The sequence below is a fragment of the Ambystoma mexicanum genome, chromosome 6p, assembly GCF_040938575.1.
Source record: "Ambystoma mexicanum isolate Mex_15411 chromosome 6p, UKY_AmexF1_1, whole genome shotgun sequence".
NCBI classification, from domain to species: Eukaryota; Metazoa; Chordata; class Amphibia; order Caudata; family Ambystomatidae; genus Ambystoma; species Ambystoma mexicanum.
The window spans coordinates 500,941,640-501,013,728 of NC_090935.1; positions in this window are offsets into that span (position 1 = coordinate 500,941,640).

Sequence of the window (72,089 nt, forward strand, 5' to 3'; positions counted from 1 at the left end):
CCCACCCACCTGATGTCATGTCAAAAGTGACAAAGACCTTTGAGCAGTGGATCTATGAAAGACCCTGGTCAATCAATGTTAGAGCCCACTTTGAGGCTGGGGCATTCTTGTTATGAGCAAGGGGGTGCCAACCTGCATGCACCCTCACCCATCATTTGTTGCAGCTGAGGGAGCGCTCCTGGGCTGACTTGAACTGTCAAAGGGGAAGTCGGATTCCCTTTGACGGCTTGTACCCCAGCATGCATCCTCAATGCACCATGCAAGGCTGGAATACTGGCATATACTGGTGCATCCAGCATGGAAATGTATGGACACACCCAATGTTAAAATGTTTTTATACCTGCATATATTGTGGGCAAAGGCATCATCAAAATGTGTTGCGAAATTTCCTTTATGGAACTGTCCTTAAAATTAATGGTGTGTAGTCACAATGTATACCTTCCTGTTGTGTGTTGTTATTGATGAAATGCAGACACATTAGGTTAATTGATGCTGTGTTTCATTCTCACACTTAAAGGCACTGTTAATTGCTTAATGCATGTAGGAATACACCCATCGCTTTTCACTTGAAACTCAGCAAGTGAATATAGCATTTAATGAGTACAATTAAAGTATTGCCCCTTGTCTTCAAAACTATTTGGGTCACTGTCCAATCTGGAAGAACATTTTGGTTCAACCAATCAAGTCCCATACCCTTTCCGTGTATAATATCATTGCTCAGATATAGCAGTATCTTGGTTAGACTCGACAACCGCACATTGGGAGGGTCATTTTTAAATGGGGTTGGTGGGGTAGCAAGGTTTAAAACAATGCCGTGCTGTAATGGTCTAGGGATTTTACAAAGGTTTTGCAGAGGGAGCGGGAGATGGGTTTCTTCCTCATTCTTCCTAATCCGACTGCAAAAACCTCCATGTTTTTATATTGGTGTAAAACTAAGGGATTTCTATGTAATCTGCCTGCATTTAGAACCTGCTACAAAATGGCAGATTCCATAGGAATCCATTGTTAATGCTGTCTGCAAAGCTTAATCACCTGTTCAAAAAGTGCATTCAGGGGACCCACCAGCAAAGAGAGATAATTCTGGTGATCCCATGCATGCAATTTGAACTGTTTCTAAAACTACCCCAATTGTAATGGATACTTTCAGGCCTTACGTTTACCTTTAAAATACATGTGCACCTGGAGCATATCATGTGCTGGACGGAATTTCAAAAACAACTTATTTCGGGCCCAAATAAGCTGACAGACTCAAAGACTATGGCAAAGTACTACTTTCTCATCAGTTCAATAAAGTAGGGAAATCTGGCAAGCAAAACACATCGCAGCTCGCACACTCTTGAATACATTTCAGTTACACAAAGGCTTTATATCTCAATATGCATCAGCTATGAAATCATCCTATGAGACGTTGCAAATAGTAAAAACCTACCGGGCGTAGGGATAGGTTAAGGGAACATATATAACTATTACTAATTTTAGGTGTTGGTAACATCATTTGCTGCCCCTTATCTGGTAAGCAAGCCTGGAACAACCTCTAGCTAGGTATAATACAGAAAATGCAGGCAATGTGTCATCATTATAGCTCAGGGGCAATGCGCATGCCTGGGAAACAAGACAACGTGGAGCAACACATGTTCAATCCCCCGGTCCGTGCTTAGAACCTCTCGGTGTGAAGTGTGCTATAATTATTATAATTAATTATTATTATAATAGTAGGATAACAGTAGCAGATTGGCTTCTGCAACAATGTATAGTCCATAATCACATAGGCCATCCTAATTGGTTGACACCCTCTTCCAATCTTGGACATTCAGCTCGTTAGCAGCATGTACGCAAAACTAAATCATGAGTTGCATATTCTCTTTCAGATTCTGGAATAATATTGCAGGCAGGACATTTTTTTGGAAGTGTTGGTTTGGCCAAGAGTATGTATTTCATGGCATCAATCCATCACTCTTCAGTTTCGCATTTGTCACTCTAAGTGTGATGGGTATGCCCAGACGTGGGTCCTGGGAGTGCTCTGCCTATAGATCCAAACTATGCATCAGTGATGAAGCTCGATGAGGCCAAAATATCATGGGGTTGCTTGTGGTCTTGTGCAGAATTGATGGGACCTAGAAGTTCAGGCTCAACTGCCCCTGTTGGGGTGAAATGATTCCTTGCCTTCCACGGTTAGCTCTTCGCTCCCTTTTTCTCTGCTTCCCTCGCGGTGTTCATCCCCCTATGGTTGTAAAGCGCTCCATTTCTTTCCGAAGCTAGATATTCCCTCAATAAATACCCTAACAATAAAATAATAATAATAATAATAATAATAATAATAATACCTTTCAAATTTCTGTATTTTCTGGAGATCACACTTTATTCTTTCATTGCCAAGCCTCTACCAATGTATGATTATAAGAAGACTCAAGACTTCTTTCCTGATGATGGACACTGTCCGAAATGCATTGGCCATAGATTCTGCCACTTAAGCATTAGTGAAAGGAGGTCACCAATAACATATACTGTTTAAGAAAATAAAGAATCCAGGACATTTATTTATTTATTTATTTATCAATATATGAAACTACATCAGTATTCACTACAAGGGTGTCACCAACACTGGTGGGGTTCCGCCAGTTTTCATATATGTTCTGTTCCTGAATGGTGCATTTCAGGTCTTGGGATACACCATATGCACATTCTACAGACATGAATACATAGATGTGGATAATTGGTGGTGCCCGCCTAAGCATATGTAGGAGAATATTCTCATAATGTCACACACTGCTTGTCACATGGGTGCAATCAACGGTTTGTATGCATTTGTTTCTATGTATTGCGATGTTGACCTATTTGTTAAAGTAATTATATAATATTATTTTTAGATGCCATGAACTCTGCATGTGGCAATACTCGTTTCGTTTTCCAAGAATTAGTGCTCTAAAATTAAATATACTTTGCATCTTGATTCAGTAAATATTTTCCACCACAAATGTTTGCAACGTGGGAAGTACAGTGCTCTTTTCTAACTGTGTATGAGTTAAATCTGGAAACGTTTAGCATAGAGAGCATACGGTTTGCAGCAGGTACTACAAAGCAGGCATACATACAAAAAGTAAATAATCTTCATCTGAAGTTCAGGATGAAGGAATGCAATTCATACTCTACAATGCCCTGTCATTCAATTCAATATCTGTAATAATGTAGCACTGTTAGGGCTGTTGAGCTTTCAAATTGGTCGGCCAAAAATACAGCTTGAGGATGGCAGCATGCAAGTGAAGCGGATGAGCTGATATTTGGGGGCCAGAGGTGGTTCCGCGAGATAGTTTCAGGCGGGTTGGCAGCCCTGTATCTTTATTTCACACACCAAAACGTTTTTTTTTGTATATTATTTTTAGTTACATATGGCACATCCCTGGGAAGGTTAACTGCCATTTTATTGCTTAAGTATTCTAGTAGCTGCTTTGGGGCATGGACTAAATACATCCCTCAGCATCAAAGGTCTTTTAATTGTCTAAACAAGCCAGTCACTGCCTAGAAGCACACACCAGACGGCAACTCAATGTCACCTGGCACCTTCATTAGGAAAGTTGAGTTTATTGTGTGTCACCATGCAGACAGTAGTCCATGGCAAATCAATGCAGTGATATGTGTGCAGCAATGTTTTGTGTGCTGTACAAGCCACCACTGTGTTGGTTAATGGCGTCTATGTGGCGTTCATGTATGTTACAGTACATATGTCTGTTTTTGTCAGATGTGTCCAATGTCCATACAATAGCATTCTGGAACATGTTGTGTATGTGGCTCTGACAAGCATGCCATACTGTACCCACACTTAAACGCATAAGGCAATCAAAGAAGTTGCCTTAAATTGCATATCCACTAGGCCAAACGCCCTTTGTACACTGCCACACCATGATTTTCACTAGCTGCAGGCCAGCACTAATAAGAGATGCTAATGCTAGCTCTGTTAGACAAAGCATGGGCCTTCTCTTTTTTGACGAAATAACCCCTGAGGCCTGTGCAATGGTGAGGAGGTAGTGGTCGAGGAACTGTGTGCCCTTTACCATGCATTAGAAGATGGTTTTGTTTAAAACGCTCCATCAGCTTATTACTGGTCAGGCTAAAGTTTGTAAGAGGTACAATCCTTTCACTGTAGCATTTCTGTGCATTGTTTATTGGGTCTCTCTTCTCTCTTCTACGGTATCCAGTCCAGTCTATAAGTATAATTCCCCAAAAATATTTCTGTATTGGGGGTTGGGCATGCTTACACTGAGAACCATCACATCTTCATCTAAAATTCTTCCGAAACAAGAAGCAAAAGGCCCCTGGGTTGCATTTGAGTGGCTGATTTTACATCCAGCCATTTTATACTCACATGCAACATTATATGTAGTCCAAATGAGTATGTATGGTTCATGATTACAAACATTTTAATGTTAGGGCGAGTGTTGTGAACAGTGATGTGAGCCATTATGTATTTTGAGATTCACACATACAATCCTTTTACACAGACTTTTTTATCCAATATAGATGTCTCTGATCACTGTTATAGTCCTAAAATGCTCTGTGATTTAATACAAAGCATACAGGAACCCTCATTGGTGCTATTTGTTCCTTTTCCCACTCTCATAGAGGTATTTTGAAACAGTACAATAAGAGTGTACCAGATTGTCCATCTTGGAATGATAACCTTCCATCAGAAAATAATTCATATGGTTAATCTAGTATTGCCCCTTGTCAAATATAAGTGAGGTGGTATGAACAGACCAACTGCAACACATGTGCCAGTGGTCAGTGCGCCCTCAGACCCCAGTAGGTTGGTCACAACGCAGTGTGTCAGTATGGACAGTTTGACACTGCATTCAGGCAAGGCCCTCCCTAAAAGCAGGCACCAGAAAAACCATTTACTTCAGCAGCAATTCTTCTGTAAAGTACTTGCATTACAATGGGCCTCATTACAACCCTGGCGGTAGGGGGTTAACGGTGCCGGTAGAGCTGCCAGCTAAAAGCAGCATGGCTACCTCCATACTTGTAATGAGGCCCAATGTAATGAAACCAGCTTCATTTATATAGCAATTATTTGACACAGGGGTTTTGTTGCATGACACAGATGTGTAGTTTGGGAGTGACGTGTGCCAGTCGAGGTGGGGGGGGTCAGCCACATTCTGGCGTTTCGCCCCGGGCACCAAGTTGCCTAGATACTGTCATGTGGGTTAAGATAACCCCTGTATGCATTTTGATATGGTCTTTTAAAATGTACGAAGCATCTCCTGTCACTTCCTACATGCCACTTCTAAATTATTTATTAGCAACATAATATTACTGTGATCTTACTTAAATGGAGTGGGATTAGAAAGTAAAACATCACACCTATTTCTTAATCTTGGGCCCCACACACCATATTTTAGGGTGGACAGATTTTATGGGCTCGGACAGCAGTGATGCCACTCTAGTTATATGGATTGTACAAGTTCAGACAAATGATTTCAGCAACGTTATACAGAGATCTGATACATGTGATAAAATACCACATTCTGTATGCTCTAAGAATATTACAAGTCACAGAGGAGTTCTGTGACTACCTATAGTAACATGACAGGAGAATGGACTCTTGTTATTTGCAATAGGCTTTAAACTTATGGTAGTGGGTAAATCCCCATTAATACATGGGCCTCATCATGAGTTGGATGGAGCGATAAAATGATGTGGTTATTATTGCTCCATTACCACTGTGCTCAATCTCAAATTGGATGGAAAGTGGGAGTTTTACCTTACCGGAGGTAAACATCTCCCCTATCTGCCTGTTTTCGGTGTTATTAGCACAGCGCTAATTTCACTGACGCTAATAGCGACAAGAAACCCCCATTGGGTTTGATGCACCCAATGGCAATGGGGATTTATCTCCCCTCTGCAATTTGGGATCCGGCAAATTTTTATATTCCAGTGCAATAAGAGCTGGAATACCTCCTAACTCATGATGAGGCCCATGGTCTCATGTTCATATTTAGAATATAGGTATGCTCTATTAAGGTAGGGAAAAAACAGCAAACACATTTAAACCAAACCTAATACAATGCCTCTAAAGCCATGTTGAAATAAGAGATAACAGGCAGATAGTCGCCGGCTTTCCTGTGTCCACTCCAGCAGAGCCCTTAATATATATATATACATATATATATATATATATATATATATATATATATATATATATATATATATATATATATATATATATATATATAAAAGTCCCCTTATCAACTAATGACAGTGAATCAGTTCAGAAGAAAGACATCAGAAACACTTCGCACCTCTTTCGCAAATGCTATGGTGGGAGCTGGACTTCTGCTGTGTTCATATTTATTTATTTATAGCGTTTATGTAACACCCAGACCCAAGGGTATCACAGCGTTTGGAAAAGGGAAACAAGGTTAACAAATTGGGCCAACGAAGTATCAAGGGTATCACTGAATTTGTACAGAAGAAATGAAGAGACATCAAATGGTAACCATAGTAGCTACATATAGAGCGTCGTTGTTCGTATTTGTTGAAGATCCAGGTTTTAACAAGTGTTTTGAATGAAGTCCAGGAGCGTTTGTTTCTGAGGTTTGGAGGTAGGGAGTTCCATAGTGAGGGGGCAGTAACAGCTGTTCGGGCAGCTTCTCTGTGGCCTCACAACTAATAGATAACAAGTCATCACATTTAAGGAGACATTTATTTTTCGTGTTACAGGTTAATAGTGATGTCAGAGACTGTAATTAGAACATTATTTACAGGATTGTATGCATACAGTGTACACTTGCTTGTACTACAATGTCCTAAAATTCAACCTGTTGGAATCATACAATTTCAACGTTTAAGTCACCAAATAGCCACCATACATCCACAAATCTTGTTTTTATCATAATTTACTTGTAGCAACTGTGTACCTCTAAGAGACAAATAAGAACATTTTACTCTGCAGATAATAAGAAAAATATGTTTTATGCATCACAACCCCTACCTCTGTCCCTTTTCACTTCCTTGCATTGGCTTACTAATTATCTACTTGTTTCTTCTTACAAATAAAATTAAAAACCGATTGGAAACAAAAAGCTTCACATTCCTTCGTGACATATACAATTAGGAACTTGTGCTTGTTCTCTAAGGAAATGCCAAGTAAAGGCTGCATATGCCCAGCATATGTTTCCAATGCCCAGTTCGGCAGCCATGTTTCTCCACTGCAGCTGATCTGTATTCCTCTGCCAGGGCGGCAGCTTCACTCTACATCTCCAGGCCCTCTGCTCTAGCTCCAGCAAGTCTCTCTTCAGGTATATTTTGATTTTTGTTGACTTTGCCACCATCTTTCCAAATGGGGAGTAAGTTCATCAACCCCAACCTAGTAATAGTGTTCCATCACTGAATAGCAGAGAAGACAGACAGCATATCACCAATCATACCAGAGGGCGGGAGCAAAGGGACAGAGTGGTACACTTGAGTTCTGTAACTGACTACAAACACACAGTTACAAGAAAAGAATACCATTTTGACAAGAGCAGTTTCATTACAAAAAAGACGAGATAAAGGTGACAAATTATGAAGTATGTATAATATGTGTCAAATACTTTAGCTCAATAAACGTTTTCTAATGTAATATTCTATGCAATTCAATATCAACTCTCCTGCTGTTCTCGTTCTCCTCGATCTTTCCTCTGCCTTTAACACTGTGAATAGGGAAGGCCGAAATCTACCCCTGCTTCCCCTTCCCCCAGACGCATGAGCAGTAAGAACAGCATAAAGAATAATGGGCACACTCACCATTTTGCACCAGTCCCCAGTGTGCCCATGGGTGACAAATTTGCTGAAAGATACCCACTTCACCGACCCTGCAACCTAAAAGCAACACAAACCTTGCCCAGATTGGATGAAGATCTTCTGGGTGCTAGCTGAGACACTTCAATTGACAGTCTTGACTAAAGCGCTAAGAAGACGTGCTCAGTGCCATTAGGGACCTCATGACATGAAAAACATGTGCCATTCCCCCACACAGAACCACTCACACATGTGAATGCAGGAAGAACATGGATTCACAGTTTTGTAGTTAGAGGACAGAAACACGTACATGCTGCCATTTCTTTTATTATTTTGCCACTAGGTTAAATGTATATCGCCATGCAGGAAACCACAAAGGTGCAAGGGTTCCAGTTTCTAAGCTTACATGCAAATAAGTCTATGGAAATGTAAAAGTATTCGGTACAAGTCCTTTCATCGTGGGATGAAAGGACGTTGGGTTTTTCGTCGTTGTTATTTCAACATGAAAACTCATCAAATTTTGTAGGGGTCTAAAACATATATATATGGGGTATGAGTGTTCGGGAATAGTTAAATAATTAAAGGGGATGGAGGTTGGGGGGGAACTCCCTCAAAAATAAAAAAATAAATAAAACTTGATGAGTTTTCTTATTGAAATATCCACAGAGAAAAACCCATTGTTGTTTCATCCCGTGATGAAATGCTATGATATGATATGATATGGCATTTGTAACGCGCCCATACACAAGTGTTTCAAGGTGCGACGAGGCAGGGGGGGAACAAAGGGAGACAGACAACGATCCTACTAAGCCAGGTGTCATTCAGATTGCGCAAGGGTACGGGGACTGGGAAAAGTGCAGGGGAAGGGGAGGGGGAAGTGCAGTACATGGTTAGTAGAATACGAGATAAATAGTAGGGCCAGCTGGTGGCAAGTGCAAAGGTAAGTGCCGGGAGAAGGGGCTGTAGTGCATGTAGGCAGTGCAAGGAAGAGTGGCTGGGCCAGGACATGAGATCGGTGAGTGGCCCAGTTGCAGATTCAGTGCAGGTTCCGTGATTTTAGCAGGGGAGAGAGGGAGAGAAAGCGGAGGCAAAGAGGAAGGTTTTGAGGTGTTTCCGGAACCGGAGATGGTTCTCCTCAAGCTTCAGGGAGGCAGGAAGGCTGTTCCAGAGGGAGGCCCCTGCTGCGGCGAGAGATCTACCCCCAGCTCGTTGCTTGGAGAAGCGGCTGACCCTGAGGTAGTTGGAGGTGGATGAGCGAAGGGCTCGAGAAGGAAGATATTTAGGAAGAGAGTTTTGCAGGTATTTCGGCCCAAGGCCCCAGAAGGCCTTGTGGACAATGCAGAGGGTTTTGAACTTAATCCTTGCAGCCACTGGGAGCCAGTGTAGTGATTTCAGTCCTGGAGAGATACGGTCCCTGGGCTTGAGGCCAAGGACAAGTCTCGCAGTCCTGTTCTGGATGAGCTGCAAAGGGCGGAGAGTAGAGGCAGGAATATTTAGATAGAGGCTGTTACAGTAGTCCAGCCTAGAGAGGACCAGAGCTCTGGAGACAGTGAGCTTCTGGGGGAAGGAGAGAAAAGGAAGGATACCTCTGAGGAGGTGTAGCTGGTAGTGTGACTTAGAGACATCAGAGATGTGAGGAGAGAAGGAGAGTGTGGAGTCGAAGATGACCCCGAGGTTTTTTGCCGTGCAGGTAGGAGCAGGAAGAGGGCCAAGGGAGGCCGGCCAGAGAGCTGCAGGGAAGGAGGGAGTGGGTGTGCCGATAAGTAGAATCTCAGTCTTACTGGCATTAGGGCAGAGGTGGTTGGCGGCACATCATTCCTGGATAGCAGAAAGACAGTCAGAGATGAGGGAAGTGGAAGAGAAGGCCGAGGGTAGCCTGAAAATGAGCTGGGTATCATCCGCGTAGCACTGAAAGTTGGGACAGAGAGCAGCGATGCGGTGAGCAAGAAGTGCCAGATACTGGTTGAACAGTCAGGGGGAGAGGTTAGATCCCTCTGGGACACCATAGGTAGAGAAAAAGATGTCAAAGAGGAAGGAACCCAGTTGGACCCGGGAGGGTCAATTGGAGAAGAAAGAGGACAGCCACACCAGAGCTTGACCATTGATACCCAGGTTATCACGGAGACGGTTGAGCAGGATGGTGTGGTTAACAGTGCCAAAGGCAGAAGAGAGGTTGAGCAAGATGAGAACACAAGGGGTGTTAGAGTCAAGGTTTGAGAGCAGGTCCTCACGGATGTTCAGGAGAGCAGTTTCCATGCTTCTGGCAGCTCTGAAGCCAGACTGATGGTCATGAAGACTACCAACAGATTCAGCATGGAGATTAAGCTGGGAGATGGCCAGTTTCTCCAGGAGCTTGCCCAGGAAGGGAGTGATAGATATTGGGCGATAGTTAGCTGGGCAGGAGGGGTCGGAGGAGGGTTTCTTAAGAAGGGGGTGCACAAGGGAGTGCTTGAGGGGGGATGGGAAGACTCCAGAAGCGAAGGAGTGATTGTCATGGAATGACATGGAACCAAGTATTCAGATTACCTGACGGTGCTATAACTCATTAATTCATGCACTATAAAATGGCACAGTGGATGCCTGGTTCAGGAAAATTACAGCCAAATGCACTTGTCTCAGTGAAATCAAGCAGCGCTGGGATCTGCGCAAACAAAGGGAATGCACCTCACAAATCCAGGCTCTCAGCCAAGGTCTTATGTGATAGATAAAATTCCTTTCTCTGACCGGCAGTAAAGTTTGGCACAGACAGCATTATTAATTCTTACAAAATACAGCTGATTCAGAGCTGGAAAATCCCAGAGCATGAAGATTACACTGTGGACAACATATATTTGTGAACGATTTACAAGAACTAGAATATATAAGACCAAATGGTTAATGTGTGCACAGCAATTTCATCTCATATATACTCTTCCTTTGCTAACGCCATTGTTTCTTCAGCTTTAAATTAGGCATGGTTCATAACTTTATTAAAGAAGCACAACCTAGATCAGGGATGTACAACTCCAGGCCTTGAGGACTGGAAACATGCATTTTCAGGATACCTGTCAATAATATTCATGAGATAAATTGCATACCATTATTCTAAATGTGTGCACGTTTTTCTTTCTCATGAATATTACTGAGGGATATCCTGAAAACCCTTTTTTTGCTGGAAATGCTGGATGAGGTTGGCACCTTGATGCCAGGCAAATATGTTGAGGACCAATATTTGCTAGGAGACCAGATTTAGACCCACAAGTAGGATCAAACTTGCCCTGCTGGAAATTAAGGATGAGCTGCTTAAAATGAGTGATGATCGGCATATAGGGCTTCTCATGCTACTCTACCCTTCATCAGAGTTTTTGTCATGCCCCGGCCCTGGAAGGTATGGCATCGATGGGCTTCTGCCTATCGTAGGTTTTGATAGCCATTCAGAAGCGTCAGGCACGGTCTAGCCTTCTACCAAGATGGCCACCGCCTCACAGCGTTTCTATAACAACTCACAGAAGCTTGCGTCCTGTGCGTTGTATCGCTCCTTGGTTCCTGTTGGCGTTCTGTTTCTCCTAACCGTTCGCCGCCCTTCCAGTAGCGAGTTTTTTTCACCTTCCTTCCTCGTGGCAGCCGTTAGTCACTGCTTCTCTCTTTTCTCCTTGTCCTCCACTCTGAGAACTGCCGTCACGCGCTTTCCGGCGCTTCTCCCAGCTGCTCTCTCCCACTCTCCGGTTTACCGGCTTTCGGCTCGACGACTCCTGCTGAGTCTCTACCCTTCTCACGGCACACTTCCGGGTTTACCGTCAGCTTCATACTGTTCCTGTGCTCCTGCACGCTCTGCAGCCATCCTGGTATTCCAACTCTAACACCCTTTTAATCACTCATTCATTCTTTCTTCACCTTCTATTCCACTTACCTTTTTCATACTCACGATTGAATACCTCTGGGCCATCTAACAAGTTCATGGTTTGCCGTGGCACACCTCCGCCTGCCTCTCGAAAGACCTACCTCTTCAAAGATTGAGTCGTCCTCCAGAGTTGTCAGAGTCTATCAGGGTTTTTTGGTGCCGAAGAAGCTTTTCCCCTGAATCTGTGGTGGGCTTTCTGGGGGTCACTTTTGGTTAGGAAATTGTTTCCTGCCATGGTGGCCTCCTACATGATGAGAGGGTAAAGGTGAAGAAGAAGACCAAGAAGACAACTTCCCGAAGGAGAGAGACCTCACAGACAAGGAACATTTCATCAGAAGAGTCAGGTGAGGAGGGGTCATGGGAGAATTCCATAGACATTTACAGCCACAACAGTATACAACGCCAGCAATCCCCTATGGCTTCCCTGGAACAATTCCAGGAACTGGTGGCCACCATTCAAGGATTAACAGTACAGATGCAGAATATGCAGGCAGAGAACACTACTTTGAGACAGCAGGTGGCCACGCGCAGTGAGAAGAGAAGTGATCTACCTCCCATGCCATTGTCTTTTGACAAGTATGACGGAAATCCCAGGGCTTGGAAGGAATTTATGGATGCCTGCAGGGTATATTTCACATTCAGACCGAAGGCCTTTAAGACCGATAAGGCTAAGGTGGGATTCCTAATTTCCAATATGGTAGGAAATACATTGGCCTGGGCCACTCCTTTGGTTACTAATAATGACCCAGCATTACTGAATTTCGACCAGTTCTCACAGCAATTCCAGTCCAGATTTGACCGACCCAAGTTGGTTTTTGCTTCCTACGAAGCCATGCCTGATGTCAGACAAACGGGTTCGGATGTTCAAACCTATGTCTCCAAATTTCAGAAGTTGGCTACCAATTCTGGTTGGCCAGATTCAGCACAACAGACCATATTTAAAAGGGGACTTCATGAAGATCTTAAGGATGAGCTGGCACGAGTACCCCGACCTGGTTCATTTCAGGAACTAGTAACCCTGAGCTTACAAATTGAATTTCGTCTAAACGAGAGACGTATGGAGAAGAAAAGGCAAAGAGGATACTCTCCCTTGCATGAACCCCCTCCTTCGTCTAAGGAATTAGTCAAGACAGAAAAAACCTCTGAAGCACCAATGCAGATAGAGTCGGCTTGGGCCCCTCACTCCAGAAAAAAGAAGGAAAAGACGAGAGTTAGGCCTCTGTATGTATTGTGGGTCCTCTAAACACCTGCTTCGCAACTGTCCAGATGTTCCTCCCAGGAAGAAGGGAAACGCTTTCCCCCGAGTCTGTCCAGGGGTGACATCGGGGGAGGTCAACGAAAACCCTGTAACCACACCAAAGCAACAGGATTAACTGCCGATTGCCGATTGATGGTATTCCTTGTCCAGCTGCAGTTGACATCCAAGAAGTTTGTGGAAGTCTTGGACATGCTGGATAGTGCAGCTGCAGGAAATTTTGTTGACGACACCTGGGCAAGGGAACAGTGAGTACCTGTTCAGAACAAACTTCAAGCCATTCCGGTGGAGGGAGTAGACAGCTCTCCTCTCATGTCTGGTACCATTATGTTGGAGACCGGACCTATTCCAGTGCTGATGGTAAAGCACCAAGAGTTGGTTAGATTTGATGTCATCAGAGCTGCACACTTCCCCATAATTCTGGGGATACCCTGGCTAAGGAGACACAATCCTCACATTGACTGGCACCTTATGTTTTGATTCTGGGTATTGTCAAGAATATTGCTTCAGACAATCTTCACAAGAAGAACAGGTGGCACAGGACACCACGTTGCCAACTAAGATGGTATTGAGTATTCCACTAGCCTATCAATCCTTTGCGGGAGTGTTTGAGGATAAGGTTCCTCACCTGTTACCACCTCACAGACCCGAAGATTTCTCAATTGAGTTGCAGGAGGGAGCAGTAGTACCCTTTGGAAGAATGTTTTCTGTCTCTCTTCCTGAGAGGAAGGCTCTCAAGGAGTACCTCGAGGAAAACCTTGGAAATGGCCTCATTTGTGAATCCCCATCATCCAGAGGAGCCTCATTATTCTTCATCCCCAAGAGAGGTACCTCAGAACTGAGACCTTGCATCGACTATCGAGGTCTCAATAGGATTACCCTTCGGGATAGGTACCCCATGCCGTTGATTAGGGACATCCTAGAGGCAGTGCAAGGTTCTACCATTTTTACTAAGTTAGAGCTATGGGGGGTGTACCACCTCCTTAGGTTTAAGAAGAAGACCAAGAAGGCAACTTCTCGAAGGAGAGAGACCTCACAGACAAGGAACATTTCATCGGAAGAGTCAGGTTGGGAGGGGTCACGGGAGAGTTCCATAGACATTTCCAGCCACAACAGTTTTATACATTAGCTCACAGCAAAATTGAATCATATGTGGAGACTGCAACAGTAGTATAAATCCCTTTCTTGATATGAAATCTAATGTATGTTTCAATAGCACCAGACCCCATTAACTATTTCTACATTTTGCATTGGAACTAGGTCTCATTGACACATGGCGTATCACTCATCCCTCTGATTTAGAGTTCACCTGTTAGGCGGAAACTTGTGCAGTTCCCTCTGGGACCACTGCAAAAGATTTAGGACTACAGGTGTTTGGCGGTGAACCCACCTGGTAGCAGTCTGTACCACACAGATTCACTTGGTAGCTGTGGCTGAGCAGTCAGACTTCTCTCAAGAAGAGTTGAGCAGTATGTGGAGTATACAATATAGGACAATTCTTCACAGTAAGACAAGCAAACACGCAACAAGGCTTCAGTGTAAAGATATTAAGGCATTTATTTATAACGGAACATCTATAGAAAACACTATGGCACTATCACGGCAAACACTTCAATTACAATTACTCTATGCAGAAGAAAACGATCAATCCCCCTAACAATATTTCGACAAGTCTAGGTTCTACCGGTATCACTTATTTTCAGACAGAGGTGTATACCTCAACCTAGATGGCACTCTAATATTAGTTAGGACGGGAGAGAAAAATAGGCAGGTTACGAAATCAACACAGTTCAATACTTCACGGATAAAATGCAAGGCAAGAAGGCAAGAACCACAATAGATCATAAAGTTCAGAGGCCAGGCCCACTCGGAGAAAGGCAAGGCGATATGTCCTAAAAAGTCTCTAGTGGAAATGCGTTCGAGTCTTTGTGGCAAATTGTTATCGGCAGATTGAACCAGTTCAGAACAACACGCTAGAAAAAGCTTGGAGGCGACCCAACGGAAAGGCGAGGATTAAGACACCTCACTCGAAACGATCAAAAGGGAAGCCAGGCGGACACGGTACCTTGTTGTGGAGAGACAGCTCCGGCGGGGGCAGTTGTTCCTAGTGGTGGATGCACGTCGGGTCTTTGCCAAGAGTAGAGATGATCTCGTCGTCGAAGAAAAGTGAAGTCCTGTGCACCACCAGGGAAGAGACCAGCCGCAGAGTGCTCCGTCACAAGGCACCACCTTTTGGTCGCGGTACATGGGTAGTGGCTATCCGGTTGCCGTGGTGCTCTGCACGGGCAATTCGACCACCGCGTCCTGAGGCGAAGAAAAAGCAAAGGGGACTGGTTGTTCCCACCAGTCAGGGGAAGAGACTCTCCGGCAGGGAGATCTCCTCTGTCGTCGGGAAGTGGTGAGTCGGTTCAGCAGGGCTCTACCGGAGGTGTTGTCGTTGCAGGTCAGCTCAACGTTACCCTCGTCGGATTCTTAGGTCCTGTGGCGACTTCTGAAGATCCAGTCCCAAAAGCCCTGCTTTTATGCAGAAATCCCCCATTCATTCAGCCTAGCTGTCAATCAACACTCGCTAAGTGGTGAGCGGGGAGGCTCACCACTTGGGCCAATCACTCCAGAGTGCGACCGGAGTTGGCAAGGCAACTCGGTCCAGGGTGCCTAAACCCCCTCCAACACCCCTGTGGTAACCCAGACAGAATGGCACCACTTTGGAGGGTCTCTGTACAGAGGCCCGCCAAAAGTGGAACAAAGGGCTCAACCTTTGGTTTAGGAGTCACAGAGACGAACACAGACGCCATTTTAAAAACCGAGTTCTGGCAGAAAATACCATCCGATAAACTTATTTAAGATAAGTAGACCGTTGGTACGTTAGAGATTAACGAGGAAAAGTATCAATCTCCAACAATGGGACGAATCCCATCGGTTATGTCCGGGGTCGAACATAACAAGTAGTTTCCACTGCCACCAGCCAAAACTCGACGAGGGGGGACGGGACAGTGCCCCCTTGAGTAACAGACCCAGGAGTTATCGAATTACCCCTACTAGCACGTCCACAATAAGATGGTTGGTACTAGTTCTGTTAGTAAATTTAGGTCTAGTAAAGCCAATGGTGACTTTACATGCTCGGGGAGACAGTAGTCAGTCCCCGGGTATGGAGTCTATGGTGGAGGTCCGCTAGGACGCCCCAGTGTTACGGCACGTAGGGTGCGGTGTACCACATAGAAAAACATATGAGACCCTGTGGAGTAAAAGACCCCATAGCCCATAGAACACATTGACATTCAAAGGAATTACACACATACATGTCCAAGAGTGGGAGGAAAAGAGTCTCACTCTTGGCAGGATGGAAAAAAACAAACTCCAGAAATCCAGCAAAGCTGCTGGGGGACTCACTAGGTTAGGAAATTCAGCCTAAACAGAGAATTCTCCCTAACACTCGCCCCCCCCCAGACTAAGGGACAGGAGGATTTAATCCACTCCTGGATGAATCTCATACCTCTAGTCGATGACATACATCCTAGAGAGACCATCAGCATTTTGGTGGTGACACCCTGAACTGTGCTCAATGGTGAAATCAAACCCTTGCAGGCAGATTGACCATCTCAATAGTTTTGGGTTTTCCCCTTTCATTTGCATTAACCATCTCAAGGGTTGGTGGTCAGTCTGAATGACAAAAGTAGAACCATACAAGTATGGCCTAAACCTCTTCAGAGCCCACACAATAGCAAAGCACTCTCTTTCGATTGTTGCCCACCTTGTTTCAGGATCCTTTAGCTTGCGGCTGATGAAGCAAACGGGGTGCTCCCTACCTTTCCCATCCAGTTGACTGAGTATGGCACCTATCCCTACATTGGAAGCATCTGTTTGCACAATGAAGTGTTGGCGGTAATCAGGAGCTCTGAGTACTCGGGCTTGGCAACGAGCCTTTTTCAAAATCCTGATTGCACTCCTCGTTCCATTTAACCTTTTTAGGAAATTTGGGCGAGGAGATGACATTCAGTGGAGAAGCTATGGTCCCATAGTTCTCTATGAAATTCCTGTAGTACCCAGTGAGGCCTAGGAAGGCTCTCACTTGGGTTTGAGTAGTAGGTGTTGTCCAATTTTGCACAGCTTCAATCTTACTGAGCAAAAGCCTTATTTCTCCACCTCCTACCACATGTCCAAGATAGACTACCTTACTCTGTCCAATTTGGCATTTACTCGCCTTTATGGTCAGATTGGCTCATCCAAGAGCCTGCAAAACATCTCTTAGGTGGGTTACATGTTCTTCCCAGGAATTGCTGAACACTGCGATGTCATCCAAGTATGCCATGCAGAAGTCCTCCATCCCATTCAGAACATGGTTTATCATCCGTTGAAACGTAGCAGGCGCATTCTTCAATCCGAAAGGCATTACCTTAAACTGGTATAAGCCAACTGGGGTAGAAAATGCAGTTTTCTCCTTGGCATGGTCTGTCAGGGCTATTTGCCAATAGCCTGACGTCAAGTCAAATGTGCTGAGGAACTTGGCGGCACCAAGTTTATCCACCAACTCATCTGTTCTTGGCAAAGGGTGGGCATCAGTCGTGGTGACTGCATTAAGAGCTCTATGATCCACGCAGAATCTAAGCTCTTTAGATCCGGCCTTTGGTACTAACACAACTGGGCTAGACCATGGACTAGTAGAGGGCTCTATTACCCCGAGATCAAGCATCTTGCTGACCTCACCTTTGGTGTGGGTTTGTACGTTTTCTGACATTCTGTATCCTCTGCTTTTGACTGGCAGACAGTCACCAGTGAGTATGTCATTCTGGCTCCAAGGGGTCAAGCCTGGCGAAAGCGAGAACAGAGAGGCAAACTGATTCAACATAGATTTGCACTCTTCTTGTTGCTCGGGTGTCAGATTGGGGGAGAGATTTACTCCTTCAATTTGTTCGTCTAAGGGTAAGCCTTTGAGGAGATCCGGAAGAGCTTCACTCTCTTCTTCTTCCTCGGATGATGCTAGAAGCAATGCTCCTACATCAGGTCGTGAGACATACGCTTTGAGGCGGTTGGTGTGGAAGACGGTCGGAGCCTCCTTGGGATTGCCCAAGTCCACCAGATAGTTAACCTCTCCGAGGTTACCCACAACTCTGAAGGGTCCCAGCCATTTATCTTGCAAGGCCCTCTGCCTTGTTGTGATCATAACGAGAATGAGCTGGTCTTGAACAAACTCAACCATGTTAGCCTTTTGATCGTGCCAGTGCTTGACCAATGCTTGTCCAGCTTTCAAGTTATCGCTTGCTTCTGTCATCATGTGTGACATTCTCCTCCGGAGACCTATCATGTAGTCAGTCACTCTGACTGGCTTGGGGGAAGGAGCACTCTCCAACCCCTCCTTAATCAGGGCCAATGGACCTCTGAAGGGATGACCATAGAGAAGTTCGAAGGGAGAGTAACCTACTCCCTCCTGAGGGACTTCTCTATAAGCAAAGAGAAGGCATGGCAGTAGAAGGTCCCACTTACGCTTAAGGGGTTCTTCTAAAGCACCTATCATGCTCTTCATGTTTCAGTTGAACCGTTCTACCAACCCATTGGTTTGGGGGTGGTAAGCTGTTGAGAACTTGTAAGTAACTCCACAGGTTTTCCACATGGCTTTCATGTAGTGGAACATAAAGTTTGACCCCCTGTCAGAGATTACTTCCTTAGGAAACCCGACCCTAGTAAAAATACCAAGGAGGGCCTTAGCCACAGCCGGAGCTGTAACAGTCCTCATAGGAATTGCCTCAGGATACCTAGTAGCATGGTCTACTACAACAAGTATAAATCTGTTGCCTGAGGAGCTTGGAGGATCAATGGGACCAACAATGTCAATCCCTACTCTCTCAAATGGGACTCCCACAACTGGGAGAGGCACTAAAGGTGCCACATTCTTGGAGCCAACCTTACCAGAGGTCTGGCAGGTGTGGCAGCTCCTGCAGTGTTTTTCTACTTCGGCCCCCATGTTTGGCCAATAGAAGTAGAGAGAGAGCCTTTCCTTAGTCTTCTTGAAACTCAAGTGACCAGACAAAGGAATCTCGTGGGCTAACTGCAAGAACTGTGGTCTGTTCTCTTGGGGTACTACAAGTCGTTTGTAGTCTCCAGGGGCAGACTCGGTCGGTTCACTGTAGAAGAGGCCATCTTCCCAGTGCAACCTGTATTTCCCAGGCTCTTGCCCTTCAGCCTGAGCTTCTGCCTGGTGGCGAAGACCTTCCAGAGTTGGACATTCTCTCTGTCCCTTACTGAAGTCTGCCCTGCTGGGTCCACCTTCTGCCAGTAAAGACTGCAGCTCAGGATGGTCAACAGGATCCAGATCTCCAATGAGTTCCTGGCCTTCCATTAGCTCTTCCTCAGAGTCCAATTCTACCACACAGGGGTGTACCTCCCTCTCAGCCTCAGATGGAGGTGGAGTTACGGGTGTACTTTTGGACAACCGCGGGGAAGTCCGTGTTGGCTGCACTGAAATGCTGGCTGCTGGTTTCGGGATAGAAGTCTTAGGTTTCCCTTTCGCTTCTGATTTCTTGGAGACAGCTGCCGACAATTCTAGTGGAGCAGGAGTGATTTCTGTCTTCATCATCTCCTGGAGAGTACCGCGCATGGTCCTCTCTCTTGCGGGTCTGGTTGGCTCCTGTAACCGTTTACTAGGAGGTCTGGGGGTATGCGATACAACTCCGAGAGTTTTCAAATCGTTACCCAACAGTCTGCGTCCTGGTACCTCACTCTGTATTCTGACAGGTATCTTTACAGTCATGTTGTTACACTGGATGAAAACTGGTAATTGGGGAAGCATCTGCACAGGCCCTCCAGCTAACTTGGTGAGGCGTTTGGGGGCCTTAGCAACATCCTCAGCCTGAAAAAACGATGTATCCACCACAGTTATGCTGGCCCCAGTGTCCCTAATGGCAGGAGACTCCTGGCCATTCACCTGGACACTGTCCTTATAATACTCTTTAGTATTATCGGGGATAGAATTATAGACATCTAAATTCTGTTGTTCCCACAACCCCAGAGATACTAAAGAAACGCTGGCTGAGACTCCAATGGGTTCGTCAGCTAGCAGTAGAAAGTTTCCACTTGCCATTTGGACTTCCTCCTCTGGAGCGAAGGCTAAGGAGACAAGCTGGACCCCTGAAGGTTTACCCTTACATGTGGGATCTCCTTTCACATGGTCAGTCGAGCCACAAACAAAGCATTTACCGAACGCTTTTTGGAATGGTGGCTTGTTCTGACCTCCTTACGGTTTGGCACCAGAAGACACACTATTCTGTTGTGGTTTTCCCGGTGGCTTACCCTTCTGGTTTTGTTTGGGGCCCCTTTAGAATATGAGTTATTCGAATTCTCTTTTGAGTCTTTTTTAGGCTGTTTTCCCACATCCTTTTTCTGAGTTGCCCCAGAATCCTTATGAGTAGCCCAGTTGGCAACCCACAAGTCAGTGGCCTTAGCTAGCGTCCGGGAATCCAATTCCTTCGAATCAGCCAAGTGCTGTCTGAGCTCAGGAGAACAGGCATCATAAATCAACTCCAACATAAAAAGATTCTTCATACCCTCATAAGTGTTCACTTTGTAACCCTTAATCCATCCCTTTAAGTTTTTCAACCCTTCACTCACCCAGGTAGCCCAAAGGGTACCATCATGCTTTTTGAGGGTTCTAAACCTCTTAAGATACTGGGAAGGGGTCTTCCCGAATCTAGCTATCAAAGCTAGTTTCATACTTTCGTAATCCGTCTTATTCGCCTCCCCCAACTCCATTACCACATCAGTCGCAACAGGAGGGAGCCTAGAGAACAACCAGGGAAGTAAAGCATTCCCGGTGATGTCCTGGAGCCCATGATTGTACTCAAACAGTTTTAACTAATCCAACACATCCAATCTCGGTTCATAGATACCCACTAATTACTTTGGCATCCGGGGTCTTTTGGGACTGGAGCTCCTAGAGGAACCAGAGGAGAGAGAAGCATTTTCCATAGACAGCTTTTTCATTTCTAACTCGTGATTAAGTTCTATTTCCCTGAGTCTTAACTCAGCTTGCTTCTGCTCAGCCTGGGCATTCATCCGTCTGAACACGAGCTCTTGGTTTCGTTCAGATTGAGCCAAGAACTGTTTGTATTCTAATTCGAGCTTCATTTTTTCAAGTTCAAAATAAGCAGGGTTACTTGTGGGACCTGGTATGGGCCCCGTAGGTACAGCTGGTAAGGCAGGTAGAGGAGCAGGGGAGACCGTTTCATTAGCCTCTCCGTCCTCGTCAGCCTCTTCATCGCTATCATCAGAATTACGATTTAGATCAACACCATCACTGTTATCTACATTTGCTGGAGAAATTGGTTCCTCTAAACCAGTACCCAGACTTTGGTTCGCCAGCAATCTCTCTATTAGTTCTAACTTCTTGCCTCTTACAGAAAGATTCTCTTGCCTACAGAGAGCTCACAAACTCTCAGTATTTTCACCTGACAAGGATTCTTGACTGTAAGTTTCCATCGTAGACATGTTTGTGAAAGTTGCTTTTTAGTGCTAAGCTTTGTGGTTAGTTATCCTAAAGCTTCGAAAAGCACTCTAAACTGTATACTCGATACAAATCCCACCGCTGTACACCAGTGTTAGGCGGAAACCTGTGCAGTTCCCTCTGGGACCACTGCAAAAGATTTAGGACTACAGGTGTTTGGCGGTGAACCCACTTGGTAGCAGTCTGTACCACACAGATTCACTTGGTAGCTGTGGCTGAGCAGTCAGACTTCTTTCAAGAAGAGTTGAGCAGTATGTCGAGTATACAATATAGGACAATTCTTCACAGTAAGACAAGCAAACACGCAACAAGGCTTCAGTGTAAAGATATTAAGGTATTTATTTATAACGGAATATCTATAGAAAACACTATGGCACTATCACGGCAAACACTTCAATTACAATTACTCTGCGCAGAAGAAAACGATCAATCCCCCTAACAATATTTCGACAAGTCTAGGTTCTACCGGTATCACTTATTTTCAGACAGAGGTGTATACCTCAACCTAGATGGCACTCTAATATTAGTTAGGACGGGAGAGAAAAATAGGCAGGTTACGAAATCAACACAGTTCAATACTTCACGGATAAAATGCAAGGCAAGAAGGCAAGAACCACAATAGATCATAAGGTTCAGAGGCCAGGCCCACTCGGAGAGAGGCAAGGCGATATGTCCCAAAAAGTCTCTAGTGGAAATGCGTTTGAGTCTTTGTGGCAAATTGTTATCGGCAGATTGAACCAGTTCAGAACAACACGCTAGAAAAAGCTTGGAGGCGACCCAACGGAAAGGCGAGGATTAAGACACCTCACTCGAACCGATCGAAAGGGAAGCCAGGCGGACACGGTACCTTGTTGTGGAGAGACTGCTCCGGCGGGGGCAGTTGTTCCTGGTGGTGGATGCACGTCGGGTCTTTGCCAAGAGTAGAGATGATCTCGTCGTCGAAGAAAAGTGAAGTCCGGTGCACCACCAGGGAAGAGACCAGCCACGGAGTGCTCCGTCACAAGGCACCACCTTTTGGTCGCGGTACAGGGGTAGTGGCTATCCGGTTGCCGGGGTGCTCCACACGGGCAATTCGACCACCGCGTCCTGAGGCGAAGAAAAAGCAAAGGGGACTGGTTGTTCCCACCAGTCAGTGGAAGAGACTCTCCGGCAGGGAGATCTCCTCTGTCGTCGGGAAATGGTGAGTCGGTTCAGCAGGGCTCCACCGGAGGTGTCGTCGTTGCAGGTCGGCTCAGCGTTACCCTTGTCGGATTCTTAGGTCCTGTGGCAACTTCTGAAGATCCAGTCCCAAAAGCCCTTCTTTTATGCAGAAAACCCCCATTCATTCAGCCTAGCTGTCAATCAACACTCGCTAAGTGGTGAGCGGGGAGGCTCACCACTTGGGCCAATCACTCCAGAGTGCGACCGGAGTTGGCAAGGCAACTCGGTCCAGGGTGCCTAAACCCCCTCCCATACCCCTGTGGTAACCCAGACAGAATGGCACCATTTTGGAGGGTCTCTGTACAGAGGCCTGCCAAAAGTGGAACAAAGGGCTCAACCTTTGGTTTAGGAGTCACAGAGACGAACACAGACGCCATTTTAAAAACCAAGTTCTGGCAGAAAATACCTTCCGATAAACATATTTAAGATAAGTACGCCGGTGGTACGTTAGAGATTAACGAGGAAAAGTATCAATCTCCAACAATGGGACGAATCCCATCGGGTTATGTCCGGGGTCGAACATAACAAGTAGTTTCCACTGCCACCAGCCAAAACTCGACGAGGGGGGACGTGACAGTGCCCCCTCGAGTAACAGACCCAGGAGTTATCGAATTACCCCTACTAGCACGTCCACAATAAGATGGTTGGTACTAGTTCTGTTAGTAAATTTAGGTCTAGTAAAGCCAATGGTGACTTTACATGCCCGGGGAGACAGTAGTCAGTCCCCGGGTATGGAGTCTATGGTGGAGGTCTGCTAGGACGCCCCAGTGTTACGGCACGTAGGGTGCGGTGTACCACATAGAAAAACATATGAGACCCTATGGAGTAAAAGACCCCATAGCCCATAGAACACATTGACATTCAAAGGAATTACACACATACGTGGGAGGAAAAGAGTCTCAATCTTGGCAGGATGGAAAAAAACAAACTCCAGAAATCCAGCAAAGCTGCTGGGGGACTCACTAGGTTAGGAAAGTCAGCCTAAACAGAGAATTCTCCCTAACATCACCTTCCATTCTAATCCTCACAACTGATTTTCAACAATAGACTATATATTCCTTTCTAAATCCATGTCTAATGCACTTCTTAATTCTCAAATTGAGTGTATAGCATTATTAGAGCAAGCTCCAGGTACAACTCGCAACTACAGAAAATAATCAAAAGTCAAATAGGTGGTGAATGCACACAGCCCTTCTAAAAGATGAATCCTTCTTGCCCTTCATCACTAAACAACACAGTAATGTTGTCTCTGATAATGAGGCTCAGGATACATCGATTGTTAATAATTGGGACTGCAACAAGGCAGTATTTAGAGGGCGCATCATCTCTTTTGTGGCCAATGAAAAGGAAAAATTAAAACAAGAATCTGAAACTATTCTTAAACAATAAAAATCTCTTGAATCCCAATATATTTACACACTAATGGTCTTTCTACCCTCAATGATATTATTAAAATAAGATTTAAATATAATAAAATTACCTCACAATACTCATGCACTAATGTTGTAAAATATAAGGCAAAAATATACCAATTCTCAAATAAAACAAGCAAATCACTTGCCTTGCATCATATTTTAAACTTAAAAAGGAAAAAGCTAAGATTGCTGTTATTAAGGATCAGACAGGGGACAGGAAAATCTCTGATAAAAAATCCTTCAAGTTTTCTCTAAATTTTTATCAAAAACTATATTCTTCGGAATCACAACCCAATAGTCCTCACAGTCATGACTTTCTTCAGCAAGTCCCTCAGTCCACATACTCAAAAGTAAATCTTGATTCACTGAATATCCGGGCCCCATCGACTTCTATGCTCACATTAATAATGTATTAGTTGCCAAACTTAACAAACTCTTTTCTCATTTTGTTAAAGCTGATAGGGGACAGGGAACCTTTTCAGAAGCTATGTTAATTGTTTTCCTCACGCCCGATAAAGATCCTGAATTCCCTCAAAATTATAGACCAAGCTCTCTTATAAACACTGATTGCACGATCTTCGCCAAGATCTTGGCAAATGGACTCATTCCTTTTTTAACCCAATTTACAAAACATTTATTAGGAAGGATATGTGGAAAGTAGACTTTCCTCGTCTAACATATGGTTATTTCTGAACATAGTAGATGTTAATTATTATTATTATTATTATTATTATAAAATGTATAAAGCACAACTAAGGCCTGTGGGCGTCTAGGGTGTCTAGGCCCTAATATCAAGGATCTCTGTGCAGCTGTTGCCCTAAATGCGGAAAAAGCATCTGACAGCGTTGGAAGGACCTATATGTTTGACAACCTTAAATGGCATGGTATAGGTATCCCTGTTCTATCCATGATTAAAGTGTTATATTCAAATCCTAAAACAGCTATTTTTATTAATCGACAATTGTCCTCTTACTTCCCCTTATATAGAGGTACTCATCAAGGCTGCCCACTTTCCCCACTTCTTTTTATCCTGGCAATGGAACCCTTTCTAGAGGCAATTAGACAGTGTAACATTGTACAGGGCATTGCTTCAGGTGGTTTACAAGTTAAAATAACAGCATATGGTGATAATGTGTTATTACTCTTGAGGAACCCTGATACTAGCGTGCAGTACCTGCTAGACATCATTGCACATTTTTCCTTGGCATCTGATTATAAATTAAACAATAACACATCTGAAATTCTACCCCTAAATATACAGTGTACCAGACATCATACCGAAACATTTGGTATGAGTTGGTGTCCGAAGAGTATAAAGTATTTGGGTATCCATACATCCTCATCTATTAAAAACAATATCAAACAGAATGCTACTGTCCTGCTTTCAAGGGTTAATGAGATTAAAAATTCAGGGTCCCCTCTTTATTTATCCTGGTGGGGTCGTTTAGAATCTATTAAAATGATGATCTCCCCAATAATTATATCTTCTCCACATGTTACCGATTTCCCTACCTTCTTCTTTTTTTATAGCCATAGACTCATCTGTGGTCAGATTCCTATGGGGGAAAAACAGCATAAATTATATCTAGGCACACTGAAAAGGCCTTGTGCTTATGGTGGAGTTAGGCTTCCAGATTTAAAAAAATACCATTTGGCCTTTGTCTTGAGACAAGTGCAGAAGTGGTTTGCCCCAGAGGATTATAATTGTATACCTAAGTGGTTGCCCATTGAGAAAGCTATGGTTTCTCCTATAACTCTTGCTGATTGCCTTATCATCAAGGGGAAAATAGATTTATCAAAAATACAAGTATTACCTTGTCTATCTGTATTTTTCCTGCGCATCTGCCCCTTCTTTCCCCACCATGCCTTCTTTGGGTGTTCGTTTTATCTCTCTGTCTATGTTTGTTATTGTCAGTCTAGTTATGTCTTATTCTTAAAACTGTTAGTGTTTTTCTGGATCAATTCCATTAATATACTGGGCCATAGCGAAACTTAATGCTAACCTTTAGATTGTAAGAATGTTACCAACAGAATACGGTTTTTAACAATCTTGTATGTATTTCATGCCTTGTATTTCTTTTTGTTCTAATAAAGATTTTCAAGCAAAAAAAAATGAACTCATTGGTTTATTAATGGTGAATGTTTTAAAAAGTGGTAATACACTTTCAGGAGGGACATAATGTTGAGGTGGAGGGGGCTGGGACAATAAAAATGTTGATTTAATTGTATCTTGTAACTACATTGTTTCCTTTGTTTGTGGGGGCACAGCAGACTACACAGCTGACACAGCAGGAGAGGCAGAGGAGGGGATGCAGTGGCAGTCTGAGGCAAGACCCAGAGTGGGGTGACAGGGGCATGAGGGCAGAGGGTGAATTGAATGTACTTTCTTGACCTGAAAGACATTTTGTTTGTTCAGCCATTCTTTATGTCCAGTGTGCTGGCAGGCAAGGCACTTTAAAGGCCCTTGTTTTCCGTTTAAGAAGGAAGGGGAACCCTGGAGGGTTACAAATGAAAGTATATTATTTAAAAATCCCTAGAAGGCATGCAGTAATTAAACAAACAATATTACATTGTCTTATACATTTCCAGATTTAAAGATGCTAAAGAAATAAACTATGCAAACCGTTTAATTGTTGTAGTAACTTTGTACATTTCTAATATGTACATAACACTTCTGATGTTTTACACTTTTCAATTATGGCTTGTGTGCCTTAATTGATTATCCTCTATTATTAATTGGGATGGTTTTACGTTTTCTTTATTAATATTATTTTATTTTGCATAAACATATTCTTTGTTTTATTTACTACTAATTTGTTAAATGTTTTATTGAAATTTATTTCTATTTCTGATCACTCATTTTGTTTTATGCATTTTGTAAATGTTTCAAATGATAGCATTATTGTATTAAGCATGATTATTATTTGAGATCAATATGCATTCTATTTTGCAGTTTTCATGAACTATTACTATTTGTTTAATAATCTTTATGATTATTGCTGACCATTATTAATTGTACGTTTTATTTGTATTGTTTTGGTCATGAACTATTACAATTGTATTATTTGTCTTGATTATAATTTGGGATACAATTGAATTTATTTATTTTTTTATGTTTATTTATTTTTCAAATGAATGATTGCATTTTGTGGACTGGAGCAGAGGTGGTAAAGGGAATCACAAGAGAGGATGGAAAAGGAACATGGCAAAATATTATGGAATTATTGGTAAATTAAAAATGACAAAGAAGAAAAAAATCCTGTGACTCTGCTAATTTTGTAAAGTGTAGACTTTCGAGAAATGTGCCCAATCGATAATTTGTCCATTTTGGCATTCTTGTACCCTTTGCTCCATCCAGGTCTAGATTCAAAGGCATATGTAATACATTTATAAAGACATTTAAAATATGAATATATGTTGCTCAATATTTGTATTTTTACAAACAAACCCGGACTTCCTCAAGTGCATACTTGTGTCTGCCATGAAAGTAGAACAATCAATCAAGATTACATTTGCAGAGAGGCTACACTGGAAAATGTATCCAAAAAAGCAGGCTATATGAAGAGCGGTTTTCGCCATTAATAGGAACAATTATCGCATTGCGATCTGCCCATTCTGAAAACAAGCTGTGGATTGTGGGAAGCTGACCACACATTATGTCACTAGGCAACTGTTGAGTCTTCTGGAAAACAATCTGCAAGGGGAATTGCATGCATATCACAAAATTAGTAAAAGTGGATCTGTTGGTGGAACTTATTCCAAAGTGAGAGTGCTTCAGTTTGGGGAAGAAGATGATGGGGCAGGAGCTGTTGGAATACATCATAAAGTTGTGTGATTGGCATCAAGACACAGGCCCACTGTACCCTCTGCATGGCAGTGATATGTCACTCCTGTTTCTTCATGGTCATGAGATACCAGGCACCCCTAAAGACTCTGACACCACATTTTAACAGCCTCTTAAATATCTAAAAAAAAAAACATGTCTAAAAAGTATCAGAAGCGATCCCTTGGTGCATTTATACAATGGAAAGTTGTTTGTTCAAGGTTTCAGGTGCCAGGTTGTACATATTGTGTAATGGTTTCAGTGCCTGATCTTCCAGAACACCTTCTGCAACAAGCAGAGCAGCAGCTATGCAGGTCCCAGTGCACTGCTTTCATGTGACAATGGACATGTAGACCAGTGGATAGGCAACATGCTATATGTGCATCACTGTGCCTTGGGCTTCTTTCAAGGAAATGCACACTGACTGCTCATCCATCTGTGAAGGACTTTCATCTGGTTAGGATATTATAAGCCCTATATTGTTTGACTTTTATTCTCCGAAATGCTGGTCTGATAATCCAACCCGCTTCCTGAATCTCCATGCCAAAAACATGGTACACACATGTGCCCTGCTGCATCAGTCTCATGGCCTGAAGCAGGAGAGGTTCTAGGGTTGCATGCGCCCATTTTGATAGCTTATGTGACACAAAGTCACTGCAGAGGTTGCATTTAACTCTCCACCTCTGACCCATAAACATGATGGTTGTGGCCCTGTCAGCCTGGTAGCATGGCAATCTCTAAGAATAAGCAATTCCTGGATTTGGTAGGGTGACTGATATTGCACACAATTGTTAGAGTCACGTTAAATGTGTAACATACTCATGACAACCCTGTGAGCTGAGGCCAGCTATGTAAAGGCAATGTGGATGTACAGCCAGACGGAAGACCGTTGCTTCAGGAAGTGAGACAAAGGGCAGAAAGACTGCTCACTTGATACTCTGGCTCTGTTTTAGTTTCCCCAATGAGCCGTAAACAACCATAAGGGGTGTAATGAGTGACGCAGGCAGGCACTCTCTGATTAACATATCTTCCCCAAGTGATCCATTGATAACAGATCTTCCCCAAAGCTCCATATGTGTTTACAATGAAAGACAGATAGCCACATGGAAGAAAAATAATACTTTATGAGTACGCTTGTGACTTTTGTTTAGTGGACTCTTTGCTAGACTATTGTAGAGATGCACTAAAAGTGCATCAGCCACTGCACTCATGTTTCTTCTTTAAGGATCCCTGTCCACCCTATTAGGTGGACAAGTGTATTGCAACCCATAGCAAATATGTCATGAGGATCTCAAAGTGCAATGAGAAAGGGAGGAAGTGTCAAGGCAAGCAAAGGCTAAAGGGGTCTCTCTGAGGTAAGAAAAATAGACAAAAGTAAAGTAATCCATGGTAGCATTCCAAATGCATAAGGTAAAGAGAAGAATGGGATTGTTTGAAGAGAGGGCTCTGGGCACCAGGTTATATGGGGCTCCAGCCCCACCACTAAATAATGATCAGCAACTCAAGGAGCTGACGTAGCTAGTCTCATATCTCCTCCGGTGGTATTTCCACCCCTGCCCCCCACCCCATTCATTGATAAGCTGCGTATTTGGCATGCATATTTTGCAGGCTGTGGCAGACACAAGTGTGAACGTTATGGGAAAAGCCCATTTATCTGTCAAGGCACTTCATTGGTCCTTTAGCATTTGGAATCCCCTCAACATCTGCCTAGTAAAGAATCAATGCCTTCAGGGCACAAACCTCAGTTTTGCATCTAACACGTTTTTGCTGTGTCTGTTAGGCCGGCATGACATTGAACAACATATTACCATTACAGCAGGATTACATATTCTTGTATTTATAGGTCTGACTATATAATGTAGAGAACTACAAATATACAATAATGCAAAATGACTTCAACTAATGAAAATAGGGCTTACAGTACAGGATTTAGGAGATCTGTGTCTGCACATTTGAGAAATAAGGGTGTGCCTGAAATTGCTATATTAGGTGAGGAATGTGGCTACTGGTTGTCTGCATTACTAGCTTTAGAGCAGGCTTGTCCAACCTTTTTGAATGTGGGGCCGAAGCATTCACTTTTTGTCACCCGGAGGGCCAGCGAGCCAAAAGTGAACACCCTGACCCAAAGCAGTATATTCAAAAGTGATGGTGTTTGACCTTTCACACAATAGCATCAAAGGCATAGCCATGCAGTCCCAAAGATAGCTTTTGGTGTCGGGGGCAGTGATGAAAGGTTAGTTTATTGTGATTTCTTCCAGTGTGTATGGGTTGATATTTCTCGGAAATAGCATGGGTGACCAAGCGTAGCGAGGGAGCTATAACAATCTAGGGAGGGTTTGTGGGGGGGTCTCCCCCCCAAGATTTCTTTTCCAAATATGTGCATTTTACAGCAGGAAAAGTGACCAAAAAGCCATGCGTTTACAATCAGTTCTAAAGGGGAACATGTACATTCCATGTCACTAACAGCAGACAAGAACATTGTAGAACACAACACATTTTAATGATCAATGTGTCCACAGTGCAAGACAGCACTGTCACTGATGTAACACATTGACATGCTGGTTGTGCCCAAAATATGCCTCTGTAGCAACATGTCTATGCTGGCTGTTCTCAATTTAGGCCAGCATTGTCCTCTACAAAGCATGATTGATGTTGCCTGAGCATGTGCAGTGTGCCCAATACATATGCCAGCTTATCTCTGTAATACACATGCATTACTTCTGTGGTAATGAAAGAAGCATAATACAATTCCAGGGGGCACCTGAGGCAGTAAAAGTCCTCCGCCACGGCCCGGTTTATTGGTCGGACCCAACATTGCAGAAATAAATTAATTAATCGTGTCCACGGACCCGACAAACATTGAACAAATAAATAAATCGGGCAGGGGAGCCGACTTATGAATTTCCTGGGTGGTGCCCAAATATAGAAAGTGACATAACCAGCACTTATATGACCGCATTTGCACGTAGTCGCCAACTTGGTGCGAAGGGGATGGGGGGTGCAGAACAGTGGAAACATTGGATAGCATGTATTGCATATACTAAAGGCAAGTAAGAAGGAGGTTTAAGCCTTCCAGTTGCATTCCAGTAGGCCAATACTGCCCCTACTCCACCCCTCTATAATCATCCAGGTTGTAGTAGCCCTCAAAGGGCAGAGCAACACAACTAGGATAGGAGAACGAAATGCCATCCCATCCTGTGAGTGTGTCAAACCTCAGAGCAAAGACTGTGCGTGTGCCTTGGAGCACAATCTCACTAATTTGGCGCAAATCCCGCAAGTGGGTGCATGGGAGTGCCATGTGGGTGTGTGGGCTGCATACCCCAGATCACTTGCTCACTTCTTCACTGTGAAAATCTGTCCAAGGCAGTACTGTCCCAATGGTGAGAAGTGTCATATTTTCACATTAACTATGCTTAAGCACTTTGGGTTATTGAATAGTGCTGCTACATTCGGAGTAATTCCATCCCTTTAAATATATTAGCTCTTGTATAACCACAACAGTGTTGATTTATTCTGATGATGATGAAGATGATGTTAGACTTGCTCAATAGTTCTGGTTCTGTATCATTAAATGTACTTCAGATCTTCGGAGTCTTGGGAGGATAGCTCAGGAGCAACACAGGTTCGATCCCGCTGGGTACATTATACCTCTACATCTGTGCACCCCTCTTACCAAGAGTGGTGCACAGAGGGGTGCACAGATGTACAAATACACCCAACCCAAAACGATTTTTAGAAATTGAGGGACAGACTTGCTTTGCATCTGTGCCTCCATTTCTAAACATCGTTTTGGGTCTGTGCCTCCATTTCTAAAAATCGTTTTGGGTTGGGTGTACTTCTACATCTGTGCACCCCTCTTGCCAAGCGGGGTGCACAGATGTACAAATACACCCAACCCAAAACGATTTTTTAGAAATTGGGGGACAGATTTGCTTTGCATCTGTGCCTCCATTTTTAAAAATCGTTTTGGGTTGGGTTACTTCTACATCTGTGCACCCTTCTTGCCAAGCGGGGTGCACAGATGTACAAATACACCCAACCCAAAACGATTTTTTAGAAATTGGGGGACAGACTTGCTTTGCATCTGTGCCTCCATTTCTAAAAATCGTTTTGGGTTGGGTGTACTTCTACATTTGTGCACCCCTCTTGCCAAACGGGGTGCACAGATGTACAAATACATCCAACCCAAAACGATTTTTAGAAATTGAGGGACAGACTTGCTTTGCATCTGTGCCTCCATTTCTAAAAATCGTTTTGGGTTGGGTGTACCTCTACATCCGTGCACACAGATGTAGAAGTATACCCGAACCAAAACGATTTTTAGAAATTGAGGGATAGATGCAAAACAAGAGCATCTTGCTTTGCATCCGTCCCACAATTTTTAAACATTGTTTTTACCTGGCTTTTACCCGGGCCGCCAGAGAGAGACACAGTATGGATGGAACAAAGGGCCATCCATTCTGCGTCTCTTCTCTCCGGCCTGGGGGGCCGGAGCACCCGCATACTCTGCGCCCCTGAAACTGGGCCGTGGCCTGTAACTGCCTCTGGTGTACCAGAGGCAGTTACAAACCACGGCCCGGTTTATTTATTTATTTGTTGAGTGTTTGTCGGGTCCGTTGACCCGATTAATGAATTTATTTATGCAATGTTGGGTCCGCCCAAAATTGCAGAAATAAATAAATTAATCGGGTCCACGGACCTGACAAACATTGAACAAACAAATAAATAAATAAACTGGGCCATGGCAGAGGCAGTAACAGTCCTCCGCCACGGCCTGGTTTATTATTTATTTGTTCAATGTTTGCCGGGTCCGTGGACCCGATTAATTAATTTATTTATGCAATGTTGGGTCCGCCCAACATTGCAGAAATAAATAAATTAATCGGGTCCACGGACCTGACAAACATTGAACATATAAATAAATAAACTGGGCCGTGGCCTGTTACTGCCTCTGGTGCCACCCCCCCTCTTTTAGGCGGCACCAGAGGCAGTAACAGTCCTCCACCACGGCTCGGTGTATTTCTTTATTTGTTCAATGTTGTCTGTACAGCCTCGCGGGCCACATGAAATGGCTTGGAGGGCCGCATTGTGGCCCGCGGGCCGTATTTTGGACAACCTTGCTTTAGAGTGTTTTAAAAGGCTGAAGGAAAGTCCCTCTTTATGCCTTTTTCTTTTTCCAGTTGTAGCTCATTCCCAGAGCTTATTGTGCAGAGAAAGTGAGAGAGCAGCCAGGGGGGTTATTTTCCACTAAAAGGAATCACTGATTCTACTAAAACCAATCTTTTCTATAAGAAAGAGGAAATCTTGGAAACTGGGGACCTGATTCTAAAGTGAGACACTTTTCCATGAAGACACGCATTCCGATGTATTACAGGAGTGTCAGCAATAAACAAAGCCCCACTCCTGCCAAGCTGTGATTTAAGGCATGACAACAGCCTTGTCAATCACCTCAAATGCAAGGGGCTGGCAAAGACTGCAATCAGAGGGCAGAGCACACTTCCTGCACCAGCCAAAAGAGGCGTACTTTAACGGTACCCTGGGAGGTGCCATTAAACTTCACAACACACTTTCTCCCATTCTGCACAAAACTTTTCTCAGACTGCAGCACCACTTCTCTAGTTCAATGAACATTTAAGAAAACTTTCTTGAATTAGAAAGGTGACAGTCTTTTGAGAAATGCTTGCTAAGCCACTGGAACACATGTTTCCCCACAAAGATAGATCTTAGCAGCTTTTGCTGCTGGAAAGCACATTTCACCTCCAATATTTCCACCCACCTCAGAAGGATGGTGTTGGAAACTGTAGGGGAGAATTTCGGCTTCCCACACTATATTTGATATGGGCTCTGAATCAGGCCCTAGGTGGTGGCAATCTGCATTTTCAAGCATATGTCTGGTGTAATGGACTTTACTGTCCTCTAAAAAAATGAGAGTGAGCGTTGGTACCCTTTTAAAGTGATAATGCCACCACTGTCATGATTTTATGGCAAGATGACTTAGGCTACCCCACCTGTCTGGCACTTGCCAGTAGTATTTCACAACACAAAGTAACAGATCATCTGATTTGGTCTGTACATGAGTTAGAGATCACCAAAATTGCATTTACATACATGATATTTTTTATTTTCAAGTGTACCATAAAAAAACTACTCAGGCCATTATACATGTGTGGCCATGTTTAACCACATAAATTATGGGTGTTTGTACACATTTTATCATATTAGATATTCATATAATAACAATTTGCAATTGAGTCTTTGCACATTGAAAGTTAGTACTGGTGGTGACTTAGAATGTGGTTCTCATAACCAAACATCTGTCTAGTTGACACTTTTGGTGTTTCTAGCAAGAGCTGGTCGATTGGATGTTCTAGTGCCATCTTCAGGACTGATAAGGTAGACTGGGGTGTGTCACTTATGTGGCCCCGTAGGTGTTGAATCTAAAAACGGGAGAGTAAAATAAGAAAATTGGTGTCTCTCTATAGGCTTGTAGCTGCCTAGGGTGTGTGTTGGAAAATATCCTACCTGAGCCAATTGCTTGAGTGCCACAGGTTCAGAGAAGAGATGCAGTGTCCTTCTCTTGCGGTGCCCTCTGTGCGCCATGAATGACTTGCTCCTATATGTATAGGCTGGATTCTTGGGGTTCTAACTTGTGCACCTGAAAAATGAAAAACAGGGATTAAAAAATCCTTTTGGTGTACACTGGCATACTGATTATGCTACCCAGTGTATCTTGTTCTAGGCAATTAGCCATTTTGCTCGCTGTGCCCTACGGTTAAAATTCTGGGGAGCCCAACTAGGGCTGTACCGGTCCGTGATCTCAATGTCACGTTTTCGGGCAATGCTATTTTTTGTGCTTCGTGTCGGTTCAAAACTAGCACGGGCAGTAACTGATTATGAAAGTTTTAAAAAAAGATCTTGCCCCTATTCGTAAAGCTCTCTTACCTGCGGCCACATCCTTTGATGGCTGTGCTGTCTCCACGGCAGTGTTTCGTACAGCGCGTGTGCGCATCTCTGTATTATACTAGTGACGCTTGTTGCTAAGCTACTGGGAGCTCGCATTGAGCGCATGTGTGGTGGAGTGGTGCCCAAGTGCCTACCATTACTCCGTGAATCTAGTCGGAAACTGCTGATGAGCGTATCTTAGGAGGCCTAGTGTGTTCTGGGAGCATGGATGCTCTATGTACTCTTATTAAATTCACAGATCATGTTACACACTGGCATGTCTCTGTTCTCTTATTGCGTGAACTGTGGTATCTAGGCAACCAGATGCCATGACCATGTCCATGCGTAATAGGGGCAAGTGCTGTGAGGTTGCTGGGTCTTGTGTCGTGGAGTTAGCGGTGTGATCTAAGGTATCTCGCTCATTTTAGTGAGGCCTGATTTTGCAATGTATGTTGGTGTATTCAAACATTAGTTACTGAGCATACGTACATTTTTGGAGACCACTGATCACCGGGGTTTGTACATTGCAACCTGGTATTGTGTCATACAACGGTCAGAGTCACATTACACTGATGTGTTTAGATACAGATTTATACACATACACTTCATGTGTGTTTCATGACACATAACTAGGAAGGACTATAGTTGTCATCAGGAGCCTGATGTATGGTGCCCTCATTTATGGGTGTAGGATTGCCACATCTCTTTTTGTTATGTCCATGCTTGATGGTAAGTTTCAGGGTACTGTTTGAATCTAGAAACGGGATTCTAGAAGAGACAGGATTCTAGAAGAAGAGGTTCAATTCTATGGAAACATTTAGGCCATTTATGACCGTGCCAAGGCGGTAGATCCATGTTTGTTCCATTTTTCTTAGCTCTAGGTCTCTGTCTCCTCCTCTAGCTTGGGCACTTATGGTTTGAATAATGCACCAACCTAGTTCCGTGTGCTTGTGTTTTTCTTTGACAAAATGTGCCACCATTGGTTTAACTTCGATGGAATTCTTGAGGCATGACCTGTGCTCACAAATTCTTTGCCTAATCTCGCGCTTGCTTTTCCCTATGTATAATAGATTGCACGGGCATTTTATCATGTAGATGCTCCATTTGGTTAAGCAGTTGAAAATGTTTTGTATTTCCATATAGTGCCATTGAGTGAGACTTCTTTCTGTTCTTGTGTGAGGTGGCACACAGAGCATTTGCTGCATCTATAGTGTCCAACTACTGGTGGAAGATGCCATAGAATGGTTGGACCTGTCCTTTGAGGTTTTTCGGTGGGATATGTATGTACTAGGTGGTCTCTCAGGTTTTGCTTCTTTTTAATGCAAATCTTGGTGTCTCTGGAGTGAAGGTGTCTGTTTGTAATAGGCTCCAATTGCTGAGAATGTTTTTTCTGATGCCGTTGCTGACTGGTGTGAATGTGGTGACACACGTCATTTTTTTTTTGTGTTCTTCTCTTTGGTGTTTCATCAAACAATCGGTTCTGTTGGTGTTTCTTGCTGTTTTTCGAGCCTTCCTGATGATTGGTGGAGGATAGCCTTGTGCTTTTAGACGATTCTCTAGGTCTTTTCCATGGTGGTCATATTCTGGTAATGTAGTGCAGTTTCTCCTTATCCTCAGGAATTGGCCATACGATAGGTTTTCCTTCAGTGCTTGTGGGTGGAAACTTGTGAAATTAAGTAAGGTGTTCTTATCGGTTGGTTTCCGTTACAGGGTTGTGGTGATTTTGCCGTCTTCTGTCATTTGGATATTTAAGTCCAGGAAAGCTATATTGGTGGAATCGTAGTGCATAGTGAAATTTATGCACGTGCCTATGCTGTTGACCCATGTGTGAAAATCTTGAAGTTGTGTGATTGTCCTTCTCCAGATTGTGAAAATATTGTCAATGTATCACAACCAACCGACTAGTTGGTTCCTGTATCTGTTGTTGTCATTGTAGATTAACTTGTTTTCTAGATTGTCCATATATAGATTAGAAAAAAAAGAGGGTCCCATACACCCCCTATATATCTAAGACCACTGTCATGAAGCCAACGAAGCAAGCTCTGCTCGAGCAGATGCTTTTGTATTCTGCTGACGAGGCACTGAGCATCCTGTTTTGTAGCACAGTGCTCTGCCGGCACCTCACACCATCAGGGTTCCTCCCTCCTTTGCCTAAGTGATGCAGACTCTCCAGGCACTGCAAGGTGAAAGGGAAAACACAGTACCACAGTGGGCTTACATAAGGAGCATCTCAATTGCAGCTCCATTGCTCTGAGATGCCACAGGACACCTGCCCACCTTCTGCAGCCCACAGCCGTACTTTACCAGACCATCCTGCACTGATGCCAGAGGACGACTGCCCACCTTCAGCAGCCCTCGGCCGTACTTTACCAGGCCACCCTGTACTTATGCCTGGCCTGCCCGCAGTCTCTGGACGCCAAACATTAACACATATCAACACCAAAAAGTAGTGTTTAGATAGGTGGTTAAGTGCCTACATTTCAGACTTAGGTCAAATAGCAGCTTCACTACTCAACCAAAGTGTTTGATCCTGGCCAATCATTTATTCTCACTGTGTCTACAAGTGATTCCGTTTACAGTATATGCTATGAAAAAACTCAATCAGGATTACTACGCTATAATGCAGCATGGGCAATCCTAAACATTATCGCGCTTATGTACAGTATACATGTTTCCGATGGAACTTGAACACCTAAAAAGAAATGTGTTGTTTCCAAATGTGTGGGTTGCCTTTACGATCTTGCTTACAGTTGCTCTTGCTTTTAATTGAGAGGAGTTTCAATACATTTAAAAAACTGATATTGGCTCTTGTTAGAATTGCATTTGGGAGTGAAATATTAGAAAAGATAGCTAACACAACCACAATAAATCCTTTTTCAGCTCAGAAATCCAGAACACTATGGTTTTGCCTTTTAGAGTTTTGCCTTTGTCACTACATTGTTTAGTAGTTGCCCTGAAAGGAGGGCCACAGTGAGTGGAAGGCAGGAGAAAGTGTCCTATGTAGGCTGCGTTCTGGAGGCTCTATCGGGTTAATATCGGGCCAGTGCCCAGGTTCATAGGACTGAGCAAAGCAAGGGCCTCTACCACAGACTGTAAATACTCAGTGTGGTCGGAGGAATGGGGACTTCCGGGTTTTAGCACCCTGGGATAAACACTCTGGGAGCTAAGAGTGAAATAACAGAGGAAAAACACAGGCTGTGGCAAGCTTGCGACCCAGGGTTCGGTTTATGTGAGGAAAACAAATACATGGGCGCCATTGATATGGAAAATGGAAGTAGAGGCTCCCAGTAGAGGGGCCCTTCAGAGGCATGGGGCCAGACATTAAAGACAGGGCCTGTAGAGTGTGGTGTTGGGAATAGATAAGGAGGTACAGTGGAGAAAGAGGGCGAACGAGCGGGGTGCTGAGGGATGAGGTGAGGGGCATCAGTTTAAAATGCAGACTTGAATCTATGAATACAGTTTATGTTCAAGCAAAGCTGATTGGCTAGCGTGGATTCACTTGGTGCTTGCAACACCTGAGGTCTACCGACACTCCCTTAAGTCTTGGTGATTGTACAACTTTGCCTGGTCCTTACTGATACATTTGTGAAGTTGACATCCATGGAGATGGCCCAATTAAAGATGCGAGAGATAGGCCCCTAACATGATGCATTATCGGCTGTGTGGGCAGATTGAGGAAGAGACAATGGCAAAAGCAAGCTTCCTCACAGAACTGTGGAAATGAAGCAATCAAGAAGGAAACAGAAGCATCACTGCCACTGCTTGTGGCAGTTGTTCCTTTGTTATATTTTTTTTGTTGCGGGTGGGGAGTGCTGGGGCTATTGGCGTTGGAGCTTGCGGGGTAGCTTCGATGTTAAACATTATGATGTGATGGTCAGACCATAAGCATGGGGAGTTGTTGAGGATCTGGATGTTACAGTTGGCGCCGGCTAACCAATCAATGGTCCTGCCTTTGATATGGGTTGGTTCTTGGATGTACAAGGTAAGGCCTAGGTCTGTGAGAGCATTTTCCAGATCAGTTGCTACAAGATCTTTGGGGTCGCCACGACCTAGATTAAGGTCGCCTAGGATGATTGTTTGCGAGTTGTTTTTCATTTTGTCTAGGAGGAGAGTGGAAATTTCACTGACAAAGGTGGGAGCTGGGCCTGGTGGCCTGTAGATAAGGTGAAGGGTGGCCGTTTGGTTGGGTGTTAGTGCTATTTTGATTGACAACAATTCAGCTGATTCAAGTTTGGAATCAGCTACCACTCTTAGGTCAAGGGAATTTTTATGGATGAAGGCCACGCTGCCACCTCTTGTTTGTGCAGAGGAGCGGTCGCAGCGCGTGATGCCATAATCAGGCGGTAATGCCAGGGCTAGAGAGGGGCCAGATGCGGCATGTAGCCAGGTTTCGGATATGGCAATGAAGTCAAGGTCAGCAGTGGTGATAAGGTCGGCTATGTCAAGAGCATGTGCTGTGAGAGATCTAGCATTGATGAGGGCGCCCTTGAGTACAGGCAGTTCAACCCCTGTGGGCTTGATTTTGCAGGTAGCGGTGGGTGAGGGTGGAATGTGTGGGGCTTGCTTAGGGGTGTTAGTGCGGGAAGGACGAATGCAGAATCTGGTACCTAGTCTCTTATTCCCGAGAATGAGAGGGCAAGGTTGGTTAGGCGTGGGTTTCCTGGCAAAGTGTTCTAGCCAGAGAGCTGGGTCATTAAGGTATTGGTTAATCTGGTTGCTCAGGTAGTGTGCACCTGCGATAGTTGCTGAGGGGCTTGTTATGGGGGTCATAGTCATGGTGGGTGAAGCTGGGTGGTGTGGGTTTGGGCAGGCCAAATTATCGATCTCAAGGGTGGGGATGGTTGCCTTGGGTAATTGAATGATTAATGCAACGTGTGTGGCTAGGATGTAATGCAGTAGAGGGCGCACACTGACGTGCATGATGGAGGTGCTAGTTGCTTGGATGGTACCTGTGAGCTAGTTGGCACGGACAGGGTTGGATCTCCTGAGTGGGAGAGGAGTGACAGTGTCAATGGCAATAAGTGCAGATGCTATCGTATGACTAGGAGGCTGGGAACGGCATTCCAAGATACAGCAACTAAAGGGGATAACACAGATCAGGTGTGGTCTACGCGCTAATCTATAAGGCATGAACTGGCAGGAGCAAATTGGGCTAAGCACATTTGCTAGGCCAGTGACAAATGTAGGCAAACAATAACAATTTCAATGTGAGGCACAGCAAAAGTTAGGCTGAACAAATAACCTGAGGTTAGTATCAGGTATAGGCCTAGCAGGTGAAGGGCAGCACAGTGTATGCATATATAGTTCAATAACAATTTCAGAGTGAGGCACAGCAGGCTGAACAGATGTGCAAGGCAAGTGGCAAATGTGGGCAAACAGTAACACTTTCAAAGTGAGGCACAACAAAAATTAGGCTGAGCAAATAACCTGAGGTTAGTATCAGATATAGGCATGACAGGTAAGGGGCAGCATAGCGTATGCATGTATAGTTCAAGGAGTGTATTGTATCATACTGGGCATTGCACAATAAGTATAAAGATGGGTAGAGCAGAGTATAGCAGTACAGCAGATTGGAATATGGGCGCGTAGTGTAGGGACACTACCGAGGGTAAAGTGGCTGATTTACGTGTCACGCTGTCTGTGGGCTGGCATAACAGGGGAGAGAGAGGATGTTTTAGGTTGGGGCACTTGTCATGAGCACCCTTGAGCATATATTATATTGATATGATATTGATCAGCATCGCATCGCAGGTGGGCAGAGTCATAGAGTATTCATAAGTCAATACTGAAGGTTGGTGGTGGTGCAGGAGGCAGGTATATCTTGCATTGCGAATGGGCACGTACCGCTGGTAGATGGGCAGAAGGCCAATGGGAGCGTTATGAAGTTGCACCAATTTGAGCATAGGGTCATCGCCTAGCGCCGGTAGCGCTCAGTCAGCTCAGTCAGCTGTTGGCCTTCTTCCTAGGCCTTACTCCGCCCGCCGGCTCCCGCCTGACGGTGATTGGGCATGAGTAATGTGGATGGCCCCAACCAATGGGGGTATTCCTGGATGCCTGGTGCCTTCGGGACAAGGTCAGGCAGATCCGGGCATCACGGCAGCGGCCATCTTGGATTTTCGTTCAGGAATCGTACGCTGAGCGGAACGGCCCGCAATCAGTGAGGAGTTGAGAGGGACAAAGTGGCCCTTGTAGATCCGGAGGCTGGTGGTGGTGGGGGGTAGGCAGTGGGTATAGAGGGCTGTGTGGCTGCACGTGTGGTGCCTGGCCTTACCTCTACCTCCCAGACCTTTCTGCTATGGATCCTGCTGGTGGGCACCTGCAACACGAGGCAGGGCAGGGAGCACCTGCTCCGGCAGATGTGAAGAGAGACTGATCTGCTCGTCAGCTCAGTCAGCTGTTGGCCTTCTTCCTAGGCCTTACTCCGCCCGCCGGCTCCCGTCTGACGGTGATTGGGCACGAGTAATGTGGATGGCCCCAACCAATGGGGGTATTCCTGGATGCCTGGTGCCTTGGGGACAAGGTCAGGCAGATCCGGGCATCACGGTGGCGGCCATCTTGGATTTTCGTTCGGGAATCGTACACTGAGCGGAACGGCCCGCAATCAGTGAGGAGTTGAGAGGGACAAAGTGGCCCTTGTAGATCCGGAGGCTTGTGACGGTCACACCAGATAGCATTGTTTGGGGCCTGAGAGCAGAACATGCTCATCCAAGGACATCTTTCTTAATCACCAGAAGCCCAAGCAGCACCAGAGGCGGAAAGAGCTGGAGACCTGGCATTGTATCAGTGAATAGGCCTATGCACATCAAACCGAATACTAAGATGGCCAAGAGAGCCCCTCTGAATAACAACAGGGACATGCAGGATCTACACTCCATAACATATAGTACACATACTACTATTTTTTGTTTTTTGAAAATTCTAGGATGCTCAGCATTGGCTATAGGAAGCTTTGGCATCATGAATACTATAGAGGGCAGTGTGTGGATAGGTATTATTCGTACTCAGCGCCTTCTCTGGTTTAGTCATTTAAGTATAGAAGTGCTTGATGATGTCAGATCACAGTACCAGCCCTCGAAGCTCTCAAAAGCAATCAAAGAGGTTGGCGGAATTGATCTTCTGCTTGGAGGTAGCGGCTGCAGTGATTGTTTCTGCGATCACCAGAGCACACATGCCAAAGAGTTCATGAGCCGTGCATCTGCTTCTTTCCTAAATAGCCCTTCCTCCTCTGCTGACCTCCCTTCTACTTCCGTCCCATTTTTCTTTCCATGTATTTTCACTCCTCCTTTGCTCCCCATTCATGTCCAATCATGATCCCCTTGCTGGCCGCCCATGAGTTTGTCTCTGACTCTTTATCAGCACTTGCTCTCTCTCTGGCTCTTCTGCTTAACTCATTTGCCTCTCAGTGTCTCTCAGCTTGATTAGTCTCAGTTCTCTTTGCATTTATGTATGTTTTTATGGATTCATGTATGTATGTATGTATGGGACCTATAAAATGAAAAGCGATCTGAGAAGCAATGGAGTGCTGTACGCAGGGGACTCACCCAGCGGGTTACGGGTTGGCTATGGGTGTAGCAGAGGAGCTGGGAAGAGTAGGGGGAGCAAGGTAGAGGCAGGAGCCCCGGAGGGAGAGTAGTAGTGCTGAGTGGAGCAATCCTTGATTGGCATGATGTTCTCTGAAAAGTAGTGTCTTTGGCTTCTTCCTGAGGTGTAGAAAGGAGGGTGCTAGTTTTATGTACATCTGAGACCGGGTGTGTAGCAGGACAGGGCATGCTTCCTAGGTTCTCCCTCTTTCTTTTCTTCCTTCTATTTCTTAATTCTTTTTCTATCTTTTGCTCACTCTTTTTAGCTCTTTCTTTTTCTAGCTCTGGATTTCTTTTATCACTTTGAGAGGGAGGGTGGGTGAATGTTCACGATAGAGAGATTATTCCACAATACTTTGTGATTTATATAAGTGGAGATCTGCTTCCTTTTGGGGGTTCTTATGTGAGACAGTGATTATTGCATAATGATGGAGGCGCTGCATTTTTTGATCCTCCGTATATTTATTTGTCTCACCCATTATAGGGCCTGATTGACAAAAATGTGTTAACATGGGAAAGTCCCATTGAAAACATGTTTGTAAATCAGGCCCATAGCGTGCACCTACCTGCGCGTTTATTTTCCCAATTCAATCGCATGTTTGCTGCACCGCAAGACACACTGAGTTACTGAGTAACAAAGAGCAGGGGTGGGTGTTTATTTTTGGAATCCATTGTGATGCAGTAAACATGTTATTAACACTGCACTGTTCTGATTGATATCTTTACCTTTCTTAGGTTCGTACTTTCCCCATTATATGGGCCCTGCAACACATTCATACCTCAATGGGGCCCGGCTGAACGCACTGCCCAGCTTTACCCCCGTGAAATGTCGAAACGCAAAAACACACGTCTCCGTTATGTTTCTGTACTATGTGCCTTTCTTTGCTTAGGCAGCACATCAGACAACATTCTTTTGAACTTCCACAATTGCTACATCCCTTTCGTGAGGCACGGTGTTGTGTAGCACATTTTGTGGCGAGGTTGGTGTGGTCGTGCACAAGGAGTGTTTGCATTGGAGCGTGGATGGATGTTACACATTCCTGTAGCGACAACTACACGGCATGATGTAAGGGCAGGTTGCGTCATCCCTGCGCCCTGCTTCTTTCCCGCAGGATGGGAGCGGACACGTCAGTTTCACCCACTACTGCTCCCTCCGCATTAACGTCCTGCACGCTAGTGCCAGGCGTGGATCCCTGCACCTTGTCCTTAATGCACGTTTAGACCTTTCATGGAATTCTCCCCTTAAGCATGCGCACCGTGTTTATCCGTCAGCTGAAAAGCAACAGGCGGGCTGGATGTCATTGGTCCCGCCCCCAACCAATGCAAAGCAGCGTGACATGTACGTGAATGGTTTAATCAGACAGAGTACAATGAACTGCCTGCAGACGGCCATGGAGCCCGGTGCGCCGCAACAAATGCCAGAGGGTTCTCGCAGGTCCCTCGTTTAGACTGTTACCAGAGAGATAAGTGCGCTTGTCTACAAATAGAGCAAAAACGTTCGCATACAGCAGTGGTTCTTTAGAACAGTAGTCTGAAATTAGCTATATAAAGTTCTGCTACTAAATGGAAGAAAATTCTACCACCAGGCGGCCATGTCAAAAGTGTGCTGAAATCAAAAGATACACGCCAAAGATGCACGCAAACCACGAGAGTGCACTAGCCAGGAATGAAGCCCTGCCTCCCTGTTGGGCCATCTAAACCAAAGACAAGCCTTTATGTTATGTTATGAATCTTTTGTATAGCCACACATCACAACTGCAGAGATCTATTGGATCCTTTTTCCTACAGTGAGTGAACCAAGAGTGTCAGCAATGCCAGGCACCCAGCACGACTGCACCGTCATGCCCCCTGGAAAATGCAATACTGATTGCCTCATCTTTGTAACACAACAGGCCAAATTATAACGTGGCAATAAAAATGGCTAGGGTTAGGCTGGTGATAGGCATTGTTAGACATTGTCATCACATATCCAGGTACGTGCACCATTTTCCAACGACTCCCATCGAATGCCCAGCAAGAACCAACCTTTGTTAGGTATAGCCATGATATGCTCTGGCACTGACATATGGTACTTGTATCATATAACATATCATAACAGGTGTATTTGTAGAGCACATGATCACCCCCAGTCTTGGAGCTATTGAGAGATAACACATGTTTATTGCTATCCAACTCAATGCTACTATATCACGCATTGCCACCAAAACCACGGAAATCACAACATTTCCATGCCAGATAGTCACATCATTGAAAGGTACTGTTATCAAAACCCTAGGTACACACATTGGTGCCGTCCAATGGCCATGTATTTACACCCTTTAGCATGGCTGTGTCAGGTTGCACAGGGCCCATTTCACATAGCAGTTGTAGGTTTCATTACGCGCAGGTAGGACAGCAGTGTCAGGCTCCATTATGCCCAGGGTAGTCTTGCAGAAAAGGTACAGTGCTACTCTTCCTTTATTTGGGTAATACTCATATGGCCAGCCTCCAAATGGTGGGTAGAAAGAAATCCTCAGGTTTAATTCAGCTACTGAGTGACACTTTTATGAACTGAGTAAGCACCTTCTCATTCTGAGCAGAAACACAAGCATAAACGCAGTTTTCACATGTGTTACTCGCCTCTACCCTTTTGTGTATGAAAAAAGTGGAGAATCTACACATGCTGATTTTTTGTGTGTTGAGTACAAGCATATGGATGATCCATCTAAATAATTGAACTGCGTCAAATACAGACCAGTGATAGGGCCTCATTACGGGTCCGGCGGTAACTGTGCTGGTGCTACCGGCAGGTTGCTGCCGGACCCGTAATTATTTACCGGTGCCTGACTTCCTGGTTACACAGGGGGATTACAACCCCAGCGGTCCGGTTAGTCAGGCACTGGCAAATTGGAAGTCCACATTCCCATAGAGTCCTATGGGACTTTATGGGAATGGGGACCACAGAAGCACTAGCACTGTTAATAATGGTGCCAGTGCCCCCGTGAACACTCTGTGGGCGGGTGCCGTTCTGCCCAGCAGGTCTTACTCAGTGAGATATTATGAGTCTCCATGCAATGGAATGGAAAAGAAAGTATTTAAATGATCAATCACTGTACAATACGTGGCAGTAGTGGGTATGCTACACACAATCATAACTGGGTTAGGGACCAGAGGAAAGTTTACCTCCACAATATTAGTCAAAGGACATAGATATTGAATGAATTGCCACTACCCTCCCTTTGATTTCTTTTCACTGGATACACAGCTGTGTTACATGGGGATGCTGATGGTATTATAAAGCATTGTTGCAATAGCGTGGCAATGGTCTAATATACTGCTTCATCTGCTTCTCTGTGCATGGGTTATTGTTTTACTCGAGGTAATGTCGCCCGTGCTTCAGTGTAGTTTTCACTGCTCCTATGCTTTTAACGATCCCTACATCATGGGGATTGCTAGCCCAGAGCTCTTTTGGTACTTTCTCAAAATCTTCCTGAGAATGCAGGGCCAATTATTTGACCAATAATATCCTCTGTGCAAACTGTCTGTGTTCTACTATTAATTGACATGGGATACATATATCAAATATTAATTAATTGTCATTCTCCTCATCCTGAAACAGTTGTTCGTCAGTCACGTCAGCCAATCGCAATGCTGGATCCATAGCTAAAACTTCATGCCAATCAATGCCATCTTCATTGGTCCCATGAAGCATTACTTTGTCCTCCCTTACAACTGCTGCTTCAAAGTGCACTATAATAACTGTCCCAAGTTCAATGTCTGTTGGTACTTTGGGTCTAAAAAAGAACTCTATTGGTAAACATAAAAGTTAGTCTTGTATTCTGGGAACCCATCCTAATAACATCTGTACTCTGTAGGAGAAGAAATCTGCATGGAGCGGCACTCCTCTCAAAACACTTTGGCCATAAAAACCCTGTATGAATGTCTTGACATGCATATAATGAATACCTGGTGTAGAGCACACTATACCCCTTTTCATAAATGAAATGCTCATGAAATCTCTGCCTAGTATGTTTACTGGTGTATTTTATGAATATAACAAGGGTGCTAGCATTGTGTGTTTCTACTGTGACTATTAAATCTTTTGTGAAAGAGAACTACCATCATAGCCCCAGGAAATCTGTGTGTGCCCATGATCATATCTGACAATGGAACACCCCCCCTTTTTGATGCAAGAGTGAGTTGCCCCTGTGTCTATTAAGAAAGGGAATGTCCTTTTTTCTGTTCTCACACTACCCTCGGTTCCTCTTCGGGGTCTGGAGTTACTGATAGTAAGGGATACATCAGAGCCTTCTGTGAACTGCCCTATAGTGGTATATACTTGTACCTGCAGATGGAAAGGGCTTCCCTCCTGTAGCGGTAATACCACCAAAATGCAGTCCAACACAAACTGATATTAAATTCCTGTCACATTGTTATATTGTTTGCTGCCCTTGTATCTGCAAGGCATGTAGTTGCTGTTGCCGAATTTAGTGTTGTGGGTGTACTGCTACATTTGGAAATGTCTGTTGCTGTGTATAATCAAACATGCTTGTCAGGGCATATTTTGTCTGCTGTGCTTGTGGTACATTATAGGGATGCTGCATCTGATATTGGTGGGATACATGAGTGCAGAATGTGCTACCCTACCTCTGTGGCCATGAGGTTCTAATCCATACATTGTCATTCCTCTATTCCAAATCCTCTCGCTTATTGTCCTGTCATTCCACAAGTCCAAAATTGTCCTCTAAAATTCCAAAAGCCCCCAAAACCAGTACTGTCTCTGTCAAATCCACCTCTGAATGCATATCCAAATCCATATTCCCAACCCCGTTGTGAGTTCCCTCTTCCTCTTGGGTAGTGCATCTGTTCTCCCCTCCCTTCATGATATCCTATTGGTCCTGTTTGCTGGTAACCTTGCTCATATTGTTCTTCTACTACATTTGTAATCACTGCCACTTCTACCGCATCTTTGCCAATTTCTTTTGTTCCAATTTACTTTTTTACCTCTCCCTCTCTTCTACTTTATTCCCTTCCTTCTATTATATGCCAGGGTAGACCCTGGCATATAATAGGGTAAAACACAGTCCCATGCTTCTCTTCTTTATTCATTGATTTATTTATTTTGTCATTTGTATAGTGCATAAAGCCCGGAGGCATCTAGGTGCTTTTACTTAAGAGGGTTGGTTACAGTGGTTGCTTGCACAGGTAGTAGGTTACAGGCATACCAAGAATAGCTCGCTAAAAGGTTACAGAGGTTGCTTACATTGGTTACAGGCAAGTTTACAGACAAACCAAGATTAGCTTGCTTGTGTAATAGGTTAAGCGGGTACTTACATAGGTTGAAGTCAAGTTTACAGACAATTGCAAGATTAGCTTGCTAGAGTACTAGGTTATAGACAGTTTCTAGTAACCTTGGGAGAAGAGCCAGGTTTTGAGCCCTTTGCGGAATGACCAAAGGGATGGGGCTGATCTCAGGGCCAAGGGCATAGAGTTCCATTGTTTGGCCGCAATTACTGGGAAGCTGGAACCTCCAGCTTTTTGTTGTCTAAACCTGGGGATGGCAATGTGACAAGCGTAGGCTGAGCGAGTGGGTCTGTTGGACTGGGCTATAGAGATTTGTCTAGCTAGGTAGATCGGACATTATTAGAGAGACACTTTTGTGTCAAAGAAAGGGCTTTAAATTTGATGTGATCACAAACTGGAAGCCAGTGGATGTTGCTTCTGGCTGATGAGATATGTTCTTTTTTCGGGATGTTGAGGGTGGCTCTGACTGCACTGTTTTGAATTATTTGTAGTTTGTTAATGTTTCGGGCGTTGGAGCCTACAAAAGGGAGTTACAGTAGTCAATCCTTGCTAGGATAAGTGCTTTGGCAAGGGTGAAACAGTTGTCTGTGGTTAGGAACGGTCTGCTAGCTATAATAAGTTTGTCGGTGTAGGCCACTGCTGAGGCTATGGCGTTTACTTGTCTAGTTAGGGAAATGAATCAAGATCGACTCCTAAGGTTTTTACCTCATTTGCTGCATTGATTATGTTGCCATCAATGGTGAAGAATTTGTAGGATTGGGTTAGTTTATTTGGCTTAGAATGGTTACTGATGATGAGTAGTTAGTTTTTTTCATCATTGCGACAAAGCTCATGTTGCGCCACCAAGCTTGAATTGTGTGGTAGATTTTGATCAGTAAGTTGGATTCGGTGTCATATTTTCCAGTGATTGGTGGGAGTATTTGGGTGTCATCTGCATAATTGGCATACGTGACTCCCAGCTTGTCTAGGAGGTCGAATAGTGGCTTAGTGAGCACATTGTGCAGAGTTGGCGAAACACATGAGCCTTGGCGAACTCCGCAGGAGACTGGGGCCAGAGAATCTGCTGCAGAAGTGGAGAAAACTCTCATTGTGTGGTTGGAAAGGAATGATTAAATCCAATTTATAGCATTGGACGAGAAGTGGGCAGCTATGGCGATATGTTAGCATAGTATATTATGGTTCACTAAGTCAAAGGCTGCAGATAGGTCAAGTAGAAGGAGAATTGCTAAATCCCCCTTTTCTTTAATTTGGTTCATTTGAAGTTTGAGGTCTAGGAGTGTGATTTGAGTTCCGTGACCAGGGCGGAACAAAGCCTGATTGACAGAGGCCTAGGAGGTTTTTGGATTATGAAATGTTTGGATCTGGAGGTAAGCCACTGTTGAGTATTTTCAGAAGGAAGGGTACCGTTGTGATAGGACTGTAATTGGTGGGAACATTTGGGTCCAGGGTAGGCTTTTAGAGCAGTGGGAGTACCCAAGCTTCTTTCAGATTTTGTGGGACCTTACTGGAGGAGAAGGAGTTGTTAATAAGGTCATAATTAATGGTGCAAGCCCATTCACGCAGTCTTTAATGAGAGTGGCAGGGCATATATCACCTTGGCATCTGGAGGGTTTTAATCCCTTTGTGATTTTTGTGGTTTCGGCGGTGGAGATAGGGGTGAATTTGAACCCCAGCACCTAACTCGCTTCTAGAGCAGGTTGCATGCACTCTTTTCTAAAACATACTTATGATAGTTTACCTCTTTTTATGATACACCATCCTCAAATACCAGAAGTCTAATCTCAAAAAAGCCACCATACTATATTGAGGCGTACCAGTAAGTATTGGCCCGTTGTACCTATAGACAAAGTAGCAAATGTTGTACCAAAAAGTTTGAAATATTTAAGCCATGTGTCTAAATACAAACTATAATTTTTCCCTCAGGCAATTCCATAGAGAACAGGAAAACAAATTCCCTCTCCTGAATAACCGCCCCCACAGGGGCGGGGAAACGCGTGTTGAGAGCCAGCATTAAGAGTCACCATTTGGCCCACTCTGCAGACAGCATAAAGTGAGGCAATACATAACACTCAAACAAATTAAGGCAATTGTTCAAGTTACAGTGAAGTAACTGTGACTAGAGTGTAAATTGGCAAGTAAATATTGAGATTCAGCATTTAGTCCATCTCGCAGATAGAAGGAGTGACAAGAGTCAACATACAAACCATTTAAGGCAATTGTTCATGCCATGGTGAAGTAACAGTGACAAGATTGAATGGAATATGGCAAAGAAAATGTACAGCTAACAATCTGCAATCCTTGATGTTAAAATTGAAAGTTTATAAATGGGAACAAACAACCAAATGAATTCGAAAAAGTTTGTGAATGTGTTTAAGACAATTTATTGCTAATAAACTATATTTGATTGATGTTAAAAATAAACTGCACAAGTTGGAACAAACCACAACTAGCCAATTAAGTGTAACATTCTTTAAAGGTCTAAGCACAACCAGGGCTAACAGTCTTTTATTTTCATGAATTTGAATCTAAGGCTGGTGGTTAGTGGCATGGGGAGTAGGATAGGTTGCTGGGTGCCTAAGGTGAGTTTAGCTTTTTTAGCTATGATTTTATTTTATAGTAGAGTGATTTTGTCAGAATGGATGTTACACCAGGGCTGATCCTTGATACAGTGGTCAGGGGTTAGGGCTGGTGATTCAAGCTTCCGTAATATGAAGAAAAGCTCTCTAGTGCCCGAGTGAGCATTTTCAATTCTCAGGTTAAAGGATTTACCCTTTGATTGGATGGTGGCTTTCTTGTATTCCATGGTTAGGGTGTTGAAATGTAGTTTGTTTGCGTCGGAGGGCATTTTTTTCCAAGCACACTTGGCAATTCTTTTCACGGAATGTCATCTTTTGAGGCTATCAGTGATCTACGAGTTAGTGTGAGATGTAGGTTTGGCTTTGTGGTTGCCCAGAGGAGGAACTTTTTTGATGGCAGCTTGGACGGTTTGGTTATCTAAGCACCAATTTTCCTTAATCTCCTGAACATATTGTGCAGAATCCTCATCTATTTGTATTTCCCACATCATAATGGCGCTCATGTCTGATGTGTCTGGCTACATCACCCTTAATGCATTACATATTCACCCTACAGTTATTCAATGGTGATCCGATGTGATGGTTACCATTTGCTGTTATTCCTGCATATCCGGCTCTACTCCAAAGATCATCTCCCTGCTCTCACAATATTGAAGCACATACACTTTTCATGTCACCTACAGCTTAAGTAATCCCTGCAGTTCTTTTTTCTAATTTATGAATCCACTTACCTGCATCTGCTCTAAGTGACGGTAGTTTATTTACTAAATGTTCCTTAGCCACCTGGGGCCACAGGATAAACTGAGCAAATCCTGTACCCTTTTTTAACAATGGAAACTGTGAACCCTTCTTTCTGCATGTGGATATGTTCCCTGCTCATTTCCCTGTTAACACAGCCATGCGGCCTGGTATCCGCTGAAGTCAGTCTCTATATAGTGATTCTCTTCTCGCATTTACTGGCGGGGGCTGGAACAGGGGCCCTGGTAACTCCTCCTTGTCTGTTTGCTGTTCACCTTACTAGGGATTGTCAAATTATTCTTCACATTCATTTTCTTTATCGCCATCTACTGAATAATAAGGAATGTTGGGAGGCATTCCCACACTCAGGATACCCTCCCTCCTATCTGTAGACCCACTCTGCCTGGCATTCCCAGGAAATCCTCCCTTTCCCTCTGTACATTTGTTGCCTTTGGTAATCTAACATAGGGGTGAATGACCGCTCTGCTGTCAATGCCAATGTCAATTTTAAATATAATTAGTCCTGCTCTCCTCTTATTTGGAGCTAACTCTGCTCCTTGTCCGTCACTACTCCTCATTCTCGCTCTCTCTTGCTCTTCTTTTTGGATTTTTTTTTAACCTTTATTTATATTTTCAATACAAAATAAATATACAATTGAACAATCAATAACCTGAGATAACAAGTAATTATAGCACAGCATCATAACTAAAACTAGGGTAAGAAAATTACAATCACAGAAAACCCCCCTTCCCTCCCACCCAGGAAGATAGACAGAAATTTAAAATGAGACTAGTATAAATCAATACATTTCTCCCAGAACTTATCATAAGTGACTCATTTATGTTCTTCCTGTAAATCACCTTTTCAACATTCGCAAGTTTGTTCATCTCATCAATCCATTCATCAAACAGCGGGGCAACCTTAGATTTCCATCCCCGTAGGATCAACCATTTGCCAACAATAGCACTTCTGAACAACCACTTTTTCTGAGAAATATTCAAGACATTCAACAACTAATCATCTCCCAACATCATAGTTTTGAAATCCAGGTCAAAATTCTAACCTAACACAATCTCAGATGCCTCACATATTTTTGTCCAAAATCCAGAGACTCTAGCACAGTTCCACAACATATGCTCAAAGGTACCAATCTGATGGACACAACCCCAACATTCATCTGAATCCGAAAGGCAACACTTCATCAAACATTCCGGGCACCAGTAAACTCTATTCAAGATCTTAATTTGCCTAGATCTCTCTCCCAGATTAAGTGAGCAAAGCATTACATTCTTACACATACTATGCCAAACCTCTGGGGTTATATTGTAGTCAATTCTCCTGCTCCATTCCTCTCGGAGGTCATCATTACTCCTGTAATTCGCAACTATCAACTGGTATAATCTACTAGCTAATCCCCCTTCCATGTGTTTTGGCTAGTCAGAAAAAGATTAAAGTCTATGATATTTGACCAGTCAATTTCATCAATTGATTTCTTCAAACGTCTATAATCAGCCTCTGAAAAACCCACAATGTCCCATTTCTCTTTCACTTCGTCTGCAGATAACCATCTTCCATCCCTCTCAAAATTACCAATCCATTTCATTCCACCCAAGAACCATTCAGGCCAAAACAGCATTCTTCCTTTATCTCTAATCATCAGATTTAACCAAACAGAAGCTTGTGGTGATTACAGAGCATCTACCCCCAACAGTTCCAGTAGACTTCTCCAAGCCTCCCGTAAAAATTCTGTGGTAGTTATCCTCCCACATCCCAACTTCGTCTCGAGTAGTCAAGAGTGCGCTCGGATTCAACGGGCCAGAAACACTCTCCTCCACAATCGACCAATCATCCGACTCACCATCCAGAAATGGAACAAAAGACTGGACTGAAAACGCCAAGTGATAGGCTCGAAGATTTGGCACTCCCAAACCACCACGATACATTGCCAACTGGAGCTTCCAAATTTTGAGCCATTGAGGTTTGCAATCCCAAATAAACTCCTGCATTAGCCACTCAAATTCCTTCCAATAGTGCGGACGTATCTTCAGAGGCAACATGCTAAGAATGTAATTTACTTGTGGGGCCGAAGTCATTTTGAGGGTGTTAACCTTACCCCATAGTGACAGATTCAGTAATGACCATCTTTCTAAATCCATCTTGAAATCTTTACAAACCTCCTTCAAATTCTTATCAACCACATCGTCAACCAAAGGTGTCAAACAAATACCTAAGTAGCACATTCTCATTTTACACCACCTGAAGACTATGGACGCAACCAAACACTTATCACACAAATAAGTATGGGGCATGACCTGAGATTTTATCCAATACATTTTGTAACCAGAGGCCTCATGAAATCTGGTTAAAAGTCGCATTAAAATGGGTAGCAAACCACTTAAATCCTGAAAAACCAGCAAAAGATTGTCAGCATATAACCACACCTTCTGCATAACCCCCCAACAATTCACCGCACACAACTCTGATGAATTCCTGAGCACAATAGCCAACGGCTCAATTGTAATGACAAACAAAAAAGGCAAAAGGGGACAGCCTTGCCTGGTGCCCCTTTCTAGTTGAAAGGATTCTGATCTCAAACCATTTGTTTTCACATCTGCAGTAGGATTCGTATATAATAACTCAATCCAAGAAATATAATCCTTACCTATATTCATCTCACATAGAACAGAGTATAAGTAATCCCAATGTACTCAATGAAACGCCTTTTCGGCATCAAGAGAAAGGACAGCAATATCCTTATCTGAATTCAAGGCTTGATCCATTGTGTGCAACAATCTAGGGATGTTGCTCGAGGTACATCTATTCTTTAGAAATCCCGATTGATTATCATGGATTAATGATGGAAGAAACATTTAAATTCTCATGGCAAAGACATTGGACAAGACTTTATTATCGGTATTAATAAGACTAATAGGGCGGTAGATAGATGGCAAGTTATCATCTTTCCTTTTTTTTAAGAAATACCGAAATTGAAGCATGACTAGTACTCCTAGGCAACATTCCATCCCTGTGGGACGCCAAGAACATATCCTTCAATAATCCAAGGGCTGAAACTTGTAATATTCTGTAAAATTCTACTGGAATCCCATCCGGCCACGGGTACTTGCCAGTTTTCAATTTTCGGATTGCCGCTCTCAGTTCTTCGACCGTCAGTCCCTCTTCAATGAGTAAGCTTTCTGCATCAGAAATCTTTGGGATTTTAAGGTTACAAAAAAATCTCTCCCTATAACTGAAATGCCAGACTCATTACGATACAAATCCATGTAACATTGCCTAAATATACTATTAATCCGTTTTGGATCAAATGTAACTTTGCCATCAGTATCCAAGATTGAAGTAATTGCTGCATCTGAATTCTCTTTTCTTAATCTATATGCTAGCCATCTATCACATTTCTCACCCCTTTCAAAATAGGTACACCGTGAGTAATACATTTTACATTCCGCTCTCTCTGACAGAATATTATCCATTTCTCTTTTCAGTTTCTGAAGTTCTTTTAATTTTGCCATGTCCGTCTGATCAATCATCAAATTTCGAGAGATACCTCTTATTCTCAGATCTAACTCCAATCTATTTATCTCATCTTTTTTTCTCTTTCCACTTGACAAGCTCAGTAAAATCCCCTGCCTGGTGCATTTAAATGCCTCCCATACATTCTGCAAACTGATCTCATCTGAGCGGTTATCATCCACATAGTGTTTTGCCTCAGAAACAATCTGGTCCAGTATATCTTCATCGTACAAAATGGAAGTGTTCATCTTCCAGGAGAATGACTTACATAAATCAAATCTCAGTTTCAGATGCATAGTGATTGGAGCATGATCAGCCAATAAAATAGTTCCAATATTACTCAAAAGATAATTCTCAGTTAATGCCCCAACAGTGAATAGTATACCTAGCCTAGAATAAGTTCCATGTGTCCGAGAAAAGAAAATGATACTCTCGCACATTGGGGTGTTCCAACCTTCAATTATCCTTTAGATTGTGTTCTTCCAAAAGTGCCTTTAAAGCAAGGTGATGAGAATCCATGTTCTCATCCCGTCTATATTTACTCCTATCCACCACGGTGTCCAAAATTGTATTGAAATCACCCCCAAATAGAATATTTGGAGAATTGAAGTCCTGAATCATTTGAGAAACTTGTCTAAAAAAAGTCCCATCATCCACAGAAGGAGCATATAAATCGCATAGGATCATATGCTCCCCCTGGTTCTCCACCAACAAGGCAGCCAATCTCCCTTCCTTATCAGAACATTCTTTCAGAATTTACAAGAGGGCCTTTTTACGAACAAGGATTGCTACTCCCCTACACCTAGATGTAAAAGAGGATCCAAAAGCGTACCCAATCCATTCCTTTTCTAATCCTTTGATCTCATAACCCAATATGTGGGTCTCTTGTAAAAAGCAAATATCAGCTTTTATATCATCCAGACAATTAAAAATGTTATTTTTTCTAACTTGATTATTAATCCTGTTAACATTCCAAGATACCACACACAAATCTCCAACAGATTTCCCATTCACCTTCCCCACCATTCTCTCACTGTCACCACAAAGTACTCGTTTCAGAAATAGACAGAAAATACAAAGAATCCACCCTCTTAAGAAATAGTTGAAATCTTTAAACCCACGTAACCCGGAAAAACAAAGAATAAACATCCAACAGGACCCAATTCCCAGGAACCCCTCCCAATCCCCATAGAACTGAAATAAAAACAACACTGATATGAAAAATATAAACCTAAAATGTTCCTGACAACTCCCAGCGAATACCTAACTAAAACAAAGTGTCAACCCTGGACAAAATGTTTAAAAAATGTACATTCTGCAGAATGAGATAGAATTCCACCACACACATAAACCTTCATTGAATATCGTATATACATCGGCTCAGTACTCGCTGAAGGAAAATAACTAGATCCTGATAAATTTAGCAAACCAAAAGTCCCATTTCCAGCACAAACCGGAAGTAGTATATCCAAGGAGTATCCCGGAAAGAACCCAAATAAGCCCACACTCCACGCACTTAGTACAATGTTTTAAAGACAAACGTGAGTACCACATCCCCTCATTCAAAGTACCATAGTAGTCCCATCACCAAGACTAATGGAAGAACATATGCATAAATACATATAAAATCAATACGAACAGAATCAAACATATTACACTCACACCATTCAAATTTGCATTCACTGCATAGCCAAACTTGCCCAATAGTGTATGTCTGAGGATGAAGCAATATGAAAATGCATCCAAGCAGTCGAGCAGAGGTCCCCATAATCTCAAACAACATCCTCCACTCAATTTTAATGCATGAAGAAATACCTTGAGAAATAGATAGAAAGGAAATCACTGGAGATTGATACCAAGTAGCAATCACCTGGTTATGTATAAAAAACAAAAACAGAAACAGAGCAGAAAAAGGTTCATATCTTGTGAGACATCCTATCGGCAAATGGTACAACATCCTTTCAATTGCAATGAAATATCATATAATAACAATGTGCACATCTTTAAAGCAGATAATAACCTAATATTGCATTATATTATTGTGACAAGAAAGCATCCCCCCAGTAATAAGGAGGTGGCATCATCAACTAAAGACAAGGTTCCAAGCATGCAATCTTTAATGATCTGATATCCCCCTAAAAAATACGCCAACCTAAAAATGTCCAACAAGTGTGGGGCCATTATAACAATTGTTGTAGTACTATAGCACCACCTCACACATGCATTCATCCTTATAAAGTCTAATCAAATTGCCTATAATATAGGCTAGACATGTGAAATAACATGAATAAAACGAAAATTGCCAAAATTCCCGAAAAGAATAAATGATGAGGAACAGAAAGGGGAGAAAAGGAATAAGAGAGAAAGAAGGAGAAGAGTCGGGGGACTTGAGAATCTATACTAAACAAGGACACACCCATCCAAGAAACAGAGTGAAAATGAAACCCGCAACAAAGAATAAGCCCTTTACTGAGATCTCAGAAATTATTCCCTTCTATCAGATATCAGGGCCACATAAAAAGGACCAGAAAGGAAGGGTATCCTGGTCTGCGACATGTGTGGACAAATGCACAGTAGGTGCCAAGTCAGAAATCCATAAAATATAATGTCAGCTAGAACATAGAAGGATACGCATTTAAAAACCAATAAAATCATAGAACAGTATTAATGTAATATGGCATAATTCCAGATCGAAGATGCTGATAGACTGCATGGCAACAGGGGAGCGAGCGGACAGATACAGTTCCAGGGTTAATGTCATTGACCTCCAAGTACGGACAGCAGAAACACAAAGACTGCGTGGTAAGTGAATGCAAATCCTTCTATAATCACGTATAAACATTATCACTCCAAATGACAGTAAAATATCAAGGGAGCGACCCCATGGGCTAGTGTCACGGACCTCCGGGTGCCTGCTGTAGAAACATCTGAGCGAAAACACTCCCATAAACAGCTGAGCGCAATAGTTGGTCCTGTCAGATTCCAAGTGGTGTGTGCCATGTGATTAGCATGTCAAAGCCAAAATCCTTTTACAGAACTCTCGGGTATGTGTTCTTTTTTAACGCTCACCTGCACGATTAGCTGTAGACTTTACATTTTTAGAAGTAACCGAGTGCGTAGAAGACGCGGTGAGACTATCTCTACTCGCGCTAAGGCACGTGGGTTCCACTGTATTGAAGTACGGTCTGCCATCCATGGCTCTCCGCATGCCTTTAGATTCAAGCACCCAATTTGACAAGAGCATACCATTGCGGTGCACGCCAAAGTTAGATGAACAAGGGCATTGTGATAATGAGAAAAACAATAAAGAAACGTGCCCAGGAACGTAGGGTCAGCTGATACATGTGAGAACTTTAATGAATCCAGGTTCTTTACTCGGAACGTACTAGGCAAGGCAAACAATGAGGAATCCAACTTTGTTTACGTTCGTAAATGAAACGTTTAACTGTTCTGAACGGGCGCCATTTTATTCAATGAAATTAACCTTGGACCAAATCAAAAAGCAAAAAATATATATTAAAATAAAATAATTAATAGTACCAATCAGGAGACAGAAAACATCAGGTCAACTTATGAAGTGGTGGTAGTGTCCCCTTTACAATTTTCCAACCATTGCAGGGTGTGTGCATGGTCTGAAGTAGTCTTTTCACCATCCAGCAATTCCAGAGTCATCACATTATTCCTGTTTAAAAATACTTTCACGTTCAGCTGCTTTTCCATATCTATAACACTCTTAAAACACCTTCTCAATAGCATAACCTCTTTAGGGTAATCAGGATATAGAAACACAGGTCTACCTTTATAGCTGGCATTTCCTTTGAGTCTAGCAGCATTCGTTAGACCTTTCCTTGTTTTAAGGCTCATAAAAGTAATCAGGATGTGCCTTGCCCTGGGACCTTGATGCTTTTCAATTCTGAAAGCATGTTCAATATCACTCGTGGAAATGGAACCAAAGTTGAAGCTTTCCTTAAACACCTGAATTACTAAAGGGATCAGGTCCTCATTCACAGATCCAGCCAGGTCCTCAGCACCAACCAGTCTCACATTTTTCCCCTTTAGTCTCAAATCCACCTCCAAGTGCTTTTCTTTTTCCTTCTGTAGATCTGATTTCAGATTGTTATACGCCCGAAAGCTGCCAGCTATTTTTGTGCCCATAGTAACTGATGTTTTCTCCAGATCCATGACTCTGACATTCAGCTGGGACACTTTCATGTTGAGCTCTGCCATGGAAACCTTGACTTCTTTGACATCTATTGCAACTTGTAGCAGAACAGTGTAGACATCGTGAATATTAGGGGTGTCTCCCATCTCCAAGATCTGCTTGGGTTTTTTAGAAACCAGATTTTCAACCTCTTCAATCTTCTTTTTTGAGTTCATAATGTTCAATAAATATCTTCAGCGAGAGGGCCCAGGAGCTGCAGGACTAGGCTGCTGCTTCAACTCCCAACATTCCGCACTTCTAAACTTTGCTGAGCCTCACTCTCTTGGTGTACCGCAAGCAAACCTCTTGTGTCATCCTTTACCTGTTCTGTCACTCTTTCAGGGGGTATAAAGTGGGGATTGTTATATCCTGCAGCTGACAATAAAGGGTACTGTTTGGTCATGGTCGAAACTGGAGAGCATTTCAGAGGAGGAGCCGTAGGCGGCACACACATTTCCTCACACTTCTTTTCACTGCCATCACACTAGCTTTCTTCCTCCTTAAACATTTTCCAGAGTTCGAGAATGCTTAACCTAGTCTTCCTTTTTTCCCCTTTATATGTGGTGGTTAAATGCATATACATGTGCTGTAGGACCTCCTTCCTGTGTGTACTCTCTGTGGGCCATGGCCTAAACATCTTACCTGCTGTCTCACCTAATCATTCTGTGTTATCCCTTGGACTGTTTGCACGCTATATAAATCTAAATAAATATTTTACTATTTTCTCCCAATATTGGGGAGTAAATTTCACACTGGGCTAGTGGCGAATCCATCATATAACACAATATGCATTACTTACCAATTATAATGGACACTGTTTCAACAAAAAAATCAACTCTCACCCTTCCATACTCATCATCAGACTCTCACAAATCCTCAATCTCACTATTTCAAAAAACACTATACACTATTATTAACAAAAACAACCTCTGCCAGTCCTTATACAAGGCCAACACAATAACAACACCATCAATAAACTACTACCTTTTAAAACTAAAAACCAGGTTCTCAACTGACCCCTATTCTACACAGCATGCCCTTCCCCCTGTGGGGAGTATCCTCTTCATGTACAAACTTATAAACTACTCAATGCTGTCCCCCCTCGTTATACAAGGATTATCCTCAAAATATCAAAAATCAGGTCCTCATCCAACTCCTATTTCTACATAGCATGCCCTTCCCCCTGTGGGGAGTATCCTGTTAATGTACAAAATTCAAAACTACTGAATACTGTCTTCCCTGGTTTATAGTCAATTGTTCGACAGTCATAGTGGTGAAATACAAATGTTTCGACACAAAAGGTTCGAAAAAATGTTTTTCAAATGCATGTTTTTTTTCTTCTGGGGGGGTTCCCACCCAAACCTTCTGGGGGGGTTTCCACCCAAACCCCCGTTTTTGTGGGAGAAAAACCACTAATTTTACTATACAAACCAACACAAAAAAGTACATAAAAAAATGCATTCAAACATTTTTTTTCAATCCTTTTGTTTCTAATTTATTGTATTCTGAAACTATGTTTTCGAAACTTTAACCGGACACCGTCTTCCCTCGTTGCATGAGGAGTATCCTCTTCTTCCATATCTCTTTATAAAACCTCTTATCTACTCTTCAACCACGTGGTCTCCGTAGAATACTGAGATATTACTCCCTAGTTCACAAAAGAGATCTTCTTTTCTATTCTTCTTGTCTCACCCTTTAAACTAACAACAAATCATACATATACATACAATGCTGTTATTCTTTGTGCACAGGTATACTCAAGTTCAAGAATATCTGAGGTCCTCTGATGTGAAACCTCCCTCAACTGCCTGCACTCTGCTCGGTCCAGTGTGCCACGCGCAAGATTGGGAAGGACTTTCACAGAACTCGGCGCCTGTCTACCTCCTTGTCTGTGCACACAGATTCCAGTCTTGATGGGCCAACACCACTCTCCAACAAGTGCAGCTAGATTCCATTCGGCCCTCAGTGGACTCTGGAAATCTCTCTGAGGCCTCCAAGTGAATTCACCCACCAAAACACTTATTGAAATATAATGTAGCCGACCAAAGTACACAAAGAAGCAGCTTTAATTACTTTATTCATGAAGTAATTCAGCCGATGGAAGATGCAAGATGTTCTCAAAAACCTCTGTTACATAAGGGGTTATAAGCCAAACACAATACATTGTCATAATTCTAAAAAAACACTACTGCAACCTGCTGATTGGATATTAGGAACCAAATACCTATATCATTCTGCATATTGTATATGCTCATTGGTTGGTCCCTAATCTCTGGATCCACCCATGTTTCTTCTCTCTAGATGAGATGTTACTTCATAAACATCATCAGGACAATCTTTGATTGGCTGGCACCACAATGCTCTCATACTCTCATTCATCTTGCTACTGTGTTCTCTGTGTGCACACTGAACCTCTTTTACCATGGGGTCGATGTGTGTTCCTCTTGCTGTAATATCCGTGGCAATGTTACTGTGTGGAGACAGCGATCAAAGCTTTTACTCTGCCATCAACAAAAATGTAATAACTGGTGCATGTCTAGGCTAAAAACCTGCACTCAATTTGTGCAGTTTCAGCGCCCTATTGTGTCCTCCCTCCTTTCTCAACCTTGGCATCCCCTGCCTCTTTTTAGCAATTTAACCTCCAGTGCTGTGTATTTTAACTATGAATCCTACAGGACCTTGCTCACTCAAAATGACAGTCCTCTTGTCATGTTCAATATTCTCATACGTACTCTACCGAGCTATGCCTGCCACCATTTACTATGTTCCATTTCTGTGAATTCAGCAACCTAAACTTCTCTATAGTGTAACACTAATTTCCTACAGTGTAGCAAAAACAAACTCTTAAACTCTTTCCTACTTGTGTTATATTTCACTAAATACTCTTGGTGGATGCAACAAACTATTCCAGTTTCCTTATTCTACATGTCCTTTCTCGTTTGGGGACTGCCGGGGCCATGACCTTGTTCATCACTAGTCTTATCTGCACCATTATATTCTCTCCCCATTTTGATTTGTCACGTTTTGGCAAATTTCATTTTCCATCCTGAAATTTCTTTTTTGTCCATTTCAAATTTTTGCCTGAAATGTTTGCCAAAATGTTTTGCGACCCCAGCCCCTTCACAATTGAGGGACATTTTGGGCAAAAAATGAAATTTGAAGTAGGACAATGTCTGCAATGGGCAAAGCAGGTGTATTTTGCCCAGAAATCACCAATGTATCACCAAAGTGAATTTCATTCCTTTTGCCCCCCCCCCCCTAATTGTTAGTATACAACTCACAGTCAAGGATCTCCTCAATGCAGGAATTTCAATATCGATATCTTAGCCATTTTCAGCCACATCATAGTTAGTGTCTTGTGCCAGAAATGCATGTTATTAGCAATGGTGTGTCCTTCTCGGTTTGTGTCCCATTCTCACTGATCTACTACATATTGTAATGCACTAAGTCCCTTGGGTTTGACATCAACAGACACCTCTCCTTCAAACAGCACATAATAAGGAAGACACAAATTGCTTAGTACCAACCTTCTCTGCTATGGAAAAATAAGCCCTTTGTCCAAGAAAACAACTTAAGATCTGCTGTCCAAGCCTTGGTCCCCTCCCACTTGGGTGGTGGCAATGCTCTTCTAGATGGCCTTCCAGCGAGTACCCTGGCAATCCGGGGATGGGTTCAGCATGCTCCCACAGTTCAGGAAGGAGGTCAAAACTCTTCTCTTCAAGAAATTGCTCCTCCCTAATGTCTACACACCCTCCACTCCCCACCCTACCTGAGACTGCGTGATCTTCTTCACACTGTTTCCTCCCCTGGTTGTTTGAAGATCCCTTGCTACCAAATTGGCCATCTAACCCTCCCCTGGTGTTTGCTCCCCTCTCCGTTGTTTCTCTTCTTCCCTCACCGTGTTCTTCCTCCTATGACTGTAAAGCACTCCATTGCTGCCGAAGCTAGATCACTGCTCAATAAATATAATAATAATAATAATAATAATAATAATAATAATAATAATAATAACAACCACATTATTGTTGGAGCTGTGTGTTAATGAAAAACCTGAGTGTGCCCTCAGTTACCATGTCATGTGTGCAATGTATGGAGAATAAAGTAGACAGAGGGCATGCTGCTATTTACGTTTAACAGTGTGCACCTGCATTCACATCAAATGCCTCATTCATATTGAGGTGGATGCAGGCATGTTTGCTGAAAATACATTGTTTCCACAGCCTTTGCTATGTCAACCCCATTCAGAACCGAAAACCTGTAGTGAAGTGCTCCCTGCAATGCATCCTCTTGGCTCTGTATGGGATAAGTAGCCTAATCCTTGTGGAGAGTCATGAGTCTGGAAAGCTTCACCACATCTTGGAACATCGCCTTAATATCAGATTCAGTCAATCGAAATCAATTTAAATGCAACGAGCTATTACTGTTTTGTGCCATGCAGGAATGCACAGACAGAAGACATCAGTAACAATGTCCCCCATACAAGAACGTGCAAGATGCCATTAAATTGAATGCTAAGGAATGGCGCCTCTTTCAGTGCAGATGCAAGAAATGCAAGCACAACCCCTAGGGATTAGGCCTATTTGTGGGAATCAGAAAACAAATTGGCTCCAGTTTTCCAGCACATCGCAGGAAACCCCACAGTGATACTCTGGGTCAGTACTTCATTCAAGGGTTCTTGTTCCTTGTGAGAAATTGTGAGTGAATGAGTTGTACAGAGACACACTATTTTACATGGGGTTCTGCTGTATCCACCTCTAAATACTATCTATTGGATTTTAAGTGGTATGCCTGTTTTGTTAGGTATTGACCTTCACCATCTGTCTCTACATCTCCTATTCCTTCAAGGTCAGGCTTGTCCAGATGTATGGTATCGCACATCTTTCTTAGCTTGGATGTGCGTTGGGATCCTGGATATTCAGGACCCAAGATGGGATGGCTCCTTTCAATGCTGTCAAGCAGGATTTAAAAACTCATCTGTATTGAATGTGTTCTTCCCGGCCTTGGAAGTCATGGCCATGGTGGATGCCTGACTGAGTAGGATGACAAAAGAGCGGGGTCAAGGAAGGCACATCCCTGTGTCTTTTCTGTGGGACCAGAGCATTGGGGTGGTAGGTGGCAGTATGGTGGCTCAGAACTATTGCAGGAAGGCAGCAGCAGAGGGTTGGAAGGACAGGCGCACAGCAGCAGGCAGCAAATGATGCATATAGCTTGGAGAAGGAGGAGGGGGTGTAAGAGCACAGTAGAGCTCTCTGTGGCGGTGCATGTCCACAATTGGTGGACAGTTGTTTCCAGCGGTTTAGCCACTTTTTCTGCAGGTTTGGTGTGTCCAATATTGCCGGAATGTTTTTGTTTTTTCCCGCAGCTGTATTCATAGACATGTCTTCCGGGCTTTTCAGTTTCATGGAAACTCCTACTGATTGATGGATTAACCTTGTGTTTGCACTTTTCGACCTGGACATTGCACGCAGTCTCCACATCTGTCAGTGACTGCAATACATGTTTACCTCCACCAGAGACGCCACAGAATCCGCTGGAGATATTGTGTGCAGAAAGAGGCCTGCTATTTGCTGCAGATTCTCCTCATTCATCTGAATGAGGCTGCACGTATGTGCTTATCAAGGCGGCTGCCTCCTTGCTGGCTGAAAAGCATTGACTGGGTGCACAAAGATTGCCCAATTTGGAGTTCCCCGTCTCAACTCATTTCCCGGATAGAAAGCAAGCCTAGCCTGCTGGTAGCGTAGCATGGAATGAGCACTTTGCAGAAAGCCACTGGGATAATGGCGAAATTCTGTCTCTGCGCCCTTTTCCTATGAATTGTACAGAATTTCAAGTATGTCTTAGCAAGCAGCGGTTCTCCAGAGGCGACATTTATAGAAACAGTGGGAGTTCAGCAGTTAGATTGGCTCGTTTATGACGAGCGCAGTAACATAAAAATATGACAAAGACAGTATGAAAGACACGTTGCTTTATAGAAAAAACACACCGGTGAACACTCAAGAGATGGTGCATTTATATTATGAACTGCAAGGCAAAGAGTGCGATTTCCTTGGTCCGTTGGCCGCAACATCGTCTTGCAATGGGAAATGGTAATGAGTTTTTTTATTTGAAAATGTGTTTATATACAGGAGGAGTACAGGGGCTTGTACTAGCACCTCACTAGAGCACTGCTCGCACTATGCTGCGGTGTGCAGAGTCTGGCACTTGCCGCTGGAATGGGAGAGGGACCTTACAATATGTGTCAACCCCCTTCTTAGTCATCTTGTTAACCTCCTGAAGGCTATTTTGTTTGTGTGATTACTTTTACATAAATTATCCATCAATCAAACACATTATGGTCATTACGAGAATCCCAGTAATACGGTGGTAATTCTGCCCCAGCAGTATTACTATTACCAAGGTGACCAGCAGAATTACTGCCGTATTACGACTCAGAGGGCGCATTCACACCACTCCAGCGGAAATACTTCCACTGGTTGGTGGTATCACCAGCGGCAACTGCCATCGGCCGTAATACTGCCAAAAACATGTCGGTAATACCGTTTATGACACTGTTGCGGCTGCTAATAGTGTCGCTGGAACAGGATGCTCAGCGGCAGACATCTTTAAAAACTGAATCCACCCAGAATCACCCATTTCCTGCTGGCAACCAGTCCCCATAGTTGTGGCACCATGTAACCATTGTGGCACAAGCCAGAATGGCCTGTCTACCAGACCTCCAGTTCTGGAAGCCAACATTCATGGTGGCTGAGCTAACTGCACTGGCAGATGCAGTGCCGGAGCATGCCAAAGAGTTATCCGGCCTCAGATAGAGAAAAACCTCTGCCCAGAGGAAGAAAGCGAAATGGTCCGACATAACAGCAGTGGGAACCATACCTCATAGCTCCAAGGACCGTCAGAAGTGCTGGGATGACCTCAAGGCAAGGGTCTGCAGCCTCTATGCCAGACACAGGAGGAAAAGCATTGGCACAGGAGGAGGCATGGTGGAAGCCCTCCACCTTGCGCCCTGCGAGGAGACAGCCAGCTCCATCCTCCACATGGAGGGCATAGAGGGGAAAGGGAGCCTGGAGGCTGGAGCAGGGACCCACAGTGATGGAGGTAAGTACATCTGACACCATGTACATGTGAATGTAGTGTTCAAAAGCATGCGTCCCCCAGCAGAGAAGCACAGAATGGTCACAGGAGTGATTCAACACATGCCAGCCACAGCAAATGGCCAGTGTGAACACACATATGCCAGGGGTGGCCAATAAATGTAGCAATGCACATGCACTGTAGTTGAAACGTGCATGCCGACACATGGACACACCCATGTGCACCAAGATAGTCCATGGCAGAAATAATTGAAGTCCCACTGCACCCACAACAGGCCACCTTGGCAGGCGAACAGACAAAATGCACATGCATCCACCATGTAGACCCTCAGCAGGCACTACCACCATATTGTGGTAGAAGCACCCATTGGAGCAATATCGCCCAAGTCAACCACATGAAATGTGCTTCTCTGTGACACACACAATGTTGCATGATTGTCATGCAAGCCCACAGACATGTCTGCTAGATGTCTAGCAGCATGTCATTCTATTCCCAACAGGAACACAGTCCACAGGCAGTGATGAGGGTGGACCCTCTACTGCAGGCACATCATCTTCCACCACCCTTCACAGGACAGACCCCTTGCCAGCAAGAGCAAACATCAGGACAGGGCTGCTGGGCCACTACCACCTCCACCTACCACTGATGTGGACACACCAGCAAGCCCTGAGGATGACACAATCCCTATGGCAGTGCTCAACGGCCCTTCACTGGCCAGGCAGGTGACACGGCTGTCACTAAAGCCACCACCGCTATGCCACAGCCAGCACCTGTCATGAGACACAGATTTGCCATCCATGCTGTGTCCGGAAGACGTCAGGTTTCCAACATGTCCTCCTCGCCATCACGGACAGTGCAGCCATTGGCTCATCATGGTAGGGCCCATTTAGACACCGCAGATGAGGTGAGGGGGATGAGGAGGAGCACAAGATGGGAGGTGCATCTCCATGCTTCAGCCCTGGCACTCTACACAGTCCACCACCTCTGCTCCTGCCCAGTGTGTCATCCATATGTATGCCCCTGCCTGTGATTGAGGAGCGTCTGGCTCTGATTGAGGCTATGGCAGGCCAGAAGCTGCAGGATATGTGGGACATGCGTGAGTGCATGCAGGGATGCAGACGCAGGATGTCCCAGTCACTCGGCCATGCCACTGCCGCCATGACCGCAATGGGACAGAGGGCGTGGGAGCACTCAGAGGCTGTCTCTGCCTCTACCGAGACCCTGCATCAATGTATTGCGGGGGTGGACCTCCAATCTCTGTAACCCAAAGAAGGCTGTAACACATTTTATGACACGGCACACTTCAGCCAGGGAATTCTTCCACTGACACTGAAGGTGACGCACATTAAAGCTGCCTTTTAGTTTTATTGAAACCCTGAAGGCACCCAACCCGTCTCACACCCACCTTAACTAATACCCTGTGTCGCAATGGACCATGAACCAGGCCGGTGTGTAACAATGACATATTTATTTATTTTTAGAATTCAAATGAAAAATCAGAGCAAAACAAAATTTAGGGCAGAAGCCACCACAGTGTTGCAATACAAATTCAAAAACTTATAACACAGTTAATTCAACTTCTAACCCAATATACATACACCTTTAAGAGAAATGGAAACACTTCCCCCAAACACCTGCTGACTAAATTCTGTGTGGATGGAAAGCAGTGGCAAGGAATTAATTAATTTATCTCAAAATGGTACTGAGGACTTACACAGATAACTGAAATGATTTATAAAAGGAATACACTAACAGATATGGACTAACACAGATTCTTTTAAAGAAATAGTAAACAGAGGATACTGGTAATTGGGGAAATAACTAGGGTTTTAATGGGATTTTAATAGGTTTTGAACACGAAGCAAGGTAAAAGGGTGTGATATGCTGTTTTTGGGTACTGGGTAATGTGATACTTACAAGGTACACTTGAGTTTGGTAATTTGGACCGCCAGCATGGTCTCTGGACTGCAGGGCCAAGGATCTGGTCACTGGGCAGCAGGGTCAAGAGATCTGGTCACTGGGACAGCTGGGCTCTCCTGGAGGGTATCAGCTGGGCGAAGTCTGGTCACTGTGGTCAGAGGGATGGGTCAGCTGCCTTTCCTCTTTCTCTCTGGATTTATTGGTTATGGCTGGATCTAGATGGGTGGTTCTGCCTGGAACTGGATGGCCCTGCCTCTGGATCTGGTTTTCAGTTGCTTGTCCCTAGTGTTTCCCTGTCTCCTGCTTATATAAGCAAAGTGACATCAGAGAAATGTACAATCTGGGGGGGAAGTACCATGGACTTGCCCCTCTAATGGGATAGGCTAGGCTACTGGTGTTCCCACCTCCATTCAGGCTGATTGGTTCAAGGGAAGAGACATCACCTTATGTGTGAGCATTTTATGACTCCCTTTGTCTCACAAGCTTAATTCTTTACAAAAATGAGTTATGGGACAAAACTTCATATTTACACTAGTCACCATCATAAAAAGCAGATATGCAGATCCCATACTTCACAAGGAATTGGCCAGTTTGAACGCCAATTCTGTGTGATGTTGCATCGCCCTTTGGCACAATTTCGCCATTTTCAGGAGAAACGTAACATCTAAAATTCAGCAAATGGCTACACGTATGAATACTAGTATTTGGCATATTTTCCACAAGTTTAATGTAAGTGCCATTTATGCTTCCTGACTTACAGAAGTTTGTATTTTATTTTGCAAAACAGACCGTTTCCTTAGACCGTTCCTTTGAGGGGTGCTTTCACAGTGTAAAACAGCGTGGTGATCTAACCGGATATGTGTATCCGGTCAGTAGACACACTGTATTAAGCTGCACAAGTGGTAAATCTAATCCAGAATATCCAGGCTACGAGCCCCCACTCTGTAAGTGGATTCAATTCAACACTACAGCTAAGTCAATGCCTAGTCTGGGATGCTGATGGAAACCCTTATTGATATATTTTTATGTCCAGTTCATGTACTCTGGATGACAACCCTCATATCACACCCCTCTCTTAGAATCCCCCTGACCGCACTTAGCCAAGAAGTAGGTTTGTTTCGCAAATTAAAAGGTTTTATTTGAAAAATTAGACAGTATATATATATATCACACTTTTATAGTAGATTAATATTTGATAGCACACTTGTGAGGATGATAGTGATCAACAATGGATAATGTTACAGTGGTACACTCTTTTTGATGGCTTAGAAGTGATATAGAGAGGATAAAATAGCTGAAAATGCTTTTATGGCTTCAAGGACAATGCAAGGATGAATGAAAATGCAGTACAGAAAATAAACTTGATATGACTTCAACAAAAGACAATGTAATCACTTTTCTTTGACAATTCACCCCCCCCCCTTTATTTTGATGGCTTAGAAGTGATATAGAGAGGATAAAATAGCTGAGAATGCTTTTATGGCTTCAAGGACAATGCAAGGATGAATGAAAATGCAGTACAGAAAATAAACTTGATATGACTTCAACAAAAGACAATGTAATCACTTTTCTTTGACAATTCACCCCCCCTTTATGCAAGGTAAGGAGATGAAAAAGGAGAGCATACAGTCCTCAGGAATGCAACCAAATATTCTCCAGCATGGGGTCTGGCATGGATTCACATGCTCATGAATATTCCCCGTCGTCAGGCTGGGAATCCTCGGTAAAGAAAAAACCAGTATCAGTTTCGTTTCTGATCTGTCTTTCGTAGCAATAACCAATCACTGGTCTCTGCGTTATACTGACCACAGCCAATGACTGCCCTCTACCTAAGCACCGCCTCTGGCAGCCATCTTCAGATTTTTACCGCACGTTCATGTGTTGGGATCCTCGTGCTATTGCTCTCGAGCGTTAGTGCTATTTTTTCGCTTTTTTCACAAAAACTTCGATTCTTCGGTCAAAGAGCCTCAAGCTCCACCGATCCTACATCCGATCTACGGGGACCCGTGTCGGATTCATCTGTGCCCCTCAAGGGTGAAGATTTCGTCGAGCTACGCTTCGGAGGACTCCAGAAGCTTCTCAGGCCCGTTCTCGGAGATGGCCCAGGAGAAGGGAAGCTCGACGCCCGGAAAGCTGTTCAGGGTCTGCCCTGGATGCCAGCTGCAGAACGTCTTTAAGGAGGACGAACACTCTTTCTGCCTTTACTGCCTTCATGAGGACAAAACGCACGTGGAGAAGGACTGTGCGTTTTGCGGCAACATGTCGGAACGGACCATGAAGGACCGTCATCAACGTCTCGCCAACTGGCTGCAGGGTAAGAGCCCGTCTGGCGAGAAGAAGAAGAAATCCGAGCGGTCTTCTAAGACCTTTGAGGGCGCCCCGGCGACGGGGGCCCAACATAAGGCCAAGCACCGCGAGTCCGCTGGCACCGGGAGCGCCGAACGGTCGGGCTCTACGGGCGCCAGGCAGGGCGCACCCTCCCCGGCACCATCAACCACGAGCCAACGCTCTGGGTCGGGTAAGAGGAAGGCCGAGCACCCGGCGAAGCTCCTGGAGAGGCCCCGGTCGAGCTCGAAGGCAGAGGAGGAGCGTGGCAGTGCCCCCTCCCTCAAGGACAAGGCGGTGAGCGCACCTAGGGTGGTGAAGGCCTTGATCCATCCGACCAAGCCCTCTATCGAAACGGTCGCGGCGGCCCTGGCCCAGCCTGTGGAGGCTACTCCAGTGGTGGCGACCTCAGGGCCCAGAATCTCCCTGCCTCCTCGGAGGGAGTCTTCTTTTATGCCCATCGATAGGACCCCCGTGAAACCCTCCGTGGAGAAGAAGGGGGGGCAGGGCGTCGTCGTAGATTCGGCCTCAACCTCAGAAGAAGAGCTGGTCGAGGTCTTAAGCCACGGCCTAGGCGTGGAACAAGACCAGCCCGTCGGAATGGGTCCCGACGCAGGCGACGACGACGACATCGTCGAGGATGCCGACGGGGCCCCTGCTCGCCCGTCGGATTCCCCTCTGCCAGCGCCGCGAGACAACTCGGCGGCCATTTTGTTGGCCATACAGTCCTTATGCACTGAGATAAGGACGAGGCTACCGTTACCGACGGAGGAACCTCTCCCGTCGGGGGATCCAGAACCGGGACCTTCTGGTGTTCCCCCTGCCAAGAAAAGAAGGATCCATCCTCCACCTCCTTTTCAACCGTCGCGCCCCGTCCAGCCCTCCTCCCCGTCCACCCGAGGGGATGATACGGGGACTGACACGGCAGCGACGGGTACGGACGACGAGGCATACGACGAGGATTTTCCGTCGTCGCCCCCCACCAGGGCTTCTCCGCCCGACGAGATCGGATCTTTCCATTCCATGATCTCCAGGGCTTCCGAGCTTTTTCAACTCTGCCCCGAGGAGAAGAAAAAGGAAGGCTTCCTTTATCAGCGGCGCGAGGCCAAGAGGAAGACGGTCCTCGCAGTGCCTCTGTTGGACGACATTTGGGATGAGGGCCTTTCCCTCCTCAAGAACCCTTCCACGACGCCAGCTAGAAGAGACCGGTACGAGAAGAAGTACCGGGTCCCGGACACGGCCCCCCTATGCCTCCGGGCGCAGCCTACCCCGGACTCCGTCGTCTCCGCGGCGGCCAGGAAGAAAGCGGGGGGGGGTGCGGCCTCCACATCGACTTCCCCGCCGGACGGCGAGGGAAAGAAATTGGATGCTATGGGACGTAGAGTCATCTCGTCGGCAGCGACGACGATTAAAGCGGCCAACGCCTTGGCTATCGTGGCCCGCTACGACAGGGAGCTCTGGTACAAGATGGCTCCCCTGCTGGATTTTCTGCCGGACGACAAGAGGGCTGAGGCCCTTGAGATTCTCCAGGAAGGTGAAGTGGCTTCGGACCACGCCATCACCGTGGCGACGGACATCGCCGACGCTGGGTTCCGCCAGCTAGGCAACGGCGTTTGCCTTCGACGTCGTGGATGGCTCAAAGCTACGGATTTTCGGCAGGACGTCCAGACCAGAGTCCTGGACATGCCCTTCGACGGGAACAACCTGTTTGGGAAGACGGTGGACGATTCCCTCCAGGCCATCAAGGCGGATACTGAGACGGCCCGGGCCCTGGGAGTCCTGCAGCAACGACGGACGCCCTTTCGGAGCGGCGGAGGCAAGGGCGCCTCCAAAGGTTCCGGTGGCGGTTTCGCTTCCTACCGTCAAGCGGCCCGCTCGTCGTCGCAAGAGGCCTACAGAGGACGAGGCAAGTCTAGCGGACCCCGCCGTCGTCGCCAAGGAGGTCAAGGCGGCAAGGCCGCGTCCAAGCAGGATTGAACCGGCCGTGGGGTCGGGCCCCCACCGAAGCACCCCGGTGGGAGGCCGGCTGGCGGGCTTCGTCAGCGTGTGGGAGTCCATCTCCA